This window comes from Eptatretus burgeri, chromosome 4, assembly GCF_056783735.1.
Source record: "Eptatretus burgeri isolate ZD-2024b chromosome 4, Ebu_testis_v1, whole genome shotgun sequence".
Lineage (NCBI taxonomy): Eukaryota > Metazoa > Chordata > Myxini > Myxiniformes > Myxinidae > Eptatretus > Eptatretus burgeri.
In genome coordinates this window covers 29,691,387-29,763,475 of record NC_140964.1, presented here as the reverse complement: position 1 = coordinate 29,763,475, position 72,089 = coordinate 29,691,387, and the positions used below count along the sequence as shown (strand labels likewise).

The following is a 72,089-nucleotide window of genomic DNA, read 5'->3' as shown; positions in this document are numbered from 1 at the left end:
ATTCGCCTCATGGCCAGCGGTTCCATCTGCAGAGCATTTCCACCTGCTTAAGCCTGAAGAATCGTGACAATATAATGCTCTGGGAAAGGAAGCTAAAAGTTCATAACAACTCATCCTCTGTGTGGCTTCAGGTTGGCAACTTTTTGGCAATAAATCTCAATAAAATAGCTTGTGAGCAATCTCACAATGGGCAATGACTCTTGCAGCATACAACTAAAAATTTCAAGCATCATGAAGTGTGCGAAGGAAAACTTTGTTTAGAAGACACATTAACATGTTGGGTTAAACTTTGCTGTATCATCAAATGAGAACATAGAAAACTGTAATGCAGTTAAAAAAAAAACTTTATTTTCTGATTCCTTGTCTCCTGTGCCTTTCCGTGGAGCAGGAGATAATCATCTTGAACTGGTATTTCATGTCCACATTCATCAGCATTGTCCAGAGCTCTTGTTCCAAATTGAAAGGAAGTGTGATGTAATTAAAGTTTACAGCTAAAATAACGTGTCAGAATCCAATACATTTAATTGCGGTTCACTTCCCTTATTGGGGTGTTTGTGAAACAGAAGGAAACATGTGATGTCACTTGGTATGGAACTTCAGCAGCATTCTTCTCTTCTTCTAGACACTTGCGGTGCATTGCTGTTGGTTGTATTATTTATATGTGTGGTGACAATATCACTGATGTGGTACCTAATGTAAAAGAGGTCAGGAATTTTGAATTCGGTCAGGGTACCTGCCAGTGAGGACAAACTTTTTGAATGGTACCAGAGGTACTCGAGGTGCCTCCGTCTGGCCATCCCCCAGGCAGATGCCTGGCCCATCCCCATCTCCTTGAGATTCTGATCAATCTGCTGCAAATACGAGGCAAGTGCTCAGCCCATTGACCTCCTCCACTCACGAGGCTCCCTCGCTGAGAGAATCTGGTGAGCAGGATCAGCGTCATGAAAACAAGTCACATGTACATACAGCCGCAGCCAGCTGATGCTCACGGATTATGCAGATAACACATCTCATTTGCATCTCTCTCAGGAACCACTCGTTGGACACAAACTCCGACAAGCACTAGCCAATGATTCTCTGAAGAGACCTGGTACCAAAGCAATTAAGTCTCCATCTCAGACACCTGGTCAGAATCCAAGTCTCACATCCGTAGAGCATCCAAGACTGGAAACACCAAAGACGTGAAGACCTGAAGACTACATGTGTCATAGAAACAAAGGCCTATAAGATCATTTGAATCTCTCACGATGAAGCTGAGTCTATGGGCCTATAATTTAGTCATCGCTGACAGGTCAGTGGGCTTTCTGTCATCTGCTTCCTTTCTGGTCTTGTACCCTCTGTCCTTTCCAAGCTTTGTCCACCCCAGGTATTTGCAGGATGCACGCGGTCCACCAGCAACTCGATTATCATGAAACTATCAAAATGCAGAACCACTGCTGATGTCCTCTCATTTGTTGATCTTTTTTTTTCCACCTGTGGAACCAACTTCCACATTATCTTCAATCTCATTCTTCCCTCCAGGTCTTCAACATAGCTCTTCACCACCATCTCAAATCATCCCCCCCCCCATCAAAAACCATGATCTTTTCTCGCCTTGTTAAAACATCCCCACCCCTTTTCAAAATTTGGTTTCTGGATCCATTTTGTCCACCCCTTGCATTCTCCCCTACCCCTCATTTTTATCCATATCCCTTGTTTGTCCGTCTGTCTATTTTCTCCCTTGGCCCTGCTGTTGGCATTACCCCCTTCTCCTTCTGCTCTTCCTTTTCTCATGTTACGTTCTGATCCATTCTGTGTTCAAGCTCTTCCACGAGCGTTGACTATGTGTCCAAAAATAAAAAAAGTTTTACAAATCCCAAGCAATTGAGCATCTCTTCGATGACGAGACCATTGCATTCTCCCAGTCCACATCTATTATCTCAAACAAGTCAACAACCATTACTGGTCTAAACTTAAGGTATTTGACGATTAAATTAAAAAAAAAAATAAGACCACAACAATAAAAGCTATACAAGAAAATACTAGAACTGTTAAAACCATTAAACTCATTAAAAAGTTGTGAATGGATGTGGGAGAGGAAATTATGCTTTGGTTTATTCATGAGCAAGGTGCATACAGTAAGTTCATTCTGGGCACCTTTGGGGGCAAAGTGAAGCTGCAAGAATAGACTTTTTGAGAAATGAAGATGCAAAGGAGATAATTTTCTTCACGTGTGAATCGTTTCAGGCTAATGGCTCTTTGGAGGAAACGGTGTGTGTGTGTGTGTGTGTGTGTGTGTGTGTGTGTGTGTGTGTGTGTGTGTGTGTGTGTGTGTGTGTGTGTGTGTGTGTGTGTTTTGCCATCAGAATTTGTAATGCAGTGCTAATATTGTCATTTGTATTACTTGCAAAGAACAAAGGCATATTAAAATTGCTTTACGAGTGGGATATTTGGGATAATTTAGTCACATTCACCTGTGCATTCTAGTACGATTCAAAATTCACCACTGGTTCCAGCCCAGGCTGTGCACATTCCAACAGCCTTCAACCAAACAGATTACAATGAGTCCTCAGGTCCATGACATCAGCAAGTATGAACTTATCCTCAAGCAACAGGAATGTGCTTCCAAACTATCAAGCAAAAATGCATTACAAAGTGAAATTCAGGTTTGGGTTTTAATGAAACCGAGGAACCCCCCCAAAATAATTAATTCCCTTGAATCTGATTGCAACTGGCATGTATTAGATAACGACGCCTGCTTTATCGCAGCAGAGCTGATTCATTAAAATGTGCCTTCGCCTTTCTACCCAGAACGGAGATGCCACGTCGGAGATGCGTGGCAAACGCAATTTCCTCTCGAAAAGCGTTTATAGTGGACACACAAGAATGGCATTGAGGACCTGTGTGCACAGAATTGGGAGAGACGGAGACAGGCCGAGAGTGGCAAGATGGGGGCTGGCAAAAGAATGCGGGAAGCTGTTTGTGCAGTGCAGGTTGGGAGAGATGGGTGAAGACATTAAAGACCCGAGAACCACAATCATTAAACATTTCTCAACGAAAGAAAAATCCACAAAAGCAGTGGCTGCTATGATGTTCAAAAAATTATATATATATATATATATATATATATATATATATATATATATATATATATATATATATATATATATATATATATATATATATATGGATGTATACACGCACACACACTTGATAATATGCATTATGGTGATGTCGAAATCCGAGTGAGAATAATTCTAAAAGAAATTAAAAAAATTAAAAATGCATTTTCAGTGCACGTTCAAACCAATGCACCAAACCAGATTCGCAGCAAAGCGTGAGTGATTTTTGTGAGTATGTATAAAAATTTGCGGTTGGGAATAGTATTACATGAATCCATATTTAAGTGCTCCAGCCTGTAGTTGATGAAATTGCTCAAAATTTTGGTTTACAAGACAGAAAACAACCGTGCCTCTCCAAACCGTTATCAAGATTGGGGAATCACATCCCTCTATACATACATATACATGTTTAAAAGGCTCTGCTGGCGAAACAGTTGCATAAGCTCTGCATATTGGGCATGGACCTTAGCAGAGCTACAGCCCCCTAGATCTCAATACGATTGTACTGCAGTCAATACTAGGAAGAGAATTTCATTCTCAATTTTACATGGACCAGTGCACCCCAGAAAGGGAACATCCACGGACATATGTTTCCGGCTTGTTGGACCTCGGCAGCATGCAGCGGAAGCTCTCACTCTGGGGAGGAGCATCATCTACTAATGGCAGGGACCCATGGAAATTCCATGTTATGTAAAATTGGACTTCAAATCCTCAACCCCCACCCTCCCTCACAGCCCCAAATCCTCAACCCCAAGTCTTAAACTCCCCTTTCCCAGTTCTCTATCCATTATCTGCTACCCAGCCAAACTCTCTGCCCTCTCATCCCCCTTTCTTCTTCAAGTCCTCAACTCCCCCCCCCCACCACAAGTATGCATAATAGTCATGAACTGTTCAGACTGCTAATGTTTCTTGGTGATGTAAGTCAACGAAAAGATCATTGTACTTTGGACAGAATTGACTGAACAATTTGTGGTTATATTACGGTTTATTTCTGGTGGTGTGCAAAGTGACTCTGAGCCTGTACACCACCCGTGTGTACAACAAAAGTGCACATAACTCGAAATTGCGTGAATAGCAATGTTTATACACGAGCATATGCATTGTCCCTACCCAAAAGCTCTTAAATGATGTAGCATTCAGCATTTTATGTGCTGTGGTTACGATGTTTGTCCCGTTCAGAAACAATCGCGCAACTTGCATCATGGAGTACGGTTGTACTCCATATAGAGGGATACGGGAAAAAATGGCCACCCATTCAAACGTGTACACAATGATACACTCGTAAACTCCTATGGAGTGGTCGAAGGCATTTAGAAGCCATAACTTTTATTCTCGAACGTTTTCTGAACCACCAAGACTTAAAAAGAAGCCAGAAGACATCGCTAAAGTACCACATTGAGAGATCACCAAACTGCAAATTTGTAGTTCTTCTTCTTATTCTTCTTCTTCTTATTCTTCTGCTTCTTCTGCTTCTTCTTCTTCTTTCCCTCTCAAAGCAATGGAAAACTGTAGCCCAACCTAACTCAATAACTGCTGAAGTCATAATGATGAATCTACACGAAGAAGTTACTTTGTCTCTGGGCTAGTGCACGCAAGCCAAAATTGAAAAATATATAAAGCATTAATCATTTTATTAGAAATATAAATCGAACATAAATGTGGACTCAACCAAACTAGGCCAGGATTGTGAAGAGGGGAGGGGGGGTGGACAGTGGACAGAACCATTCCAGAAGCGAAACATATCCAAATCATTCCCCAAATCAACTGAAACAAGTATTGAAACTATTTAATACCAGAGATGGATTTAATCCAAAAATCCAAAATTATATAAAGCATTAAGCATTTCATTACTGAAGAAAATTGCAGAAACAAGAAGAAAAAAAAACATTTCAAAAAAATGTAAAAACAGAGAGGGATAACATCTCAAAAACAACAAAAACAACAACAAAACAGCACAATCCTCTTATGGATTACCATCACAACATCTTTTGACATTTTACTTTTGTTGTGGAATTGTGATGGATTAAGAAGAAAAATTTTCACACGGACAAAAACATGGGAGCAATACCCCAGGGCGCTCACCTGGTAGCGGCTGGATAAGATAACCAGGGAACCACTGGTAGGCATATAGGATCCACAAAATATGTAACGGAGAAGAAAGTAAATACCTCTACATTTGTTTTTTTTAATGCCATGAACAAGTTTTGGGATATCATGGATGATAAAGGTTGTGGTCAAGCTTCATCGAAATTGTGTGTGTGGTGTCTGAAAAGAAAGGTCAGGTCAGGTATGGGAGCACGTGCCAGAGCAGCGTGTCGCTGCGTCCACTTTCCGCCGGTACTCCGGGGCCTCCGTCTGGCCATCCCCCAGGCAGATGCCTGGCCCATCCCCATCTCCTTGAGATGCCGATCAACCTGCTGCAACCACGAGGCACGTGGTCAGCCCATTGGCCTCCTCCACTCACGAGACTCCCTCGCTGAGAGAATCTGGTGAGCAGGATCAGCATCAGGAAAACGAGCCACATGTTCATACAGCCGCAGCTGATGCTCACGGACTATGCAGGCAACAAATGTCATTTGAGTCTCTCTCAGCAACCGCTCGTTGGACACAAAGTCTGACCAGCGATAGCCAAGGATTCTCTGAAGAGACCTGGTACCAAAGGAATTAAGTCTCCATCTCAGATCCTTGGTCAGAGTCCAAGTCTCGCATCCATAGAGCAAGACTGGAAGCGCCAAGGACCTGAAGACTCAGACTTTCATCCTCCCGCACAGGTACTGGCAGCGCCACACCCCATTATCCAGTGAATCCATGACTCCCCAGGCCCGACCCAGACGTCTATTGACCTCTGACTCACAGCCAGCAGAGACATGACTATCACTGCGAAGGTAAGTGAATGTCTCCACGACCTCAACATCCTCACCACAAACAGGCACAGACAGGACAGCAGCATCCAAGATGTCATTGAAAGCCTGGATCTTAGTTTTGACCCAGGAAACCCATAATTCCAGCGAGCGTAATCCCAGCGAGCGTAAACCCAGCGTAATCCCAGAAAAGAAAGAAAATATATATTTTAGGAGACAACACCCTGTAGAACTCCTTAGACCCCAATTTTTCTAATGTCATGAAAAAACTTTCACACATCCTGGGTAATAAAGCTGGTGGTCAAGTTTCATTGGAATTGTGTGTGGTTTCTGAGAAGAAAGCAAATGCATATTTTGGGAAGCAACAGGCATAGACCCCCTTTAACCAATTTTTTTTTTAATTGTTTGAACAATCTTTGGTACATAACGTGTGATGAAGGTGGTGGTAAATCTTCATCGAAATTCTGTGTGTATATTCTGAGAAGAAAGCAAAGACCTCTTTTGGGGAGTCAACTCTCACCACCCCCACTACAGACCCCCTTCATGAGCGCAGATTTTGATGCAGTTGATATGCTTTGGTAGACCATGTGTGACGAAGGTTGTGGTCGAGTTTCATATAAATTGTGTGTGTAGTTTTGGAGAAGAAACCACATACTTATTTTGGGAAGTAAACTCCCCCCCCCCAAAGACCCCCTCAATGAGTGCAGATTTTGATGCGGTCGATATACTTTGGTACACCATGGGTGATGAATGTTGTGGTCAACTTTCATTGAAATCATGTGTGTAGTTGCGGAGAAGAGAGAAAATACTTATTTGGGGGAGGGGGGTGTGGGGGTCAAAAAAAACCCCATAGAACCCCTTAATGTGCACAGATTTTTATGCAGTCAATACTCCTTCGTTTGGCATCAGACATGAAGCTTGTGGCCAAATTTCGTCAAAATCATGTTTGGTTCAAGCGATAATGGTTGAAGCGTTTATGGACTGACTGACCGACTCACCGACTGACTCACTCACTCACCTACTGGCACTGCTTGATCGCACAAGCTCACCTGACTTAAGTGCAGGTGAGTTAACTCGAGAGTTCATAGAACATGATTCCCCATGCAGTGTTTAGGTATATACTTACATTTTAATTCAATAATTATTTTAAAGATCCTTCAAAGAAAAAATCTGGAACTCTGGCTCTGCTGAAGCAGTCTTATACATCACCCTTAGGCACCTTCCTTATACACTGTAAGAAGGTGACATTGAGTCACAGTTTAGACCATGGAGGTATTACCTCCATCATCCGCCTTCAGTGGCAGAGGTAATACCTTGATATAAGGGAATTAAACCTAATGGCCACGAGGAATGACGTACAAGTCAGGGGGTTGGGAGGGAGAAAATGCCCCCCCCCCCACTCCCGCTTATCCCACCAAAGCCAGTGTAGCTTTTCGAATTTGGGCATTAAAATATCAGGATGACAAAATATCGTGAGATGATAAAATATCGTGAGATGATAGAATAATGACAGCCTGTGATGTAAAAACTCATGTGAATTGTCATATATTTGACTATTTTTGCAATTATCATTAGTCATCCTTTGGGGATTAGAATAGTTGTGAAAACATAAATTAGACATCAAATTTATTATACATCTGGCAAGTGGCAGCTCTGCCCAACTGCCGAGGCTTTTCCTGTCCTCAAGCACTTTCAAAATGACATATTTCAATCCTTGAAAGCATGTTACGCAATCAGGCATATGCAGGAACACAAACAGCTGATGGAAGAGCAGTTGCCAGCATGTTATAGTGGGGCAAATAAGCTGTACAGGGTCCTGGGAATTCTGAAGATCTGATCAGAAGAATTCTCAAAGACTTGCTGATCAGCTGTTCTTGTTGCCAGATTGTGTCCACGAAAGGTCATATTACTTCTCGGAGTACATCTGCGTGCCAGTGAAGTGTACATTTGGGCAACGTAGCCATAATTTGGGCAAATCTGTAGTCACCTCCTAAAAAAAATTGGCTTGTACACCCATGGCCACAAGCACACAATCATTCATGCATTCACATTGGGCAGGCCAGATGAGGTCTTTGTAAAAGGATACCAGTACCAGATTGAAATGGCTCCACTGCAAACATGTATCTAAGCCCTGGTACAGCCCAGCGAAGAGGCAAAGTCATAAATAGAGGGCAGAGAACATGGACCAAAACAAGATGGAAGCCAGCAGACACAAGAGAGAGAGAGAGAGAGAGAGAGAGAGAGAGAGAGAGAGAGAGAGAGAGAGAGAGAGAGAGAGAGAGAGAGAGAGAGAGAGAGAGAGAGAGAGAGAGAGAGAGAGAGAGAGAGAGAGAGAGAGAGAGAGAGAGAGAGAGAGAGAGAGAGAGAGAGAGAGAGAGAGAGAGAGAGAGAGAGAGAGAGAGAGAGAGAGAGAGAGAGAGAGAGAGATGGCAGCACATGAGTAGGCCCTGGCTCACAGCCCCAACTCAAATGGAGCTTCCATCCTCCCCAACAAACAAGCTTCACTCAATTCAACTGACCTCCCACTCTTGTGGGTGGTCTCTTTTCTCACCTTCCCTGTGGCCATGCCCACTGCTCCCAAGCATCCTTTGCTCACTGTCGGGACCAGCCATTGATGGAGCATGTCATTTCCTCCAGGGTGACGCCACAAGAACACCGTGTCAGCATTGGAACCTCCCGACCATCGCGGGCCGCGAGGAGTTTTAAAATTCCACACATGGGATGCAAACGTCCAAAATAATCCCTTCTGATATTACCCCCACCGAGCACCTCGCCTGGTTCACAGAGAGCACAAACAAATAACGCTCTTCTGCTTGTGCCTTTGTCAATACTGTCCCTCACACGGAAGGCATAATAACAAGACAACTTCACTCTAATGAATCCCTGATTTACAAAGAATGTTCTAAGCCACTTGAGCACATGTTCTCGGCCAATTATTATCAACTATCGAATACATATCCCCTCAAACGTAACAATACATATAATTTCCCCCTAACCTGAACAAGTACAATGTGCAGACTTGATAATTCTTTTTTCTCTCATGTGCAAGGCTCTCGTTTATTTTTCTCATTTTTTATTTTTTCTCTCATGAACATAGAGTGGTAACCAAGACCCTAAAGTCAAAAACACCTTGAAGCCAAATTACCTGCAAAATTTGTTTTAACACTTAAAGCTTCTGATTAACCATTATGGCACCTCTTAAAGAGCTCAAGCATAAATATCTACAGGGGAAGGAAAATCCCAAATTCAGTTTAACAGAGCATGTTCCAATAATATAAAGTACGTGACATAAATGTAATTTGGCATTTCTATGAAAAAATAATTTTAGATTGCATATTTTTAGACAGTTCTCAAGCAGAGAATTTTGGCTTGCCAATGATTGAAAGGCATCCCCCACCCTCATCCCTGTCATCTTCTACCTCCCGTCCCTTATTGAATTACATCCCCATCAATTCCTCATTCAATAGATACATCCACTCTCCAATGCCGATCTACTTTAGGAATTGTAGTGCTAGTGAATGTGGCAAATGTGATGAGAATTGAAGGCTCATGGGAAAGAGTTTAGGGGTTAAGTGTGGCTTTCGCCATTAAAGCACGGCACCACTCAAACAAGGGCAGCAGCTAAACACTAGATAGAATGGCTTTGCGGCATAGCCCATGCCTTTCCAGATTACAAGCTTTGTGTATATCACGGATGCCCCAGCTGTCTCTCCGGTCCTTCCATTTTCTTTCTCCAAATCGTTCCATCTATGAAGGGGAAGAGGCTACATGTTTCTAGTTGGATTTATGGGCCACCAAGCAGCTGTTGGTCTTTTCTGTTTTTCAAAGACATTGACAAACTCTGTCATTCCAATATGTCCAAATCTTCCTTCCATCAACCATGGAAACTTACATCTATGGTAAAATCCCTTGTGTGGGCTGGCATATGATCTCATGGGTAACATGTTTGGCTATCAGGTGCATGTTTGTATGCTTTATCATCGCAGAGGCAATTGACTGTATAAAAGTGGTGTTTCGGCACCAGTTAGAGGTGATGGCTGCACGCTCTTTGGGAGAGGCAATGAGCTCGTTGTCTCATTGACAATTGTGCGAGAGTTCAAGATTCCCTATTGCACAAGATCGGGTCTTTGTGCTGAGGTTATGGTGAGCCCTGTGATGGAGTGAGTAAATGGAATGGTTGTGCAACTTCATTATTAAACTGGATGAGGATATTAAGTAAGTGTACATTAAGGAAATTGGATGTAGATAGTAGGTGGAATATAGCTTAAATGGAATGTGAATGTGACGCCATCTTGATTAGGAAGAAAACAACAGAGACACTACAATGGCCTTGTTCATGGGAAATGGTTTCCATGAACATTGATAGAGTAAAGAAGTGTAGGTTTTTATGTATTTTTGTTTTTCGATGTAATTCCATCATGAATATGATGACAAAACCAAACCAAGGATCTCCACATATTGTTATGGAGAGATTCCTATCGACATGAACAGCAAATAAACATGATGGCAGGTACATAAATCCCTACTCAAAGCACTAAAGGAATCTTGCCAAGTGGTGCATGCAGTTTCTCATGAGGAACGTCAACAAACGATGGAGAACCGGCAGAACGAACTGGTGAATATAATTTCCTATCAGCTTGAATTACCTCGAAGCACACGCACTATGGGTTATGACTTCTCCTCCATGTTATTCACTCAACTTGTTTCTTTTAAGTTTATTCTGCTGTGTTGTGGCTTCCTACCTCATGAGCTTAGATTTACCTGGATGGGTAAAAGACACGAACAACTGTTGTGAACACGTTTGGACCCAATTCATATTACGAGTAATCATGAGGCTCAGTTATCTTTTATTTGGAAAGTTCCCTTGAACTGTTCTCTCTTTCTGTTACCAGATTTAGGTGTGTGTGTGTGTGTGTGTGTGTGTGTGTGTGTGTGTGTGTGTGTGTGTGTGTGTGTGTGTGTGTGTGTGTGTGTGTGTGTGTGTGTGTGTGTGTGTGTGTGTGTGTGTGTGGACTCATGGAAGACAATGACACATGGAGTAAATTATTATGAGACAAGAAAGTAGGACAAATGGCCATACATTGCCAATTAAATGCTTCATGCAGCTTCGCCGCCACATGATGAGCCTGTGGCCAAAATTGGTCCAGTGCAATGCTAGAAGGCCGTGTTGCATCGCAAAGCATGTTGAAATTAATGAAGGGAAAATTGATGCACATGGTAATTTGGCCCATCATGTTCATGGAAAAAACGAAAAAAGCACTATCATTATTAATTATACTGCAAACTATAACAAGGAACTTAACCAGGATACCGTCATACAATCGCCTTCTCATAAGAGTGAAAAGGTATCCCTGTGGTGGCACCTCCCAACAAGCTGTGACTTCGTTAAACAAGGAAGAGTTCGCTGTCCTTAAAAAAAAACACACTGTAGGATAAACTGCAAATGGCAGTTTGTATGTCATGTAATAATAAAAACACAATTTTTATTTATATGATTCTGCTAATGTCTACGACTATGACTACGACGACGACGACGACGACGACGACGACTACTACTACTACTACTACCACTACTACCACGACTACTACTACTACCACTACTACTACTACTACTACTACTACTACTACGTTAACAGCTCCAATTATTTTGGGGTGGAACGTAGAAAGCAAAGTCTTTCACGAATTGGTTTGTCAAGGCTGACTTTCGACTGAAGGTGACAACAATTTGTAATTTGTCCACGCTGTCAAGGATAACTCACCCCCCCCTTTACAAAAGACTCTGTGGGGTATTTAACATCTACCAGATAATACTGGTCGACGCGACAACCAGCTTAATGACCATCTGAGGGACGGCACACTCTGCGATTCAAAAAATTGAATACAATGTTGAGGCTCATGGAAGAAATGGAACATAGAACAGACCAGGACATAACAGAACAAAACTAGATATCAAAAAAAAAATTGGGGGGGATGTCCTGCACACAAACAAACAAGACAGACATCGCACAGAGCACGATACTTGCAAAATCCCCTGAAAACAAATTTGACCATTAAAATAGGTGGTGGTTGAATTCAGTGACCTGATATGAAAATGCTGTTCGAATTTCAAGTCAATCAGATGAGAATTGAGAATTTTCGAAATTCCACTGAAATTTTTGACCTTTGTTGACCTCGAAAATAATTGGTTGAATTCACTGAATCCTCCTTAAATTTCAATAACTCGGATGAAAATTGATGATTTTGGAAATTTGTTGACCTTTTGACTTCAAAGGCAAGAGGCTTATAGCTTTTGACTAACTCCACCATTTTGTGAAGTTTTGTGAAGGTGGGTTTAAAATCACGACCTGTAGACTATTGACATAGAGACAAAGAGACAGACAGACAGAATCACAGACCAGACCAACCAATATACTTGTGAATCTTCGATTTTGCAAGCAACAAACAGACAAGCAGACAGGGATGAAAACATTTCCTCCATCCATTGCATTTGGCGGTGGTAATAAATCGTAGAAAGAGAGACGTGAAACACACTAACTAGAGGGATGAAGGGCAAAACAGAGAGATCCTTTGGTGAGGAAGAATGAGGGCAAGAGGAGGAATCAGGGGGTGAACAAAATGGATACCCTCCCTGCCCCCCAACCTCAGTCTCTCCACATTTGCTGGTATTATACATAAATAGATGGTCACTAAGGCAACAAAATGGCTGAGATGTATTTATCGAGCTCCAATCTGAATACCGCATGGATGTCAGAGAAATGCACCTGCACAATGTGGTGAATCATTTGGTACCTGAAGACCCCTGTGCTGGAGACTGTAAGCCAATTGTTGTAAACTCAGCTCTCTTTACCTGCACTGTAACGTTCTCTGGAATGAGTCAAACCCATTCTAAAGCTTTAACTCATTTTCCAGGGTTGTCAATCGACACGGTGGAGGCAAACTCTCAAGCAAACATCATCATTTGATTAGTGCAACCGCTTGTTTATTGCAAATTGTGTACTAGCATTTTAAAAAAAAAAACATGAAAATTACTGTTTGTTTGTCCTTAGCACTGATGTTTTGCATGATTAATGGTGCACCATCTCATTTATAAAACTCCTGAGATGTACATCAACGCATTCCAATGAGAACGTGCCCAGCGTGCGCCAATGTCAACTTGGCATGTGTCAGAGATTATTGAAACATGATTTGTTAATATAGTATTGCCCAGCCTTAAAAATGACAAGGAAATCGAAGTAAACAAGAAGAGCAACAAATAATATAATTACCATCCATATTTCCATATAGCATGCTTTTATTGCTAGGAAAATACAGAGCACAATGTGGAGTGGCCTCCGAAACGGTGTCGGAAATTGGTGACCTTCGATTTCAGCAGTTGTGGTCTCGATATGTTGCTCGATCAGAGAATGATAGCCTGCCCGTCTGTTCCCTTTTACTTTGCTAAAGAGTGCAATCAGGAAGCACCATGGCAACCGATAGCTCACAGTTGCCGCAAGAAGGGACGTAAAAGCACGGATGAACTTTCTACTTTCCGCCAATCAAGTAGAGTGCAGCCCTGCCGGCAGCTTGCACTTGAGAGCTGATTTGCTGTTGTGGGGGGGAAGTGGCAAGGGGTGCCATATGGGGAAGAGAAAAGAGAAGGAATTCAACTCGTATTGTGTACATCTCTTCCACAGACCTGTGATTTAATTATTATTTTTATTTATTTTAACATAAAATCACAAATGGAGAAACAAATAAAGAGATAACATGGTGATGATGAAAAGGGGTGGGAACTTGAGGATTTCTGTTCCACTTGCTATGAAGAAAGCAAAAAAGCAAACATAAAAATAAACTATTTAAATAGGGATATGAAGAAGAAAAAACACAATTCAGGAGAGAAATGGAAGATGAAATGAGAGTGAGAATTGCTTTGCAAAACACGTCCACCACTGATGTGATATTTTCTGAGTCCAAAAAGGGCAGAACTCTGAAAAATTGACGAAACGCCCTAAAAATCGAACTTGTTCTGTAACGCATCATAATAAAGCCATGCACTGAGTTTCAGTTGAATATGTTAATGGGTATGGTGAAAAGTCTGAAAAACCACAGGCCTTTTCTACTCCCATCAATCTACTCAAGCCCACCTCGTTCAAATTCCCTGCTTTCCTTCCTGAAAGTCCCTGTAGTGTCCATCTTGTTTACCCCATGTACCCCGGCCCATCCCTCTCCCTTCCATAGATCTCCTCATGTCTCTGTTCCACACTGTTTTTTCCTTCCCTCTTCTGCCCCTCGTCTCCTGCTCCCCTTGTTGTTCGTTCTGTGTCTTAGTTCTCATACGAGCCTTGACATTATATATATTTTTTTAAGGTGGGACAGATGCATGGACAGACGGAGAGCAAACCTCTAGTGCCCTCCGGTGAAACCAGTAGGGGACTAATAAAGAACTCATGGTGTATGTGATTGATGCAAGTGCGATGCTCATATCTGGGTAATGATTTGGAGTAGGCATGGGAATGAACCTCCAGCCTGAGGGCCGAATCTGGCCTGTGACATATTTTGATCCAGCCCATGTGGTGATATTTACCCAGCACGTGCGAAGTGAAAAGCAGGGTTAAGCAATTGGTTCACTTTGTCTATCTTTTTTTCTGTCTGCTTGCAGACGTCAGTCAATGATTGAGGAACTACTTAATTTCAATTGAATTCAATATTTTGAACACTGCAGAACACAAATTGGAACATGAATCGGAACATGAATCTGCAGTTTAGCAGAACTTTGATTATGAAATTGGCAAATTGTACGGAATAACGTCCCGATTGTGCATGCACGCAGAGGAGTAAGGTTATCTTTTGTCTCTGTCTGTCTGTATGGCAGTCAAACAAAATTGAAAATCATTCCAAACAGGAAACTTACTGTTTTTAAGGATGTCATAATGGACACATACAACAGCGACGAACATCTCGTGCAACGTGTTAGATAGGGTGGTGTAAAAGACTGTACATCAACGGTGGTAAACTTCCTAAAAAAAGGTTTTTTGTCCAACCATTAAAATCTTTATTTTATTTCAATTGAATTATAGATTTTTGAGATATCCTGCAATTTGTCGTTTTTGGCCGTATTTCTCAATGATGAAAAATCACTTAAAAAATTATCGGATCCAAATCCAGATGGTCACCAAAATCTAAACATTTCGTCCGTGTCACATACCCAAGCTCTCCATCAAATTTCGTCTGAATCTGTCCACAATTTTTGAGATATCTTGTTCACAAACAAGCAAACAAAGAAACATGTTCAGAGCACAATACTTGTGAAATCCATAAAACAAATTTGACCTTAAAAAATAATTGGTGGTTGAATTAAATTACCACATATGCAAATCCTCTTCAAATTTCAAGTCAATGGGATGAAAATTGAGGATTTTAGAAATTTCACCTAAGTTGTTGACCTTTGACCTATGTTGACCTTTTGGCCTATGTTGACCTCAAAAATAATAGGTGGCTGAATTCAATGAAGAAATATGCAACACCTCTCTTCAAATTTCAAGTCAATCGAATGAAAATTGACAATTTTAGAAATTTGCCCTGTGTTGACCCTTTGGCTGACGTTAACCTGAAAAATAATCGGTGTTAAATTCATTGACCTGATATGCAAATCTGATATGCCTGATATCAACTTTGGCCTATGATGACGTTTTGACCTCAAAAAATAAATAGGATTATGTCAGACCACCAACGACACCATTTGGTGAAGTTTCATGAAGATCGGTTTGAAATTGTGACTTGTAGGCGATTGATGATGAGCGGACAGACAAACAAACATAAGCGATCAATGTACATCATTTATATTATTTTTGGGCCAAGTAACAAACAAAGACAGACAGAATAATGCACAAGACCAACCAATAGAATTGAAAAATCTTCGATTTTTGCAATTAACAAACAGACAGAAAGACAGGAGTGAAAACAACCTCCATCCACCTACGGCAGAAGTAATAAAGGTTTGTTGAAATTGTGATGACAAAAGCTCAAATTGTTAAAAAAAAGAGACAATTGCAAAACATCGTCTCATGCTCCATGTGGGCCGGCTAATCATTAGTTACATTAGTAACCTGCATTTGTGTTGAAATTACTAACATTAATAGGCATATATTTGGCCCACAGCAAGTTTAACAACAGCTGTTATGGTCCTCCCACTAGGAGAGGTTTCCCCAACATACTTTGGAGGTTTCTTGGTGAAAGTGACAAGAGTATTGATGACCAAAAAAAAAAAAAAAACACAGCTTCAGAATCTTCCTTTCTATTTGCAGAGAGGTTGCATATATTATGAAATGCAAATGTCTGCACAATTTATGCTTTAAAAACTGCATATTTGCAACTTTCAGTTTCAGCTGTGCTTATTCACATGTTTGGCTTCTGTTAGATGTCATGTGGGCTATCACAAAGGCCGAGAGCTGTATGTACTCGCCACCGAGCTGTCTAGCCTGGGTTTGAATCTCGAGCCAGCTATAAACTGTCATCCTGATATTTCACAGGTCGGGTGATTGATTAATCAATGAGTGTATCGCCCCTTGGACGGACGTTAAGCCGGAGGACCCGTCTGCTGGAATTATTTGGTGGGTGTTAAAAGTCCCACGGCTTCTTTCTCGAAGACGACGTCAGCATCTTGAACAAAGTACAAATTCCTGTTCTGACTGACTGCTGAGAAACCACCCAGCAATACCCTTTGTGAAGAGAGTGCTTCGGCAGTAACGGCCCTCTGTTAAGACTATGGTATGTTCTTGCTGATGCTGATATGTCATGCATTGTCCCAGAGACAGACCATCATTGTTTTGGTTGAGGATTTGTCATCGTTCAGCAATATAAACAAAAGGTTACTCTTAGAAGTCAAGTGAAGACTGAGAACTAATGAAAGGTTCTGCATTTCCTTGTACAATTTCACAGCTGCCTCGTTTCACAAGACAGGGGCTTTTGGAAGAAAAACAACAACAAATAATAGCCTGCCAAACACAACTAATGTTTCACTAAATTACAGTCACTTTCAAATGTCAAAATAATTTAAAAACTGCTGTATGTTTCTCAAAAAGAAATCTCTGAAATTTCAGTAAGCTTCATTTTTAGCTTATCTGGAATTGAAATTCCAGATAAGGTATTGTCATTGTGCACCATCCATCCATCCGTCCATCCTTTTGTCTGTCTGTCAAATTCTCCTATTTTCACTTCTCTGGCCAACCCGGTGGGCTGATTCAGCTGAAATTTGGCGGCAAGGTTCCACTCCTGACTGGTAACAGGGATTGCAAAGCTCATTCTGGTCACGTGACTTTAAGTAGGTCAAAATGACAGACTTAGTAAATTCCTTCAAAAATCTTCTTTTCCCGACCCACCAGTCATAATGCTTCAAATTTTGGGTTAGAACGTTAGGACAGGGTCATGATGTTAAATTTCCAATGTCATGCCGATCATGTGTCCAGAAGTGTGTCAAAATGGCGGTTGCATAAATTCCTTCAAAGATCTTCTCCAGATTCAGTTGGCAGAATGCTATCAAATTTGGGTTACAACATTTGGCCAGGGCTCAGATAAGCTGCAGGTTCAGTGGTCCTATTTTTACATATCTTTTGTTTCTGAAACCTCAGGCTAGCCAAATCTCATAATAGTTGTTGAGATGCTTTTACAATTATTTTGCCAGAATTTGAACGAGGTACAAGTCTACATGCAGAAAGAAATGGAATATTCCTGTGTAAATGTTGAGGCTCATAAAAGAATGATATGACAAAGGATGGTGAGATTAAAGACTAAAAGTAGAGGAGGGTAAGAATTTAAATAAACAGGCAATAGGTAAGAAGAGGGAAAGAGAGAGAGAGAAAGAGAGAGAGTGGAGGATATGGAGGAGGTGGAGGATTAATTGTTCGGGATTGGGGGTAGGAGGGGGACCAGGAAACGGGATATTCTGTGTTTAAGGATGAAAGGTCATGCTCATTAAAGGAAATAAAATATTGCTTTTGGAAACAAAAGCTTTTAAATGCAAAAGCGTTATGCAGCATTTCTGCAAAGCCGATCTCAGTTTGAAAATAATGGCGCCGCGATGATTTTTCCATGAACATCATCGTTTTGTCATCATATCTTGAACTTGAACACGTAATGCAGCCTTAGGTCCTGGCACCGTCGTGTGATCGTGTTTGATGTTCCGTGCCTATCTCAACCAACACACTGTTTGCACTTTCTCTTCCACTGCAGTTTCTTTGGTCTGAAGCAAGTGCATCAGATAAGATGTGCAGTTCAAGGAACATTCTTCACGTCCTGGAGCTTTTGAACTGACTGTTTGCTGCTCATTGCATTTACACGCTCAAAACTATAATCCCATTGAACCCTAAAGCTGTCGGAATTTATCCAATAATTCCAGACCGTTGCAGAATAGACCGCTGATAAGTTAGATATACACCATGACAAGGCAAAAGAAGCAAGAGTTTAAATATGAAGCAATTGTTCTCCATTTCTGTTATTCCTACCTTTCTTCTCCAGATTTCCAAACAAATTAATTTTGTGATGAACATCATTTTGTCGTTTTTATGTAAAGATCCCTCATCTTTTATGTCATCTCACGATGAGATATAATTTTCATGTTCCAGTTCTGGGAATAAAACAATTCTTTTTCAATTCCTTTCTCCCCATAAAATAAGTAATATAAAGTGTCATGAAATGTATGTACAGGAACTGTATTTTTTTTCTTCTTCAAATGCTGTCAATCAATTATGAAACTCTGACTTGTTTCAGAGTTAAATAAATAATATATCCCTTGGAGATGCACCTTGGGGCTCAAGTGAACAATTATTAGTGACATAAAATTACATGTACGTCTTCATTTCCTCCCCTGATGGCATTTTCTGTCGTTTGATGGAGTCCTAGTTACCATGTTTACCTTACAGCTTTATCACAATGAATTCAAGTTGGATTTTATGCAGAATATTTACCTACGGCCTCTCTGTTCTGATTTTCACCACTTCTCTGGTCCAGCTCCCTATCTCAGCCCTCCATCCCTCACAATCAAATCCATGATGTACTTGTTATTCCAGTAACCAAATCCTTGTTAAACTTCCAAAATCAATATTGATTGCACACCTCAACTCTTTTGTTCCTCGCTTATCCCGTCTATGGAACCGCCTTCCAGAAGCTGTGCTATTCTACTCTTCCCTCCACAGATTCAAGGTATTGCACCACCATATCATGCCATTCACAATCCTTAACCACAATCTTTATTAACTCCAATAACCTTTCCTAAACGCTCCCTCTTACTTGTGGGTTGCAGTATTTCCTTCCCATCTCTTTCCACTATTTTTCTGTTCTTTCATTTCCTTGCTTATTTTGTCCAAGAGTTGCCCTACTGCCAGTTCATACCCTCCATCACCCTGCTCTTCAAGGAGCCTGCAACTAAAACAAAAAAAATTTGTGGACACTTTCCATGGCAAAGGACACTGAACTGTGGATTTGTTGAAGTATAGGTGAGGCTTTGTACAAACATGTTATGCATGGCAAGTGCCCCACAAACAAGTACTTTGAACAACACGTAAAGTAAAATGTATCTTATGCCACATGTGGTTTTTTTTTTCACAAGCTTCACATTTAGCCCACCCATCCACCCATTTGGGACCATACTCTGTGCAGAGCATTGGTACTGCCTCAGCAGTCTCCTGGGCCACCGGGCACAATCCTGGACAGGTCACCACTCCAACACAGGATACCAGCAAACTGGTACTCATTATGCCAACCTCAGAAGGATGACAGGCAAAGTCAACCCCACCTGTTATTACCTTGATGTTACCGGTGGATGCCTTGGAGTTCACCGCAGGGCAAAGAAGAATTTTGTCTCTCAAGGGACACTGGATACCATTGACCAGAGTCGCAGGGCCAGGCTGAATGGCAGAGCTGAGCTGTTCAGGGAGCTGAGGCGTAAAACTGTACGTGCACTGAGGGTGGACAAGGAGGCCTATGTGCGAGGAATCTGTGAGGGGGTAGAGCATCACCTGTGGACAGGTGATTCTCGTCCCGCTTACAGGGGAATTCGCGCATTACGTTCATCCAAGCCCATCCCTCGGAGCACTGCAGTTCGAGCAGAGAGTGGTAGGCTCTTGACAGAGGAGTCTGAAGTGAAGGCCCGCTGGGCCGGTTACTTCGAGCGGTTGTACCAGGCTGATCCCCCAGCTGTTGAGTTGGACGTCAAGGGTGTTACAATCCCTGTTGCTGACCCTCGAATCAACTGTGGTCCACCATCGCTTGTGGAAACACGGGCTGCGGTGAACCAGTTGAAATGGGGCAAAGCTCCAGGGATCTGTGGCATCCATGCTGAACTTCTCAAGGCTGGTGGAAATGCTGCACTCGCGTCGTTGCATGCAGTTTTGTGCTCTGCCTGGAACACAGGCATCATCCCAACTGACTGGAAGAGGGGCCTTGTTGTCCCTCTCTGGAAAGGGGAGGGTGATCGCCAAGACTCCAACAACTACCGAGGCCTGACGCTGCTCTCAGTGCCGGGCAAGGTCTTTGCTCGCATAATTCTCGATAGGGTTCGCCACCATCTGCTTGAGCTCCAGCGTCCACAGCAGTCAGGCTTTACACCAAAGAGGTCAACGATTGACCGTATCCCAGACCAGCCGTGTCCTCACCGAACGCAGACGAGAGTTTCGGCAGGGGCTGCTTGCAGCCTATGTTGATCTCTGTAAAGCGTTCGATTCAGTGAATCGGGATGTCCTCTGGAGGATTCTTGGTCTTCGTGGGGTGCCACCGAAACTGATCGATCTGATGTCTGAACTCTACTCTGGTACTGAGAGTGCTGTGAAGTGTGGTGGTACCGCCTCTGACTTATTTGCAGTTGTTACTGGAGTTCGTCAGGGATGTGTACTTGCCCCCACACTTTTCAGCACTTGTATGGACTGGATTTTTGGGAGGATGTCGGAGAGATCAAGTTGCGGTGCATCGTTTGGCAATGTCAAGATCTCGGACCTTGATTTTGCAGATGATGCAGTCATCTTTGCGGAGACTTTAGACATCCTCTTGGGGCCCTCGAGGTGCTGAATGAGGAGTCGGAGCCATTGGGATTACGGATTTCTTGGGTCAAAACAAAGATCCAGGCTTTCGGTGACATCTTGGATGCTGCTGTCCTGTCTGTGTCTGTGTGTGGTGAGGATGTTGAGGTCGTGGATAGATTCACTTACCTTGGCAGTGATATTCATGTCTCCGCAGGTTGTGAGCCGGAGGTCAATGGGCCGACGTCTGGGTCGGGCCTGGGGAGTCATGGATTCACTGGATCATGGGGTGTGGCGCTGCCGGTACCTGTGCGGGAGGACGAAAGTCCGAGTCTTCAGGTCCTTGGTACTTCCAGTCTTGCTCTATGGGTGCGAGACTTGGACTTTGACCAAGGATCTGAGACGGAGACTTAATTCCTTTGGTACCAGGTCTCTTCGGAGAATCCTTGGCTATCGCTGGTCGGATTTTGTGTCCAACGAGCGGTTGCTGAGAGAGACTCGGATGAGATTTGTTACCTGCATAGTCCGTGAGCGTCAGCTGCGGCTGTATGGACATGTGGCTCGTTTTCCTGACGCTGATCCTGCTCACCAGATTCTCTCAGCGAGGGAGTCTCATGAGTGGAGGAGGCCAGTGGGCCGACCACGTGCCTCATGGTTGCAGCAGGTTGACCATCATCTCAAGGAGATGGGGATGGGCCTGGCATCTGCCTGGGGGATGGCCAGACGGAGGCCCCTGGAGTACCGGCGGAAAGTGGACGCAGCGACGCGCTGTTCTGGCACATGCTCCCATACCTGACCTGACCTGTTATTACAACAGCCAAGCAGGATTAGAACTCAGGATCCTTGGATCCCAAGCCCACCACCAGAACCATTAAACCATCACCAGGCATATACTTAGCCCATCAGCCTTTATCATAAAAGCATTGTCAATGGGGGACTTTCAAAATGACAAAATCCACCCCAGAATGCTCGGAATGCATGCACAGAAACCCATAGATACAGCAGTGTTTGGGGAACCCTAAAGTATATTGTTTGTATGAGATAAGGATTATTACCTAAAATGGCTTACAAAGCTTTTAAAATAAGCCAAAAATACTTGTAAAAGCACCTGAGAGAAAGGGATATGCCTCAAGACAAAGAAAGACTTGAATAACTATTCCACTTGCTCACAAAAAGAGCAGCTACCCATATTGCAAACTCCTGCTGATGTTGGCCAGGACAAGGCCCGAGTGTACGGACGTGTGCTACCCAAACCCCCGACGAATCGTTACCAGTGAGTGGATATTGAACTTTTTGGAATGCCTAATGTGAACATGGCAGGCTTGGTTATTTATTTAATGGAGGTCTGCAATTGGAAAGATGATGATGTGCATCATGACCAAGTAACGGTAACAAACCTTTCGAGAAAGGACATCTTTGTGACATAAATACACAAAGAGCCACCTTCACAATTTGTTCCAGCTATTATTTATGTCTTCGCGAGACGTACCAGGAAGACTTCCCTGAGGGAAACACCATATCCTGGTTTGGGTGCTTTTGAATACCAATGGGAATGACATATCTGGGGCTTGTGAATGCACAGGGTAAGTTTAAAATCAACTTTTTTTAAATGATGATACTATTAATCATGTTGGGGGGCAGGAGATGTGGGGGCTGTTCGAAAAAAAATTGTTTGGTTCCAGGGCCACAAAATAAATCATACTAGATTTTTGTATATACTGCCAAAAGAAGTGTGTGTGTGTGTGTGTGTGTGTGTGTGTGTGTGTGTGTGTGTGTGTGTGTGTGTGTGTGTGTGTGTGTGTGTGTATGTGTGTGTGTGTGTTGTCCACTATCACTACTCACTTGTATTAACAGGAAACAGTAAGAACTCGACACCTCTCATCCATGGATATTTTTCGAATTTACTACATTTTTTTTTAAAGCAAATTTGCATCCAGGAACAGAACAATCATTGTTAGCCATTTTGAAGTTGCCACACTTTAATTTCTTCATAATATAATGGGCGTAAGCCTGGAACTTCTAACAAACTTTTTTCAGAACATATTCTGTTCATACTTCCGAAATCTTCACATTATATTATGTGTTCCATGTATTTATACAGGTGATCGTGGATTCAAAAAAAATCGAATATAGATAGAATTTTCAAAGAGGGAATCAATGACGTCACAATCAGCAGCGTTCGGCGGCAAACCAACGGCCGGATCCCAGACAACGTACTTTTCTGAACTAAATCCATGAGTTTAGGACGTTTGTTGAACTCAGCATTTACGACCTTTATTCTGCCATGTTGTTAATCTGTTGATGGAGGTAATATAGAAACGATGAATATGTCAAATCGTTCGTGTTACTCATCCGGCACTATGTGTCAAGGCCAACAATCTAAAGCGACCGGTCTCAAATGCCACCATGAGCACGCCACCAATGTGAAGTGAGCTGTTGAAAGCGGCGCAAAACATCCAAAGAAACTACCGTAACCGAGTATTATGATACGTCCTGTCCCCCATACCTGTCGCAGATGGGTATCTGCTAGTAATAATAACACCATTCCTTTCGCATTGTTAAAGTGCAGAAAGCTGCCAAGGAAGTTTCATTGGCAAGGAGTAGTCCTGGATGGGTTGCCACTCCGACGCAGACACTTTCATTTAAATGCTGAAAATTATGTTAAATCGCCGATTTCACTTAAATATTTCATACCAGCAACGACAGGTTAAAAGTGCTCACCCGAGCAGAAGCAAGTCAATGAAAGCACACACAGCGCGTGCGCAAAAAGGCTTCATTAGGATTTATACGTCATTTTGAAAGTCCCGTGTTGACACTGTTAAGTACTCATTTGCAGGTTTTTCCCCCCAGAAACACTTTTTTCCCCATTTCTGCTTCTTCCCCAGTTTTCCATTTCACTTCTGTGATTAAGAGATTGCACCCTATATCCAGTTTGTTCACACCTTGTGTCATCCTCCCCTTGCTCTCATTTTTCTCCACATCCACTTATCCCTCTGCTATCCTGTTTGTGTGTGTCCTGTCCTTCCTCTATTTCCACTGTTCTTTTTGTTTTGTTATGTTCTAGTCCATTCTGTGTTGAACCTCCTCCATGAGCCTCAAGTCGATATACAAAAAATAGATTTGAAAATGAATATGATTTGGTCGCATAGCCATGGTGCCAAGTTGATGTTCCTCCATGTCATATGGATGTCCCATGGGTTGGCATGCCAAAAACCAAATAAAAAAAAATAAAAAAAACATACAAGCTGACTAACATATCTTGCAAAAACTTAGTTTTGGCAAGATAATAAAAAGAAACCTAAAATTAACTCCCTTCGACAGACTCTTTCACCTATTTTATAGCCTTCTATGTCCTTGTAAAAAGAGTCTTGTAAAAGAGAAAGATAATAAATGTAAGAAGCAAATTCAGTCCATCGTTAAACGATGGAATGAATACTTGATAATGTGGATAGGATTACACGCAACTTCGGATCATTTTGTATTCAGGTGAGATTGTAAACACAAAATGCTGTGCTGTTTATAGAAAGAATGAATTAACAACATGTCAAGAAGGGCAGACTGAATAGACGTAGTAAATAAATCCTTGATGATTGAATGCTGGAGAAAATGAGGGAGGCAGCATTTATTTAATCAGGAGAGATTAAATAGGAAGGCCATTGAAAGTAAAATTACAAGGTTGTATTAAGCAACCTCAAAATGTGCTAATTGCTACTTTGAATTGGTAGCTGCTCGTAAGATAGACAATACGACATTACAGAAAGACATGGAAATTAGTAGGTGGCTGGAAGGCCAATAGCCAGTGTGTGTGTGTGTGTGTGTGTGTGTGTGTGTGTGTGTGTGTGTGTGTTGTTGTTGTTGGTTGTTATCTCCATTTGTAGATTTCAGAAGGTGGAACGGAGCCGTCCAAAATCTCAAAGTATCTACTTTCATGCGTGCATGTACATATGAATGAGTGTGTATATGTGTGTAAGTGTGTGCACATGCAAGTTGCTGTTATTGAATGCTATCTTTACACATGGGTGGGTTTCAGGAGATGGATTGGAGCCATATCAGGTCTCAGTGTCCACCTCTGTCAGTGTGTGTGTGTGTGTGTGTGTGTGTGTGTGTGTGTGTGTGTGTGTGTGTGTGTGTGTGTGTGTGTGTGTGTGTGTGTGTGTGTGTAATATGTATAATAATGTGTAATCAAATATCAATATGTTTGTGTATATATGTACAATATAATCATGATTCATGTGCATGTACAATCACAATCGTGCATGTGTATGTGGAATCACGATTTGTGTGTGTGTGTGTGTGTGTGTGTGTGTGTGTGTGTGTGTGTCTGTGTGTGTGTGTGTGTGTGTGTGTGTGTGTGTGTGTGTGTGTGTGTGTGTGTGTGTGTGTGTGTGTGTGTGTCTGTGTGTGTGTGCGCGCGCGTGCGCGCCACCACTACTGGTCGTTATCTCCACTTGCAAGTCTCTAAAACTGAACGGAGCCTTCTCTAGTCCCAAAGCATACATCTACTCCCCAGAAAGGAACCATGACTCATGGACCAATCTGTCTCCTTATCCGTACTCCATTTCCTCCTGCATCACCGAAGTGGTAATGAGTTCAATCTCTCAAAGTATCTCCCTCCAGGTGTGTATGTATATATGAATGTGTGCGCATATGTGTGTAAGTGTGTGCATGCAAGTTGCTGTTATTGGATACTATCATTACACATGGGTGGGTTTCAGGAGATGAAATGGAGCCATATCAGATCTCAGTGTCCGTGTGTGTGTGTGTGTGTGTGTGTGTGTGTGTGTGTGTAATATGTCATGTATAATCATGTGTAAATGTGTGTAATCAAATATCAATACGTTTGTGTATATATGTACAATATAATCATGATTCATGTGCATGTACAATCACAATCGTGCAAGTGTATGTGGAATCACGATGTGTGTGTGTGTGTGTGTGTGTGTGTGTGTGTGTGTGTGTGTGTGTGTGTGTGTGTGTGTGTGTGTGTGTGTGTATGTGTGTGTGTGCCACCACTACTGGTCGTTATCTCCACTTGCAAGTCTCGAAAACTGAACGGAGCCTTCTCTCGTCCCAAAGCATACATCTACTCCCCAGAAAGGAACCATGACTCATGGACCAATCTGTCTCCTTATCCATACTCCATTTCCTCCTGCATCACCGAAGTGGCAATGAGATCAATCTCTCAAAGTATCTACCTCCAGTTGTGTATGTATATATGAATGTGTGTGCATATGTGTGTAAGTGTGTGTGCATGCAAGTTGCTGTTATTGGATACTATCACTACACATGGGTGGGTTTCAGGAGATGGAATGGAGCCATATCAGGTCTCAAAGTATCCACCTCCATCAGTGTGTGTGTATGTGTATGTGTATGTGTGTGTGTGTGTGTGTGTGTGTGTGTGTGTGTGTGTGTGTGTGTGTGTGTGTGTGTGTGTGAGAGAGACTGTGTATGCATGTGCAGGGAAAGCATCTTGAAAGAATGACAATTGATTTATGACTATCGGCATGGGGGGGGGGGGGGGACTCGAAGATTGCTACATATAAACTGTAACGGAAACACTGCAGGATGACAGGAGCAAAGTGTTAGGAGTTAAGTACTCATGATCTATGATGCCGTTTAAAATGAAAATCAGGTTGAGATCCAAGATTATATATAAAGGGATGTGAAGAAAATTCCACACAAATGTCAAAATGTTAAAAAATAAAATCAAAGGCATATATCACAAAATGTAGAATGATAATTTTAATGCGAGGGGAGGAAAGGAAGGGAGGGGTGGAGGTAATAATGGGTGATACAGTGCCTTCAGAAAATATTCACACCCCTCGACTTTTGTCATATTATGTTGTGTTACAAAGTGAATCTAAAATGGATTGAAATTTTTTTTTAAATTCCCACCAATCTACAAAAAAATCCCATAATGAACAAAGTGAAAACATGTTTTAAGAAATTTTTCCAAATCAATTAACAATGAAAAGCTGAAATGTCTTGTGTCAAGAAGTGTTCAACCCGTTTGCTATGACACTGCAAATTGAGCTCAGGTGCATCCAATTTCCTTTGATAATCCTTGAGTTGTCTCTACAACTTGATTTGAGTCCACCTGTGGCCAATTCAATTAACTGGACATGATTTAGAAAGAAACACACCTGTCTATATGAGGTCCCACAGTTGACGGTGCATGTCAGAGCAGAAACTCCTCCATGAAATCTAAAGAAATGTCCGTAGAGCTCTGAGATAGAATTGTGAGGAGGCCTAGACCTGGGGAAGGGCATAAGACAATTTCTAGAGTGTTGAAAGGTCCCAAGAGCACAGTGAGTTCCATCATTAGGAAATGTAAAGAATATAGAATTTCCCAGACCGTTCCTAGAGCTAGCCGTCTGACCAAACTGAGCAACCGGGCAAGAAGGACCTTTGTCAGGGAGGTGACTAAGAACCAATGACCACTCTGACAAAACCAAAGAGTTCCTTTGTTGAGATGGAAGAACCTGCCAGAAGGACAACAATCTCTGCAGCACTTCACAAATTTCGGCTTCATCGGAGATTGGTCAGACAGGAGCCACTCCTGAGAAAAAGGCGCATGGCAGTGTGCCTGAAGTTTGCAAGAGGTCATGTGAAAGACTCTGAGAACGCGAGGCAAAGATTCTGTGGTCTGATGAGATGAAAATTGAACTCTTTGGCCTGAATGCAAAGCGCTATGTCTGGCGGAAACTGAGCACAGCTCATCACTCATATAACACCATCCCATCCATGAAGCATAGTGGTGGCAGCAACATGCTATCGCGATGCTTTTCAGCAGCAGGTACTGGGAGACTTGTAAGGATAGTGGGAACAATGGATGAAGCCAAATACAGGCAAATCCTTGAGGAGAACCTGCTTGAGAGTGCAAAAGACCTTCGACTTTGGTGAAGATTTATGTTCCAACAAGACAATTGCCAAAGCAACACTGGAATGGCTTCAGAACAAGAATGTGAAAGACGTTGAGTGGCCCAACCAAATCCCAGACTTTAATCCCATTGAGAATCTGTGGAAATACTTGATAGCTGTTCACCGACGCTCCTCATCCAACTTGACAGAGCTTGAGCAAATCTTCAAGGAAGAATGGGAGAAAATCCCCAAATACAGATGTGCAAAGCTGATGCAGACATTCCCAAGAAGACTCGAAGCTGTAATCGCTGCTCAAGGTGCTTCTCCAAAGTATTGACTCAAGGTGTTGAATAGTTATTGATATAAGAAATTTCAGCTTTTCATTTTTAATTGATTTGTAAAAAAAATCCAAAAACATGTTTTTACATCTTTGTCATTATGGGGTATTTTGTGACGATTGGTGACAAAAATTTTTTTAATGTATCCATTTTAAATTCAGGCTGTAACACAACAAAATGTGACAAAAGTCGAGGGGTTTGAACACTTTCTGAAGGCACAGTATATTAAGATATCAGATATTTAAAGATGCTTTTTAGGTTGAGATATCATACAGTCCAAGCTTCCAGTAATGAAGAAGAACACGATGCAAGAAGATGCAACCAAATGAGACACAATTGTACAAAAGCTGAAGTATAAGTTATTGACCGTGAGAGTGTAAATAGGTTAGTTTGACCATAATTTAATATTTACGTTATTACGTTACAAATCCTGCTCAAGGTCAACCTGCTGGTATATGCAATCAAAACAGAGCTTGGAAGGGGAGGAGAGGAGAATATGCAGCAAGCAAGCTTGGGGCAATCATGGTATGCCCAGACCTGTTTCAGCAAGTTGTACATTCCATCAATCTGTCCTGAAACTTCGGCACCTTAACATGCAAGATCTTCAAATTGCTTGCAGTTCATAAAATGTTTGCATCTTGCTCTTGGCTCCATATCATGTCAGTACCATGCAGACTGCTTTGTTGGGCTGGTGGTCTCATCCTTCCACACGTTTCTAACATTGAACCCAAATAAAGAAGCCGGTATTAGATCTGCAGTTGCTCCAAAGGAAAGAACATTCAAATATCTTGATATGGGACTGAAGGAAATGGGGAAAAAAAAAACATTGAAAAGATAGGAAATGGTGAGAAGTTACAAGGCTGGAGGGAATGGGAAACCTGTTGTGTGTGACTATGTCATTGCTTGAAATGAATGATAGAGCAAAGAACTCAATTTTGTGAAAATGAACGAACGGAATGCAGAAGGATGAGATCTTTGTGAAGGTGGATCTCTGTGACCTTCGACAGAATCTCAGTGTCTGAGATGGATGGCGAAGGTCAAACAGCATTGAGAATGAAGAAGTAAAGTTGGAATATCTGTTGAACAAGAAGCACATTTATGTTGAAGCGAAAGCTCTAAGTGATTTACGCTGGAACTGAGCATGTGTCCCTGATTATGTGATTACTACAATTCTGTGCTTCCAATTCTTAAACTTCAGCCACTATATATAAGTTGGGAGACGTGGATCTCATCGAGATTGGTTGGAGGAGGTATCATAGATGGTTAAAACTGGAGGGGATATTCTACCATCAGAATATTCCACAAGACGGCATTAAAAGTTATAGTACATTAACAGATAGCAACACAAAAACTCCCTCCAACAGTGATGCAATAAACCATGGACAGATTTGTACTGTACAAGCGCTGAGACAGAATCATACCTGGATAGCAAACAAGAAGAGATAAATGCAAAGAGACACAGGAATGGATGCATGAAACGTTTCTGTGAGTAGAAAACTACAGCCGGGCAATAATGTCTGACTTGGATCCTTCGCCATTAATGAAAGCAAACTCCAAGGGAATGGTTAGAAAAGATAAAAACATAACAAACATTTTGAAATCAAACAACACATGACGCAAAGGGTTTTAACGACCAATACAGTTAATATTATCATAATACCATTCAAACACGTAACCTGGTAATACCTGGTATATTGATCCAATAACCATGACCATAGATCTCGAGAAGCAGGGCATAAGTTATGCTACATCATCGATCACAAAATCTCACTTTCAGCTCAAGCAGCAGGACAGTCAATGCAAGCACAATCAACCTCGTGGAGTTGCATATTCTGAGTTAGCCTGGCAGGGCATGTCATCAATGAAAAGTTACAAGTGGGGATGGACAAAGAGACAGATGGAGAAAACAAACATTTATTGGTCAGCATAACGCAGCATGTTTATGGTGCCATTCCAAAAAGCAAGTGCACAATGAAATATTTACACATTAACATCATATTCACTACGCTCTTCGGAGGATTGCCCAGATGTGTGCACACTGACCTCCGAGCTCTCTAACCTTGTTTTGAATGTCGACACAGCTATAAACTGCCAACCTGGTGTTTCTCAGGTGGGCGATTCATCAATACGTGCACTGTCCCTCGGAAGTTAAACTGGGCATCCTGTCTGCCAGCATTAATTGGTGGATATTAAAGATGGTCACGGTGTCCTTTACAGAATCATAACAGGGTAGTAAATAGTGAGTTATCGCCAGCACCCTGAACTTCTTCAAAACTCCTGCCGAGATTGTGGCTATACTAAGCAAGGGCTCTCGTCTTCATAGGAGGCACCTTGACACCAAGTTACACTACTTGCTATCATAAAGTGTGGAAACTGTATGGGCAGCAGCTTCTGCACTCTCAACCAATTGACCAGGTAATTCATATGCTTCATGGGATTTTTTAGGTACGGAGGGTAACCGACACATGGTGCTGGCGCAAAACATGCATGTTGTTTGCCTTGGTAGGATTTTGGAGATTTTGTTTGTACAGTACTCTAAGGGCAGTCTACATAAAAAAATTAGTCACTCCAGCTCCTGTTTCTTGTTCATGACAAGCGGCTCGCACATCTACCCTTCCTCCCCCCACCCCCGCTGCCACCTCCATCGTAAAACCTTGAGTTCGGTTCCAATATGCATTCGTGCTTTGGCAGTAAGCCTGGATAAATTGGCTGCAATAGTGACCCCATTTTCCTTGCTTGAAAGGGATTTCTCAAACTGAGTTACCAACGGTGGCAGAGCGAATGGCTTTGCTTGTGAATTATAACTCAGTCTTTGCCTTAACACCAAGCACGAATTGTAGCTTTGTTCTTTTATCTTCAAAACTTACCTGTCTTAATTATGTGTAAAGTTTTGAGCTCGGTGACCACATAGATGCTGATTCATGAATAATGTCATGTAACTAATCATTACAGGATGAATAATCAGTCAGTCAAGTATATATATATATATATATATATATATATATATATATATATATATATATATATATATATATATATATATATATATATATATATATATATATATATACACACACAAATACATTTTTAAACATATACAGAATGACAGAAGTAAATAGACAACTTAAATTTCATCATTTCATCTGTATAACACAGTTTTACTCAGTGATTTATTCGAATATTCGACAAATTCTGAGCAGAAACGAGTTCCTGAGTCTTGCACAACAATTAACTATGCCTCAAACCCAGGGAGCACATTAACTTTCCAATTTTCAGAGGACGAATTGTTGGCCATTCAGAAGGTGCAGTCAACCAGCATCAGATACCGCAGAACCTTGGCATTCCGTTTTCTATGGTTAATCGGGTGATTGTCCAATTCACCAGTGAAGGCAAGGAATCCACAGCTTCCAGTTCTGGTCGACCTGAGCCCTCAAAAAGGTGTCATCGAGCTATCAAGCGGTCCATTGAGAAAACTCCCCATTGTAAGGCAGCAGATCTTGCTGAGGAGGTCCAAGTTAGCTCAAGAACTAATGTGCGGTACCTTCATCAACTGGGCTACGATGGGAGAGCAGCCAGGAGAAAACCTCTTCTTCGACCAGCCAACATTCAAAGAAGAAAGAAGTGGGCTGACGAGATGGCCACCAGACCCTTGGAGTTTTGGCAAACTGTCATTTTTTTCAGACGAGTCCCAATTTGCTCAATTTTCTGATAGTGGACGCATATGGTCTGGAGACTTCCCAGTCAAGAGTTTTCTTTGAACCGATTGCAGCCAACTGTCAAACACGGTATTTTTCAGTGATGGAGTGGGGAGCAATCTGGAGCACTGGTCGGTCAGAGCTTGTGGAGTTTGTTGGCAACATCAACTCGACGATACACATTTCTGTCCTTGTGGATGGACATCACCCTGTCTTCTCCACTGGTCAGATGGTCAAACACAACACTGTTCATGGAAGATGGAGCTTCATGGCACACTGCCAAAAAGACAAAACAATGGCAGGACAGAAATGGGATCAATCAACTTCCATGGCCAAGTGAGTCTCTTGAGATGGATCCCATTGAACACCTCTGGCCCATATTTGATCGAGCTGTGTGGAAAAAGGAAATCCAGGAAACCAACATCATGGGAATAATTGCAAATCCATTTGTGTGAAGCCTGGGCAGAAAGCCCACAAGAGAAAATTTCAGAACTCGTTTGTTCTTTACCTGAAAGAGTAAAAGCATTGAAATCTGAAAATGGCAAGTCCCCAATATACTGGAGCATGTATTAAAATGGATCAAATGTACAGTACTTCAAATATTCAATAAATGCATTCACATAAATATATATATATATATATATATATATATATATATATATATATATATATATAAATAAACACATATATATATATATATAAACACATATATATATATATATAAACACATATATATATATGTATATATGTATATATATATATATATATATATATACATATATATATATATATATATATATATATATATATATATATATATATATATATATATATATAAACACATATATATATATATATATATATATATATATATATATAAACACATATACATATATATATATATATATATATATATATATATATATATATATATATATATATATATATATATATAAACACATATATATATATATATATATATAAACACATATATATATATATATATATATATATATATATATATATAAACACATATATATATATATATATATGTATGTATATATATATATATATATATATATATATATATATATATATATATATATACACAGTATATACATATATTGTTACGAATTTGGAAGCTTACTGCACTCAGCATTCAGGTCCTTATAGAACAGTTATATCGGTAAGTACGTGTTTCTCATTAGGGTCCCGTCCCTAGTCTAATGGGAATTAAATGTTCATGCGCTGCGGAGTTATTTTGATAGTTAGGATTTTTACATCGACAACAACGCCCACCTTCACTTTCACACGACAACACTCGGCTCGCGGCATTCTTCGCGCGCTCGCCAGCAAGCGCATGCGTGGGCGAAGTCTAACAAAGAGATGGCGTCCCTCTTTAGCCAATCGGCAAGGAGCAGGCATCTCACCCGCCCCGTTTCCGACTCGACACCATCGCCATTACGCACGTGGCCGAAGGCGAGGAGGTGGGCGGAGCCACAAACGCCTCTGATCAGGACTCCGCCCAGAAGGGTGGGAGTTGCCCCGCTTACTGTGGGCCTGTCCAATGGAGGACAGCAAGGGAATCGCGCGATGGGTCCGACCAATGAGGAGGCGAATGGCCAGGAGAAGAAGCCCCTCCCGCTTGAGGAGAAAGTGTGGTTGTCTGGACCAGCGTGGAGAGATGGTGTGCTCGTGGCAGGAGCGTTCACGAGACAGAGTGATCGGGGCGTTCTGTCTGGTGCGAAGAACGTCAAAGTCGCATCGCCTGGTCGCCTTGTGAGCCTCGTCGCCTGGTTGCCTTGTCAGCCTTGTCAGCCTTGTCAGCCTTGTCGTCTCGTCTGTCCTGCCGGCGTTCTGTCTGATTCACCTCCGTGCCGGCTGGCGTCCATCATTGCACTGTGTTGCGGGTTCGAGTCCCGCCGAACCGGATCATCGAAAGCCACACGAGGCGGCGAGGTGCGAGATAGGTTCTTCTTTTCGGCTCACCTTCCCTCCCGAGCTGAAGGGCCGAATAAAGGCCGCAGCCATCACTTCTTTTGGGTATTTGTGTGTGCGTGTGTGTGTCTGTGGGCCCATCTTCAAGTGGAATTGTTTAAGTGCCTTGTACATACTTGCATTTATTTTAGTCGGTTTAACTCTGCTCCTTGTGTGTTCCCTCCCCCCCTCCCCCCAATATAAATAAATCCCCTGTTAAATGTATCAGCTCGTTTCTGTGTTTTCTTCATTGGTTTAGCACGGTGCGTGTTGGTGGATTAAAAAGGCCATTGCTGCCGTAGTTGTGCATTTGGACCGACGGGACCTCGGCAACCATCCGCTCGGGTTATGCACAGGTCGAGCACGGTAACGGCTCGTCCTGCTCGAGTCCCGTTGAGGGTGTGAATCCCTCGGTAGCTCGCCATGTGGGCCTCGAGGTATTTTGAAGTTTGGCAAATAACCCTGTCCCACACGGTTGAATTATTGACGATTCATGGTCCTGTAAGGGACCCGTACCTTCAGAGTTATCGGAAAGGTACGATCTAGATTCCTGGTGTTCAGTGGAGCAGACTCTACTGCTCCATCTCGCAGTCGTGCTCGCCGCCGACACCCGGGCCACAATATATATATATATATATATATATATATATATATATATATATATATATATATATATATGTACATACACATACATATATATGTATATATATATGGGTATGTATATATGTACATATATGTATGTGTATATATAGTTACATATATATGTATATACATATACATACACTGATGAGCCCAAACATTATGACTACCTGCCTAATATGCTGTTGGTCCTCCATGTGCCGCCAAAACAGCACTGACCCGCCAAGGCATGGATTCTACAAGACCCCTGAAGGTGTCCTGTGGTATCTGGCACCAAACCTTCAGCAGCAGATCCTTCAAGTCCGGTAAGTTGCGAGGTGGAGCCGCCTTGGGATTGGACTTGTCGGTCCAGCACATCCCACAGATGCTCAAGCTCATTGAGATCTGGAGAATTTGGAGGCCAAGGCAACACCGTGAACACTTCATCATGTTCCTCAAACCATTCCCGAACAATGTTTGCAGTGTGGCTGGGCGCATTATCCTGCTGAAAGAGGCCACTGCCATCAGGGAATACCATTGCCATGAAGGGGTGTACCTGGTCTGCAACGATGTTTAGGGAGGTGAGACGTGTCAAATTGACGTCGTATGAATGGCCGGCGGACCCAGGGTTTCCCAGCAGAACATTGCCCAGAGCATCACACTCTCCACTGGCTTGTCATCTTCCCACGGTGCATCCTGGTGCCATCAATTCCCAGGTAAACGGCACAGACGTACACGGCCATCCACGTGATCTAAAAGAAAATGGGTCTCATCAGACGAGGCGACCTTCTTCCACTGCTCCAAGGTCCAGTTCCGTTGCTCGCATGCCCATTGTAGGCGATTTTGAGGGTGAGCAGGGGTCATCATGGGCACTCTGACCAGTCTGCGACTACGCAGCCCCATGCACAGCAGGGTGCGATGCACTGTGGATTGTGACACATTCCTCCCGTGACCACCATTAACATTTTCTGTTACTTGTGCCATAGTAGACCTTCTGTTGGTTCGGACTAGACGGGCTCGACTTCGTTGCCCTCTCGCATCGATGAGCCTTTGGCGCCCAACACCCTGTCACCGGTTTGTGGTTTGTCCCTCCTCGGACCACTGTCGGTAGGTAATCACCACTGCTGACCGGGAGCACCCCACAAGCCTTGCCGTTTCAGAGATGCTCTGACCCAGTCGTCTGGCCATAACAATTTGGCCCTTGTCAAAGTCGCTCAGATCTTTACTCTTGCCCATTTCTCCTGCATCCAACACATCAACTTCAAGAACTGACTGTTCATTTGCTGCCTAATATATCCCACCCCTTCACAGGTGCAATTGTAACAAGATAATCAATGTTATTCATTTCACCTGTCAGTGGTCATAATGTTTTGGCTCATCAGTGTGTGTGTGTGTGTGTGTGTGTGTGTGTGTGTGTGTGTGTGTGTGTGTGTGTGTGTGTGTGTGTGTGTGTGTGTGTGTGTGTGTGTGTGTGTGTGTGTGTGTGTGTGTGTGTGTGTGTGTGTGTGTGTGTGTGCAAAGTCCTTCCTCGGATATATTTACATCCGTTACCGAAGGTGAAGGAGGTTATGTTTTCACCCTTTTCTGTCTGATTGTTACTTGCAAAATCACAGATATGCAAGTATATTGGTCAGTAGATTTTGTTATTCTGTCTGTCTTTCTGTCTGTCTGTCTGTCTGTCTGTCTGTCTATCTGTCTATCGCCGATGTCACAATTTCAAACTGATCTTCACGAAACTTCATAACATGGTAGAGTTTGTCATAAGGAAGAAACCTTTTGTTTTTGAGGCCAAAAGGAAAAACATCGGCCCAAGGTCAACAACTAAGGTGGTGATTTCTAAAATCCTCAATTTTAATCCCATTGACTTGAAATTTCAAGAGATTACAAAATCAGATCACTGAATTCAACCACCAATTATTTTTGAGGTCAACATAGGCCAAAAGGTCAACATAGGCCAAATTTCTAAAATTGTCAATTTTCATCCGATTCACTTGAAATTTGAAGAGGAGTTGCATATTTGGTCATTGAATTCAACCACCAATTATTTTTGAGGTCAAATTTGTTTTATGGTTTTCGCAAGTATCATGCTCTGCATGACATCTTCTTCTTGTTTGTCTGTGCGCAGGATATCTCAAAAAGTTGTGGATGCATTCGGAAGAAACTTGGTGGACACGTTGGGTGTGTGACAAGGAAGAAATGTTTCAATTTTGGTGAAGATCCGAATCCGGATTTAATAATTTTAAAAGTGATTCTTCACCATTTAAAGAAAGGGCTAAGCTAATATATTGCATGATGTCTCAAAAAGTTGTGGACGGATGAGGAGGAAACGTGGTAGACATATTGGGTGTGTGACCGCAACAAATTGATTCGATTTTTGTGAATATCCAAATCCGGATCTGGATACGAGAGTTATTTAATTTTTAAGGCGTTTCTTCACCATTAAGAGATAGAGCTCAAAAACGATCTATAGCTTGATATTTCAAAAATGTATGGGGCCCAATATGTTCTCGTGGATCAGACATTACATGGTGGAGGTATGCGCTCTACCAAGTGCCCTTCTCGTACATTTTGCTCTCACCGTAGTCCTACACTCTCTCGGAAATTGTGAAAACTGAACTGTGATTTATTTTTGATTGGATCCAGACCAACAAATTGTCCCTTTACAAAATTTAATATTACGAGTGCATGCCCGTAGATGCGTGGCCTTACGTGCAAACCCTCCCCCGCCTCCCCCCGCAAAAAAACCTCAAACCGCGTGCCAGAAACAACAACCACACAGGCCGTTCCTTCGCTCTCGCGTGCCCATACGTGCGTGGCCGTACATGCAAAAAAAAAAACTTTCAAACAACCACACAGGCCATTCCTTCGCTCTCATAAACGACGACTGGATTGGGGCATTGTGTTTATCTATAAATGCGGATAAGAAATCGAGAAATTATTAGAATACAGTAAGTCATCACTATCCAAAAGTAGTGCGTGCCCGTACGGAATGTTCACATCATTCCACGAATTATCGCGTGCATTGAAGTAACAACTGCTGTGATACACACAGAGTTAATTAAAATCAAGTTTACCTCCCTGTCTTTGCTTGCCATGACATTCGCTGTCATTTACCATTGGCACTCCTACCCCACAGTAACTAAGGCACCGATCGATCCCCATCGTAACCAGCACGGCACGTGACATCATCGTCGGCTGGCCGTGCACCGGCCTACGCAGTCACGCCCACGCAGCAATGTGTCCTGTGATTGGTAACAAAATGGCGCATCGGCCACGCCTACGCAGCATGTGTCCTGTCATTGGTTGGTAAATAAATGGCCATAACTTGGGAATCACTTGTCCGATTAATATCAAATCTTGAAAAGGCACATACTCAGGTCCCCAGCAATATAGCTGGCAAGTTTCAATTAGATCGGACCAGTGGTTGTCGGGAAACAGCGGTCACAGACACACAGAAAGACACACAGACACACACACAGAGATTGCTGGAATTATAGATAGATGAAATGAGGTCAATGAGATGACAAATGAAGGGGTTGAATGCAGACTGCAGAGCAATGAGTGAGGAAACCTGTCGTTGTGAATCGTTTTTACCACCAAATAGAGATGCATTTCGTTGGCAAGCATGTCGAGTAGAGCTGATTTCCTTACCACTTCCAAAGGCCACAGCGTTTTGACAATTGGAAACAAAAAGTTGTGCACTTTTTTGATAAACTATTTTCGGAACAATTTTTCTTCAATAAATAAATAATAATAAAAATCGTCTCCATGTACATTGTACACACCTTTATCTCATTTACACCTCTTCATAAACAACATCGCTGAGGAAACGGCGCTTCTTCTTTGTTTCCTCGTCCGTCCAGGGCAAGAATACGGAGGCTTTTAATGGCCAATTATTCAATTAGCACCAACGTATTTTGCCTTTTTGCAAGGAAAAACACGAAGAGAAGAGAAGAGAAGAGAAGAGAAGAGAAGAGAAGAGAAGAGAAGAGAAGAGAAGAGAAGAGAAGAGAAGAGAAGAGAAGAGAAGAGAAGAGAAAAAAACCCCGAATGGCGAACGCGGCTGAGTTTCTCTTCCCCATCGACCACGGACGGCTACGCAGCAACGCTTCCTGTCATTGGTTGATAAAAATGGCCGCAGCAACGGTTCCTGTCATTGGTTGGTAAATAAATGGCCATAACTTGGGAATCACTTGTCCGATTAATATCAAACCTTGAAAAAGCACATCCTCAGGTCCCCAGCAATATATCTGGCAAGTTTCAATGAGATCGGACCAGCGGTCACAGACACACACACACATACACACACACACACACACACACACACACACACACACACACACACACACACACAGATTGCTGGAATTATAGATAGATGTATTAGTTCTATGTCATCTTTACTCAATCAAGTATGAATAAATAGTCAAGAGTGTAATACAAGATGATGCAACAAAATTTATTGGTGTTTATATAGACAGTAAGCTGTCTTGGAAAGTATAAATTGATTGTAAATTATAGTCTCGAAATGCAGGTGTTATAAAAAAAAATTAAAAAAAAAGATTTTGTACCCACACATGTTTTGCGAATACTCTATTCCACCCTAATCTTGCTGTATTTGAATTACACTTGACTTACTTGGGGAAACAGATCTATAGGTCATATCCAGACAATAATATCTTCAGAAACGGGCTGTCAGAAAAATAAATAATGTTGGATTTTACTCACATACAATTAAGCTGTTCTATGATTGCAATATCCGAAAAAATACCTGACTTATTTTCTTATTGTCTCAGAATATTCATGTATAAACAAACTAAAGGCAATTTGCCAGACACCTTCACTCCTCTGTTCCAATGTAATAGTGCTATGCATTGTTACACTACGAGACAACATGATTGTTTTCATCTTCCACATACTCGTACAGTCTTTGCAAACAAAACAATTATGTTCACTGGACCTAAATTCTGGAATAGCTTAAATGCTGAACGAACTGAAACCCCCCTCAATCAATAGCTTTAAGCAAAAGTTCAGGTGTTAGCTTTCAAAGGTATATGTGCAGATTTTAAATGTCCTCATGTTACTGGATTGTACAGGTGGTACCGAAGTGAGAAACTATTATATTAATTGTACCAGAGTGTTCTGTTTGTTGACCACATGGTTTCTCATATCATGTGCTTCCTTCATGTTTTCATTGACATGAAACATATTTTGTGAGTGTACATTACGTCTATTTCCAACGTATTAGTATGTTCTGACTAATTGTCTCGATGTAGGAGTCTAATCCCTTACAAGACAAGCTTTTCATTTGGGTTCATCATATTTTACAGATTAATTATTCAAGGCATATTTATCTCATTTGACGCTTTTATTTATTTCACTCTACATTGTATTTGATTTAGCTTATTTATTTGCATTTTTTTTTGTATACATTGTCGAGGCTCGTATGAGAGCTAACACACAACACACAGTAAGGGGGGCATGAGAAAAGAGGGGCGGGAGAGGGAAGGACAAAACAGTGGGGAATAGAGACATTAGGAGATCTGTGGAAGGGAGAGGGATGGGGCGGGGAACATGGGATATATAAGATGGACATTACAGGGACTTTCAGGAAGGAAAGCAGGGAAGTTGAAGGAGGTGGGTTTGGGGTGGATTAACGGGCGTAGAAAAGATCGAGGATTTGGATGAAGGATGACAAGAGGTGGTGGTGAACAGCTGTTTTGAAGGTCTGGAGGGAAGAATGGGATTGAACAGAGTGAGGGAGTTTATTCCAAAAGCAGGAAAAAAGAGGAATCAAAGAATGTAGGTGGGCAGCGATTCGTGATTTTGGTAGTTTTACCAGAAGGGAGTTGTTGGTAGACCTTGAGCGCCCTGTGGAAATATGATGGGGACAGATCGCAGACAAAGCAGGGGGGTGAGGCCAGAGAGGAGATAGAAGAAGACAGAAAGACCACCGACCTTCCTGTGGTGAGAGGCCCAAAGACTCAGCCTCATTGCAGGAGATACCATTGATCCTAAATGCCTTGTTTTCCACAGCGTGAAGCCGAGAAAAGTGAATGGCAGGAGCACCAGCCCAGAGAGGAGAGCAGTGGGCCGAGGAAAGACTTTGCACAGTGGAGGATTCCCAGTTGGCGACTGGCTTTGGAGGCCAGGTTGGAAATGTGACTTTCCCAGGAAAGATCATAGCAGATAGTGAGACCAAGAAGCTTGAAAGAAAGGACTTCTTTCAGAGGAATATTAAGAAAGTAGATAGGGGGAGGGAGCTTAATGGTCCTTATGGAGAGACATAGTGAGAGTGTGATATTTGTTGGGATTGAAAGACATGTTCCACGTGTTGGACCAGTTTGTGATTTTATCCAGATCTGCAGTGAGCGAAGAAGCTGCTGCTTGCCGGTCTGAGGGATGACAGATGGTACGACAGAGGGTGGAGTCATTAGCAAAGAGATAAAGAGGATTTTCCAGATAGTCGGAGAGATCATTGATGAAGGCCAGAAAAATAACAGGGCCCAGAACGCTACCTTGAGGAACTCCAGCCTGGACAGGAAGAGGAGATGAGAGAACTCCATTTAGGGCCACACGTTGACTGCGACAAGAGAGGAAGTTTGTGAGCCACGAGTGGAGATAGCCTTGGATACCATAGGAAGAGAGTTTGGTGAGCAGGACAGGGTACCAGACTGTGTCAAAACCACGTGATATGTCTCGGGATATGGCTCTGATTTCATGTCTGGCATTGAGGACCTCCATCCATTGTTGGGAGAGCAGAAGCAGCATATCCAGGGTCGAGTGACCTTGCATTGTTTTGAATTTGACTGAAATTTGTATGAATCATGGTTTTTGTTGTGAAATGTGGAACAACAAACAAACTACAGAGTTCCTTGGCTGAGATGGGAGAACCTGCCAGAAGGCCAACAGTCTTGGCAGCACTTCACAAATCTAAGGCCTTATGGGAGAGTGGCCAGACAGAAGCCACTCTGAAGAAAAAGGCACATGACAGCACACCTAGACTTTGCAAAAAGGTACGTGAATGACTCTGAGAGCATGAGGCAAAAGATTCTGAGGTCTTCTGAGATGAAAATTGAATACTTTGGATTGAGTGCAAAGCTCTACATCTGGCGGAAACCGAGCACAGCTCATCACCAATCTAATGCCATCCCTTCCGTGAAGGATCATGGTGACAGCATTATGCTATGGGGATGCTTTTCAGCGGCAGAGACTGGGAGACTTGTAAGTATAGATGGTGCAATGAATATCGTCAAATACAGGCAAATCATTGAGGGGAATCTGCTTCAGAGTGCAAAAGATCTTCGACTACGGCGAAGATTTACGTTTTAACCGGTCAATCATCCCAAGAATACAGCCAAAGCAACACTGGAATGGCTTCAGACAAACAATGTAAAGTCCTTGAGTGGCCCAACCAAAGCCCAGACTTGAATCCCATTGAGAATCTGTGGAAAGACTTGAAGATTTTTGTTCATGGACAATCCACATCCAACTTGACAGGGCTTGAGCAAATCTGAAAGGAAGAATGGGAGAAAATCCTCAAACCCAGATGTGTAAAGCTGATACAGACACACCCAAAAAGACTTGAAGATGGAATCGCTGCCAAAGGTGCTTCCACAAAGTATTGACTCAGGGGGTTGAATACTTATTGATGCAAGGTATTTCAGCTTTTCATTTTCAATTAATTTGTTAAAATTTCTAAAAATATGTTTCACTTTGTGATTATGGGGTCTTTTGTGTATATCAGTGACAAAAACATTAAATTTACTTAATTTGTGTCCATATCCTAATTTGCACCCTGTCCTGCTCACCAAACTCTCTTCCTATGGTATCCAAGGCTATCGCCACTTGTGGCTCACAAACTTCCCTTAATTTACTTAATTCCGTCCAACTGCTTTCTCCGACTCTTCTCTTGACTGGCTCTTCCCAACTCAACTTCCTTAATTAAAACAAATTGTAACAACAAAATGTGAAAAAGTCAGGGGTGTAAATACTTTCTGAAGACACTGTACATACTCACACACACACACACACACACACACACACACACACACACACACACACACACACACACACACACACACACACACACACACACACACACAGACACAGACACAGACACAGACACAGACACAGACACAGACACAGACACAGACACAGACACAGACACAGACACAGACACAGACACAGACACAGACACAGACACAGACACAGACACAGACACAGACACACACACACACACATACATATACATATATATATATATATATATATATATATATATATATATATATATTGTTGACGATTTCCGCCCGTTCGGCGTGCGCACGACCTTTTCAACCCAATCCAGGCCGTGCATCCACCGAACGAGCAATCCAGTCGTAGCTTCCAGATCAACTCCGAAACCCAGCTACGGGTGTTGTTAACTGCACCATAGATCAGCCAACTCTTCTGTCCACGCGCTACAGGGTCAATCGCCGAATTGTCGATATACCTAACTATTCGCGCAGACAGAAATGCCAGGGGATCTACACATCAACGGAGCCTGCACGAAAACGAGCCGCTTAAGCAGCTTGTTCGGTTTGCGATTGCCGACTTCTCCTAATGTCTCCGAACTCGGAAATCTTCGGAAGTAATAACAGTTCTAATGTTCCCTGACCTCTCCTAATATAACATCTCCGAACTCGGAAAAGAATGTTTGGAGAAGTTAGGAAACATTAGAACTATTTATGTCTTCGTATATTTCCGAGTGTTTCAGTACAATATGAGCCTGTATAGTAGTTTTTCCGAGTTTACTGGTTCATAGTGTGATACCAGTAGGCTTATTAGTATTTTGTAGTTCTTTTGTTAAATTGTTAAACATAAATGTTTCCTATGGTAATGGTGTGCCGGCATACTGTGCAAAATTATGCCAATTGTGTATTTTTGGTCCACTGTAATGTTTTGCCCTTTTTAGAGCTTACATTTGGGGGTTGTGGTAGGGCCAATGCAGCAGACAATTTGTCTGGTAATGGACATTTTACACTCTGTGGGATGTATATATGATTTTAAAACTGGTTTTATCTAGTACCTCCAATGTTTGAGCTGCACCAGTTGTATCAAGGGTCTCAAGGGCTTACTTTTGGAGGTTCTGGTAGGGCCAATGCAGCAGACAATTTGTCTGGTAATGGACATTTTACACTCTGTGGGATGTATATATGATTTTAAAACTGCTTTTATCTAGTACCTCCAATGTTTGAGCTCGCCCCTTTTTTGGGGGCCCTTGTTGGGGCTTCTGGGGGGCCTTTTGCAGTAGTAGGCATGTCTGTCACATGTAGATTTGTTGTAAGGTTGGTCATATGCATCATATGGAAGTGATACCAACTGGTACTTCCAATGTTTGATCTAGCCAATTTTAAGGACCCCTTTGGAGGGTCACCAGGGTCCTTACGCAGAGGGTGGTACCCGGCAGAAATAACTTTCTATATGTCTTTTGATACTCCATTCATTCCCCTGTGCTCAGATATTAGTATCTCATTCGTTTGAGCTCAGGGCCCCGGGCTCCCGGTCTACAGGTGACATTTAACAATGGGGAGCATTTATTTCCATACACAGACATGCAATGAATGGGGGGGGGGGGGTGGGAAAAAAGACACGAGCAAAAACCTACAGCCGAGTTCTACTATGAAATGTAAAAGCAAATACAACACAGGCATTTAACAGTTTCCTACTTATTAGACGGGCCCACAAACACTCGTACGCACACACACACACACCCAAGAAATGGTGGCTGATGCTTTTAATAAGGACTTCAACTCAGAGGACAGATGAGCTGAAACCCAGAACCTATCTCGAACCTCTCCACCTCGTGTGGTCTTCAAGCTGTTCGGACGCGGGCTCCAGCGAGAGCGAGCTGGATCCAATCGCCGTGAGCCGCGATCCTTCCCGAGCTCCAGCGAATCCTCTCGCGCTTCTGAACACGTGCTGGTCAGACGAGGCACCGATCCTTCCCGTCGATGCATCGCTTCCCGAGGAACCACCTCCAAGATGAGGCCAAGGAGTCGCACCAAGCTGGGAACCGAGCAGAGAACAAAGAGCTCCAAGCCGAACACCAGCTCAACTCTCTTCCAATGAACAAAGCCTCTCACAAGTCACAACACGAACCAAGAACAAGGAAGGAACCACCAGGAGCTCGAGCCGAGCAACCAGCTCAACTCTCTTCCGATGAACAAAGCAGCCCACTCTCTTCGACAAACCAAGCCAGAGCCCAAAAAGCGAACTGAGCCAAGCAGAACCCGAAGGCCTGCTGAAAGCCAAGCCGAAGCAAAAAGCTCTCCAAAAAGCCTCCTCCCTAACCCGAGCCAAGCAGAAGCCGAAGCTTACTGAACCAGCCCAAACACACAAACCAACTAGAGGATCTCTTCCTTATCCTCCTCCACCCCTCCCCCGCTCCCGGCGTGACTCATGCCCTCGTGCTCCATCCTTCACTCAACCACGGGTGGGAGGGAGTTGTTTACGTCCCGTGATTCAGGAAGGGAGGGCTCTTCTTCCTCTTCCCAGAAGAGGGGGAGGTTCGGCTTCCTTTGTGTTGTGATCGCTCACTCACTATTAAATTAAATGACAGCGCATCTACTCGATTTATGCCATTAAACAATGGAAGGTGAGCTTTCTATGGAACATGCACTTATCGACATAACTGAGCTAAAAGAACCTGGATGTTGTGTGCGATCAAATTCCAAATTCGTAATATATATATATATATATATATATATATATATATATATATATATATATATATATATATATATATATATATATATACATACACACACACAGAATAGTATCAGTTAACGTTCCATATGAGCACTTGTGAGTGGACCGTTGTGAGCCAGGAAACTGCACGAATGGCAAGGGTCCAGATTAATAGCATAATCAAACAAAATGGCAAGCAACAAAGTACGCCAAAATGACAACACAAACGTTTACGTTTGAATGGATTTCTTTTTTAAGTGACGTTCAAGTGGAAAATATGCAAAATTCAAGCCACATAGCTCACAAAAGGTCAGTATTTTCCTTGACAGTGAGAATCAACATGCCGGAGTTCTGAACACGAGGTTCGAGTCGACATTGAATGTTTTTTTTTTTCTTACATGTGAATATGTTAAAAAGATGGGTGGTGTTTGCTAGTATTAATATAATGGAAGCAGATGGCACAATAAGGTGAAAAAATGTGATTTAGGGTTAAAAAAATAAAAAAGAAAAAGTAACAGCTGGCACGCTGTGCACCCACTATTGAACTGGAACTCTCCGAGATCGTGATTACTCTTAATATCAAGGTTACTTGTCTCATCTTACATTTTAAACTTTTGTCAGATTTAACTAGGATATCAGAGCACAAGTATATATTTGTATTTTCTTGTGTAAATATGGAGGAGGAAGGAGCCTTGTTTAAAGTAAATATGTTTAGTTATAAGAATTGCTAATTTCTTTAAATTGTCAGATTTCACTCCAGATTCTGACACTTATTTAGTCCAGGAGCACCGCTCCTCAAATCCAGACAGATTTTGATTATATACAACACTTTAGTCCATGAGAGTCCATCGTGGAAAATCATATCATGGAATGTATAAAATTGCTCCAAGCTCTTAATTTGAAAACTATAGCACCTACAAATGCGATGTACACAGCGATTTTTAGGTATGAATATCAGGCATTCGATGACATGAGTGAGGGAAGTAAAAAAGATATATTTTGAGTGCTTTATCATACAGAAACCGTTGCGGCCTGTTCCAAGTCTAGGCATTATTGAGCAGGCCAAAATAAAATGGTGGCTTAAAACCCTTGCAAGGTGACAGTGGGCTGACCAAGATGGTGCACAGCCATCTTGGTAAGGCGTTTTTTTGTGTTTTTTAAATGATGAGCTCCCCCTAAATTATCTTCAAAAGGGGTGTTTAAATTTACACAGTTTTCATTCATGTACTACCTTGGTATGTATGCAAAGCCTCAGGCCTCTAGGTTTCATGGTTTTGGAGTTATGGAGAACACACACGCCTGCTGTTGGCTTTGTGGTTTGGGTGGCTGACTTGGGATCCTCGGGTCCTGAGTTTGAGCCCCGTTGGCTGCTGAATTAATACCAGGTGGGATTGATTCAGCCTGTCATCCTTCTGAGGTCGGCAAAATGAGTACCAGTGCACTGGTAATAGCGGCAAAGCCATGTCCCTAAGCAGTGATGCAACCAGCTGCCAAAAGGCTGCACTCGCAAGATAGAGATGAGTACAGAAGATGCATCGTATGCCTAGTTTCATGAAAAAAAAAAAACATTCTGGGTCATGATACATTTATTTAACAGTCGTCTTAAAAAAAAAAAAACATACCAATAGGGAGTGTGTATATAATGGTGTTTAATGCACAAAATAGGTAATGCACTGGAAAAAAGATAAAGCTACACATTTGAAAAGGTTTTCACATATTTTATTACTTCTGTGGGTGGTACAAATAATTTGCACCATTTCAGTTTTGCCCTCCGAGGTGGTACCGACATCTCTTCTGGCCCATGGACTTATGTCAGCTACATTGCAGTTTTATCCTGCCAGCCATGTGTTCTCCAACTACCATCCCTACCAGCCGATGAATCCTCTACCACTAGCGACTTTTGTTTGCAAAAGTTTTGTCTCACCTCCCAGCTAATCATGCCATATCCTTTACTACTAGCTGGTTATTTGAGTGATTGAGTGTGTTTGGCAATCAGGGGGCAATAGCAATTTGTTGAGATTTTATGTTAATTATTCTGGTTTGTTGTCCTGTCCTTGTGTGAATTATCTAAATATTTATTTCTCAAGAAACGGCTTGCCTCGTGTTGCCGCCATTTTGTTGCACGAACATTCTGGTTTATTTGGACTCTCTGGAGAGTTAAACTATTGCCACTTTATTTGCTAAAGGTGTGGATATAGCCGCACCAGTTCACAAGCCTACGGCGACCACTCGATGAGGCCGATGAGGAAAAGTTTGAGTGAGGCCATCTTTGGATTTTAGACAGTGGTGGTGGCCATCACATGTGGTTGAGACCTGTTCAGAGGCTGCCACCCGAAAGAGTACCCCTTTCCCTTACCTCCCAATTTTTATTTGGAAAATATACCCCCGACCCCATCCTCTTACATATTATATAAACAGATGGAGCAAAAAGATAGAGATATACATAAAAGTGTTTATGAGCCGTTCTGAATAGACACAGAAGGATAGCCAAATTGATTTTTTCCATTTCATGTAGGCCTCCTCTCAAATGATCAATTGTATCAGAAAGATGGCAACCTGTAAAAAAAAATATATTTCGTGAGCTGCCAATCAGAGCAAACAGCGCAGTGAAATCCTTGGTTTTTGCGAATTGAATTATTCGTGTTATTTTACCAACCCTCTTATCTTGCCTCAGTCTTCCCTCTGGCTTTTTTTTCGAGCATCCTTTTTGTCTCCTTTTAGCTTTTGTTCTAACTGTATCTGAGCGGTACAACCATGGCAGTGTAGTTTGTGTTTCGAGTTGATGTGTAATTTGTCAAAAGGTGTTGTTTTCTGGCCTCTTCCAGCACTGTTTGCTGAACAACTATATTTTGAACATATTGCCAAGCAAATTACGCAAAGGCACTTACCATAAGCATGTATCCTCGTTTGTCTGCAAAATGACATCAAGCCAAATGTATTGGAAGATACATTTATTGGAGCATTAAGGAAAATGACAAAGTTTACTCACATTTTTGTTGTGTCTCTTGCCATTTCCTTCATGTTTGAATTGCTCTTCAATTCTTCTATTTGCTTTTATTGTTTATCATTTCATGTTCACCAATACTGCCACAAAAGCAAAAACAAAATTAAAATCCAGGTTTTATTAACCAGAAGTTGATAAAGGTATGCTAACCACTGTAGGAAGCAAAGTAGAGGTGAACTTTTGGGCATTACTCTCACTCCATTGAAGAAGGGTTAACTCCCGAAATGTCAGCTTTACATTTCTTCCCACAGCAGATATCATACCAATGTCGTCTTCCAGTTGATTAAAAAAAATAACAATCGTTCAAACTGTCTGCCAAAGTAGACATTCTAGACTCAAACTAACCATGACAAAGTCTGGTATTCCTACGCATTTGAAAAAGCTCAACTCTTTCAACTTTCTTTACAAAACATTGTGGTCTAAGGTTGCACAGACATGTCCTTAAGGATATGAAAAAAGCTATTCAACCAACTGGAAACAGGAATAAGCTTAATATGCATCATGCTGCAAAGACAGAAACCCTTTATTCCTTTAATCCAGGTTGACAATTTCATGTCAACTTTTATTAAAACTCTCAACTAAAACCTCCCTGCTGTAATTAGCAGGGAGTTATCACATCGTGTCACAATCCTATTGTAACAGACCATATGCAACCCCCCATCTTCTCACAATGACTTCATTCCTGCTGTCTCTCTTCGCTCTCATCAAATTATTCTCACAGTAGAAATCAAGCTAAGACTAAAAATAATATATCAAAACTTTAACAATTTATTTTTAGTGTTATTAAGATTGGCCATTTCCTCTGCTTTCTGTTTTGCAGAGAACCAGACTGTTTGTAATGTTAAGTGTTGCAAGATTCTGTGCATTATGACAATGTTCTACAAAGTTCTAAATTTAGGTTGACACCTGGTTTGCTGTCAATATGACATGTCATCAGTTCAATTGGTAAAACTTGTGGTCACGGTACAATGAGGTGGCGCGTTGTACTTCTTGGTCGTGGGAAGGACACACTCAAAAAAAACTTCAAGAATAATAGTGAGAATATCTTTTAGAATATTGTCTTTCATTGTAATCTTTACAACCATCTCCTTGCAAGGTATATATTTTTGCTTGGATTTATATATTTTATTTACATTGATCAAATGTAGAGAAAGGTAGAGCTTGGACACAAGTCACATGGAGGACAAAGACATTAGTAGACACAAATGTACATGAAGAGGGATTAAAAGGGCATTCAAGACGATGAACAAACACATAAGGTATATGGGATTTGAACCTCGGTTCTTTATGTCATGAGCCAGGGGTTTAGATGAGAGTGCTGTCAGGATTTATTTTTTTTAATGCAGAAAAATAATTCTGTTTTAAAAATCAGAAGAGATGGATAATATAGAGTGAAAAGTCATTCATATAGAGGATAACAAAATCGATAAGCAAATCGATCAGTTATTTGATGGGGAGCAACTGCACAAGTACAGAGTGTGACCAAGATTCCATGATATTTGGATGGTCCTTTTATACTGGAAAAAGCTCTGAGAAGCACAGAATGGACTTGGCACAGTGGAGAAAACCAAGGCATCAGCCAATTTAGAGGCTATCGTTTGGTGATTTGGTCTTCCCAACCCAGGTTGTGACGGATTGTGGGGGTTAGGAGCTACAGGCAGTACATCTATTTCAAGGGGTGTCCAATGAAGTACACCAGGGGGTTCAAAAGCAAATCTTTGCAGAGTGTGAGAATTAGAGCATACGGTTTTTCTACATTGAAAGACACCTTTCAGGTGGCTGATCAAAAACATTTTTTTCTCGATCTGTTGAAATGGAAGCTTCAGCATGATCCTGCCTCTCAAAATGTGATATACTGATCTGCACTGGGTGCAGTCATCAACAAAATTCCAGAGGATTATCAAGAGAAGCAGAGAGATCATTTAAATACATTGCTTTCAGAAAGTATTCAGACCCCTTGACTTTTTAACATTTTGTTGCGTCATAGCCTGAGTTTAAAATTGATTAAATTAAGATTTTTGACACCAATCCACACAAAATCCACATAATGTCAAAGTGGAATTTTGTTTTTAGAAATGTTTACAAATTAATTAAAAATGAAGAGCTGAAATGACTTGAGTCATAAGTATTCAACCCCTTTGCTATGACACACCAAATTGATCTCAGGTGCATCCAATTTCCTTTGATCATCCTTGAGATGTCTCGCCAACTCGATTGGAGTCTACCTGTAGCCAATTCAATTGAATGGACATGATTTAGAAAGAAACACACCTTTTTATACAAGCTCCCATAGGTGACAGTGCATATTAGAGCAGAAACTCCACCATGAAGTCCAGGATAACTGTCTGTAGAACTCTGAGATAGAATTGTGAGGAGGCATAGATTTGTCGAAGGGTATAAAACAGTTCGAGAGTGTTGAAAGTTCCCAAGAGCACAGTCAGCTCCATCATTAAGGAATGAAAGAATGTGGAACTACCCAAACTCTTCCAAGAGCTGGCTGTCCAACCAACCTGAGTAACCAGGAAGAAAAAGACCTTGCTTGTTAGGGAGATGACCAGGAACCAAATGATCAATCTAACAGAAATACAGAATTCCTTGGTTGAAATGGAAAAACCTGCAGGAAGGACAACAGTCTCTGCAGCACTTCACAAATCTCGGCTTTATGGGAGAATGGCTAAAGGGAAGCCACTCCTGAGAAAAAGGCACATGACAGCATGCCTTAAGTTTGCAAAAAGGCATGTGAAAGACTAAGAACATGAGGAAAAAGATTCTGTGGTCTGATGAGATGGTAATTGGACTCTGACTTGAATACAAAGCGCTACATCCGGCAGAAACTGAACGCAGCTCTCTACCCATCTAACATCATCCCTACTGTGAAGCATGGTGGTGGCAGCATCATACTATAGAGATGCTTTTCAGCAGCAGGGACTGGGAGACTTGTGAAGATAGAGGGATCAATTAATGGAGCCAAATACAGGCAAATCCTTGAGGAGAACCTGTTTCAGATTCAGAGCGCAAAAGACCTTAGACTGTGGTGAAGATTCAGAACAAGTACATGAAAGTCCTTGAGTAGCCCAGCCAAAGCCCAGACTTGAATCCCATTGAGAATCTGTGGAAAGAATTGAAGATTGCTGTTCACTGACGCTCCCCATCCGACTTGACAAAGCTTGAGCAAATCTTCAAAGAAGATTGGGAGAAAATCCACAAATCTAGATGTGCAAAGCTGATACAGACATACCCAAGAAGACTCGAAGCTGTATTCACTGCCAAAGGCACTTCAACAAAGTATTTACTCAGGGGGCTGAATATTTATGTAAATTAGATATTTCTGTATTTAATTTTTAATTAATTTGTAAATGATTCTAAAAACATGTTTTCACTTTGTCATTATGGGTTATTTTGTGTAGATCAGCGACAATTTTTTCCATTTAATCCATTTTAAATTCAGGCTGTTACACGACAAAATGTGAAAAAGTCAAGGGGTGTGAATACTTTCGAAAGGCACTGTACAGTAGACCAGAAGCAGAACTGATGAGCAGTAATTAGAGAGTGAGAGATTAGATAATGCTTGTGGTCTGCAGCAATGATAGATTCTATAACTTGCTTGTGATGGGGAAAAAGGCTGACTGGTCTGTAATTGAATGGATCAGATGTGGAATCCCTTTTGTAACTCAGAGTGATGTTTGCAACTTTCCAAGATGATGACAGGAGATCATCTCCTGAAGACCTGGATAAGAGTAAGGAAAAAAGAAAGGATAGGGCAGAAGCACAATTGTGAATGATGAAGTTACAATTAGACAAAGGGACGAAGTAGTAAAATCACTCCAGAAAGTGATTATTGTGCTCTGCCTCCTGGTACACAATAAATCTCTCTGATAATGATCATTGGGATGCACTTACAATTGTAGTCAATGTTCCTTCCCCCTGGAAAAAATCTGCACTCTTGGGGGGTAATTACATCTCAGAGTTGTGGGTAAGTCTTGTTTTGAGGAGAAATAACAGGGGGCAAATTGGCTTACTACAGTGTAAAAAGTGATTAAAAATTGCTCACAAACCACTTCACTCCAATTAATTTTACCGCAATTTCAATCAAGCTTGAACCAACTCACTCCCAATACACATACTAGCATAAAATGTAATTGTAATATTAATTGTAGCTTCATTGAATGATCCCAGAATGCCGTTTAATTAAATGTGTGCATTTTGTGAACTATTTTTGTTTGATGCAAGATTTGCACACACAGGATCGCACTTTTGATCACTTTGTTGACAATTGATTGTTGCCTGCCTATAGTAAATATAGATATTTATATTGCCATGTTTTTTGCATGGGTTTTTATTTAACTAATATATAAAAGAATCCTGAGTTTCCATTACGAAATGATTTGGATGATACTTGAAGGTTATCAATACAGTACCTTATTTTAAGCATTTGTCAAAAATCAAATTTAATAGACAATATTATTCATGCCAAAATTAATTTTGTAATTCTTTCGTTATATATGTTAAACAACCTCCCCAACTTTCAAAATAAGTTTCATACAATATTCTTCATATATATATATATATATATATATATATATATATATATATATATATATATATATATATATATATATATATATATATATATATATATATATATATATATCTTGCAATATTACTTTGGTTTATGTCACCCTTTTTATATTCATTCCACTTCTCAATATTCGTCTGAACTTGCAGTTATGTCATTTTAAAAGCCATACCTTTTATTCTCGAGCATTTTCAGAACTTATAAGACTGATGAAAGTGCGAGAATACATCACAAAATTACCAAATCGGGAGAACATAAAATCGCCAAAAGAACTAATTTACTTTGTTTGGCACAAAAATAAATGTACGGTAATGTAGATTGGCTAAGAGGCATTGTGAAAGTGTTACCTCAGAAGTGAAATTAGATGTTATTCATCGAATGGATTCTGGTATTAATGGATTGCAGGGTTATTAAGTTTACCGCTGATCGAAAAATATCCCCCCATTTATGGAGGAAGAAGGAATAAGAAGATGTCCCACCACCTGCAACCACTTCCAGAAGTTTATTTTTATTTAAATATGCCTGGTAATTGTTTTTTTATATATATTTATACATATTTGCACTTTAATATAACTGTCATTAATCAAAAAGGGCAACATCGAAGGTAAAAGCAAAATATAAAATGCGAAATGCTGATGTGAGGAATGCATTCCTCCCACCCCATATTAAATTAATTATGAGAAAAATAGCTTTGATTTCCGTCATTTCGATATTCGTCGCACTTTTCAGGAATGAATCCCCGACATAACCTGGGGTCTTACAGTATGTACCTTTTTTTTCCTCCACACTTTTCTTTTTGTGTTGACACATTTATAAACAAAGTTTCTCACAATGACACTATTTCAACAATATTATTTTCTCCTTTATGTTATATTTCCTTTTCATATGAACACTGCCATGCTATGCATTTATGTATGCTTATGATATTTTAAAAAATGCATTATTAAAAGGTTATTTCATGACATTTCTTTGTTTTCAGGTGAGGCATGCCTCTGAAGTTGCTGCTCAGTTTAACAATGAAAAACACAGATTCAAGAGAATAAAAGTAGGAGATTACAAAAGTCTATATACACGTAACAACCCATTGAAATGTAATGAAGTTAAAGATGATTAATAAACAAACCCCTACATGTAGTTTCAAATAATTTCACAGTATAAATAACAAACATGTACAATACTGTACACAATACATGGTTGCAATTATGAAAATCCTTATTCTGCATTTATAAAGATCATAACCAGGTTAATGTGCAGAGAATTGACAAGAATGCATTTCGCAAAATAAGTGGAGCAAATAAAATGTGCGAGTGACTATCTGGTCAGGATCAGACTTGTTGACGACAACCTCTCACAGCACAGTGTGTACATTTGTTGTTTTATGGACTCATTCTGGTATTTCAATCAATCGTGAGCATCATTATTCCAAATTATCATCATAAACAACTGACTGATTTTACACACAAGTCTAGAGTGCAACCAAAAAAAACTGATGAATTCACAGTAGTCAGACTTCATTGCATGGCAGGTGTATGTCATATTGGATGTGTGAACAGTGGACACCACAGCTGAAATCATCCAAATGGTGAATGAATAATGCACGAGTCAGCCTTCATTCATCTTTCAGCTTCAGTTGGCAATGATCTAAAAAAAATTTTTTTTTTTTTTTTGCAAATTAATCTGGACTTGGTCATTTGTTTATGCAAGTTTGATTTAAATGAATGTAAATTTTAAAATTAGGGGAGGCTTAAACAAGTGTTGTGATTGATCTTTAGAGCAGGGTAAACTGAATGCATCTTGGAGAACAATTTCTTCTTCTTCTCCTTTCTTCTTCTTCTCCTTCTCTTTCCTTCAAAAGGGGTGAGACCGAATGGTACCAAGCTTCTGCTCTGCCTTGACCATGATACTCCTCCACTTCCCTCTGTCCTCAGTCAACACTCTCCACTCTCCAACACCCACCTTATTGATATCCCTCCTCACACAATGTTCTCATTTCTGCCACGGTTGACCTCTTTTCCTCCTACCTTGCTCCGTCAACCTATCCGCTTTCTTTGCCATTCTCTCTATTGCCATCTGCACCACATGACCCACCCACTTCAACCAGCTTTTTACCAATCTCTTCCATCAGTTCATCCATCCTCCTTAAATCCACCCTCTTCACTCCTGAAATCCTCCTGAGCCAGTTCTTCTCACAGACCTGCCCCCTCTGTTATTGCCTCTCTGTCAATGCCACTGTCTCTACACCATACAGGTTGGCCAGCGTTACACAAGGCACCAGAACTTTACCTTTAAATTTCCTTGATATTTTCTGCCTGCCATCATTCCCACTATAACCCTCCATGCCTTCGTACCCACCTGTACAGTCTTCCACACCTCTGCCTCTGACCTAGCATCCAGGGCCACTGTTTACCCCAGCTACTCAAACCCATCTCCCTGTCTGATGTCCTTCCCCTCTAACCTGATATTCATTTATTTTCTCGGCTGTCCAACCCATATCACCTCAGTCTTTTCAATACTCATCTTCAGTCCATGCTTCCAGAATGCTCCTTCCACTCCCCCAGTACCCTTACTCTCCACCCCAGCAGCTAGATCGTCCACGTACAACATCCTCCCCAGAATACATTTCATTTTTACCCTCCTGATTACAAGCTACATCACCATGATTGAGAGAGCTTCGCTGCCTCAAACAGGTGTTCACACTGAACTCCTTTGAGATCCGAGGACCAACCAAAACTATTCACTTCGTTCCCTTGTACATCCTTTCCATCAACCTAACTTGTGCTTCTGGCACTCCCATCCATCTCAGTGTCACCACCGCCATCTCTCTTTGGATAGTATCATCGGCCTTCTTCGGGTCCACAAATCCCAATGCCATTCACCTCCAACCACTTCTTCACCAACCGTCTGAGAGTAAACATCCCTTACCCTTTCTAAACCAATGGTGCTCTTCACCGATCTCCATCTCCACACTCTTCCTTATTCTTCCGTACCTTCATGACATGACTTTGAAGCATAATGCCTCTGGTACTTCCCTGGATCATTAACATGCTCTTCAGTATTGGCAGAATTAGCCCTAGCTGCCAATCCTACAGAATTGAACCCTCTCATATATACATTCAACAGCCTCTTCGTCCAACTGACTCCGACTTCTCCCACTGCAATTCGCATGTCGGTACACATCTCATCAATGCTTGGCGCTCTTCCCTTCTTCATGCTTTTTAATGCTGTCCGCACCTCCTTGTCCACAACTCCTCCTCCGCACCTCCTGATCACAACAAATTTCACTTTCCCCTCTACATAACATGGAAGAACCAGCTCGCTGTTGCTTCCTCCCCGGTTCAACAGCTCGTTGAAATAGGCTTCCCATACCTTCAATACTGCCCCCCTCTCTGTCACTAGCCTCAACCACCCCCCACCTCCCACCACCTTCATGTCCTGACTATCTTCATCCCTGTCATGAGCCAATTTATATATATCATCTTCTTTCTGCCATTCTCTTCCAACTTGTACACATCAGCTTCCATACAATTCCTCACCCGATACACCGCTCTCCTGACTGATTTCTTAGTTTGCCTATACAGGTACAGCAACCCCACATCCGATTGTTCCCCATTATCCTTGTTCCTCTCTAACCTCTTCCAAACATCTTTCTTTACACCAACTACCTGTATTGCTTCCTCCATCCACCATACCTGGTTTCCATTCCGAGACTGCAATGCACCCTTTCCTGATGTCTTTCCACACAAAACCTCTGCAATTCCCCTAAAAAAAAGTTTCTGTGCTTCTTGCGGCAATGCTCCTCCAAATATTTGGCTTCTTCGCGAAGTTCTTCATACCTTGCCATCATCCTCGACAGCGACGTTGTCCCTGCACTTCACCAACCTTATCATCTTCCAACCCCTGCTCTTAACCTCACTATTTTTCGACATGCATACAACAAACACCACAGGCTTGTGCAAGGTAGTGACAAACTCTCCTGCCACCACCTTACAATATTAGATCCTCCACAACTGCTGCTTCTTCACCACAAACAAATCCAACTATTATATGCTGTCCACTCCAGTAAGTAATCTTGTGACTGTCCTGCTTCTGATAGAATGAACCAGCTATGGCCATCCTATTCCTCAACATCAGCTCCACCAGCTCTCGGCCCTCTCTATTCCTCGTTTCCCCAACCAAATTTTCCAACACATTCCTCTTCAACTGGTTTTGCTCCCCTGTTGGCCCTTGAATTAACACAAGGTGTGGTTGACTCAGCCTGTCATCTTTCCGAGGTCAGCAAATTGAGTACCAGTGTACATCTCCCAGAGCAATGTTCGAGTTACAAAACATGTGCAACATGCGAGTTACAAACATTACAGCAGCTCCACAGAGTGTTTTGTAACTTGCACATTGCTCTGGTAGATATAAACTGCATTTACTTCTACCAGAGCAATTTGCTCATTACAAAACACTGTGGAACTGCTGGAAGGCCTGCCCAATTGATTGCCAGATGCTCATCTTACAGTTGCCAACCATGTCCTACAGGGAATGGGTGTGACGGCATCTGCTCAAGGCTTCGCTGGTATATTGCAGCCGTGATAATTTGCCCTCTGGATATATTTGTAAGAAGAATCTCCTGCTTGGCTAAATCTGAGTTAGTTATGTACCAAATAAATATGTTGTATCTGGGCTTTTACCTCTGTACAATCATGCTGTGTATATCTCAAGCATACTTACTACTCCAGCACTTCCATTGTGGCTTCTGAAACCTCATATGTGCCACCCAATTGCTGAAATGCTTCACAGAAACATGGACTTTTCATGAGGAATTTTAGGTTTCATTTTACGTTTTCCGTAAAAAGCACGAATACTATCACACCAGGTCAAACAACGACACTCCCAATACTGTTGTGAATGGCTCCCATTGGCAAAAAGGTGTTGTGAAAAGTGAGCGGAGCATGATCGATGGTATCTAGCTTTGCTGGGTGGCCTACCTGCACCTCTCTGCAACTTATGGCCAGAAATTATCTTGCTATTTTGACCTGTTTCCCTCTCGGGACCTTCACCATTCTGTAAATTTAAGGAACTGAGCCCAATTGTGTTCTGAAAAAGGTGAAATGACACTTTTTGCTCCTGGATTGCAGTGCAAAACACAAATACTTTAGAACGGCTTTCCAATATCGTCTTCTGAATCTGGTACGTTGGTCAATGTGGTTGACCATACAACGAGGGCACCATTTGGAGGATACAGGTTCTCCATTGACAGAACGGTTCTAATTGGACAGGATTATCACTCAGTCAAAAACTACATTTTCTTCGAAATTGATGAAAATTTCCTCAACATTCTCACAAAATTGTAATTTCCTCCAAGGGGAAAAAAATCACATTTTTGGTAAAGAATAATATTATCAGTATAATTGTAAGTTTTTATGGTGTCCACTGATGTAGCACACAAGGGAACAAAAAAAGTTGACAGCTCACAGTCTAAATGCCTTCAGAACAAGTTGAAGAGGTTTCAAAATTGTCCTGGAACTTCTCAACCTTGATCACAGAGTAGACCACATGCTGTAGATGGCATTCTGTTTTTAGGACAATGGTGGGTAGGGGAAGAAAAGGATAGTGGACTTTGTCCTTTACAGTAAAGATTGTGTTAAGATATTCAGCTTTTTGCTGAGCAGTTTCGGAGATGACTCCCCCCCTTTAGGAGTGAAGTACAGAAGGGGAATGTTTTCAAGAAATTGACTTGACCAGCTGTTTCCAGATTTTGGAAGCTGTTGAGAGAATTGGGGAAGAGCTGTAGAGATGGGCGAAAACCGCAGAGAAGGGGTGGAACTGCGGAGATGGGGTGAAAGTGCGGAGATGGGGTGAAAGTGTGAAGATGTGGTGAAAGTGCAGAGATGGGGTGAAAGTGCGGAGATGGGGTGAAAGTGCGGAGATGGGGTGAAAGTGCGGAGATCGGGTGAAAGTGCGGAGTTGGGGTGAAAGTGCGGAGATGGGGTGAAGGTGCGGAGATGGGGCGAAGGTGCGGAGATGGGGCGAAGGTGTGGAGATGGGGCGAAGGTGCGGAGATGGGGCGAAGGTGCGGAGATGGGGCGAAGGTGCGGAGATGGGGCGAAGGTGCGGAGATGGGGTGAAAGTGCGGAAATGGGGTGAAAGTGCGGAGATGGGGTGAAAGTGCGGAGTTGGGGTGAAACTGCGGAGATGGGGTGAAAGTGCGGAGATGGGGTGAAAGTGTGGAGATGAGGTGAAAGTGCAGAAATGGGGTGAAAGTGCAGAGACGGGGTGAAAGTGCGGAGATGGGGTGAAAGTGCGGAGATGGGGTGAAAGTGCGGAGATGGGGTGAAAGTGCAGAGATGGGGTGAAAGTGCAGAAATGGGGTGAAAGTGCGGAGATGGGGTGAAAGTGTGGAGATGGGGTGAAACTGCAGAGATTGGGTGAAAGTGCAGAGTTGGGGTGAAACTGCAGAGTTGGGGTGAAAGTGCGGAGATGAGGTGAAAGTGCAGAGATGGGGTGAAAGTGCGGAGTTGGGGTGAAAGTGCAGAGATGGGGTGAAAGTGTTGAGATGGGGTGAAAGTGCTGAGATGGGGTGAAAGTGCGGAGATGCGGTGAAAGTGCAGAGATGGGGTGAAAGTGCAGAGATGTGGTGAAAGTGTTGAGATGGGGTGAAAGTGCTGAGATGGGGTGAAAGTGCGGTGATGGGGTGAAACTGCAGAGACGGGGTGAAAGTGCGGAGATGGGATGAAAGTGCAGAGATGGGGTGAAACTGCAGAGACGGGGTGAATGGTTTAATGTCGGTCCATGTTGTATGAGAGAAAAATGTATGAGAAGCTGTTTGGAGGCAGTACAATACACAGACAAACAAGAGGTGGGGGCAGAGGGGAAGTCACAGCCAAAGGTACTCCTGGGGGTTGGGAGGTGTTAGTGTGAGAAATTGAGTTATTGAGGTAAAGTGCAACTCCACCACCAAGGTGGGGTTCAGACTTATCAAATTGGAGGAGACAACAGCTGGGGAGAGACACTAAGGAGTCTGCGAGGAAGGATTCTGTTAAACAGATGATGTCTGGTTTATCAGCACATTCCTGGATTGAGAGATCTATCAAATTGGAGCGGAGGCTCCAGATGTTTGAGGTCCACATAGTGAGGGACAGAGGAGGTGAAGGGAGGCTGTGGGATGGGGAGGGAGGCTGTGAGGGTGAGGGATGGGGAAGAGGCTGGGAAGGTGCAAGACAGCAGAGGAGATTGGGGGAGGCAGGATGAAGGGGGATCTGAAAGGGGGTGGGATTGGGGAGAAGGTGGGACGAGGAGGAAGCTGTGAAGGGGTGGGATGGGGAGAGAAGCAGAGCAGATGGGACGAGAGGCAAGCTTAGAATGGGTTGGATGATCAGGATGTTGAGAATGGGCGGGATGAGAGGGAAGTTGGATGGGAGACGGGAAGAGGGAGAAGTTCAGAAGAGACGAGAAGAGGTGGAAGTTGAGAGGAGACGGGAAGAGGGGGAAGTTGAGAGGAGACTGGAAGAGGGGGAAGTTGAGATGGGGTGATGTGAGGGGACGGGTGGGTTGAGGGGGAAACTATGAGGAGGTGGGGTTGATGGGGAAGCTTGGAGGGGGTGGGGTGAGGGGTGATGCAGAAAGTGGGAACATGAATTGCAGGGATGCTGAAGAGGGGAACACATAGAAGGGATGAGTTGGAAGGACATGGGCTTGTAGAATATGTTGGAGAAATTACTGGCATGGAGGGGTTTGACACCATAATATAAGATGAAGGGGATTTGATTTTTTGAGCAGACAACCTTTGCAAACTGGACTTCTCAAGATTCCTAAATTTGACATTCAGAGATAAAGATCATGGGATGGATAGAAAGACTTGTTGGTGAAGGTACTGAGAAAGGTGATGCTGTAGGAAAGGGAGTAGGATTAATGGACAAAGTACTTAGGTTAGGGACAGATTTGCAAAATATGCCTTGTGAAGAAGAAGAAGAAGAAGAAGAAGAAGAAGAAGAAGAAGAAGAAGAAGAAGAAGAAGAAGAAGAAGAAGAAGAAGAAGAAGAAGAAGAAGAAGAAGAAGAAGAAGAAGAAGAAGGAGGAGGAGGAGGAGGACACGTGGATACTCATGACAAAGAAATAATGAAAGGAAAGCATTTAAAAATGTATTTAAAAGCTTTTAAAGGACAAAAGAAGAAATGTTTCCTTCAATGAAGATTCAGTTTGGAGACATCGAGATAAGGGAGAGATAAAAAAAAATGAGGTACAGGAAGTATTGATAGAAGGCAGAATGAGATCGTGTTTTGGAGTGAAAAATCGTTTTTGTTGTTCTTGTTTGTTGTTTTTTGAAGCGAGGAGGGGAGATAGGATAATATTGAAGAGGCAGAAAGGACAAAACTTTTGGGGGGAAAAAATGTGGAATGAGAAACGACTTCAAAGCTGAGATAATTTGCTCCGGGCTATCTGAGGAGTAGGCCTGAGCTACAGGAAAACAAATTTGACAATATAACCCACTGGGGAACAATTAAACACAGAAAATTAGACAAAAACACAAACAGCAACACAGGAACAAAAACACAGAAAAACATGATGGATGTGGTTCAGAAAACTTAGCTTTGATTGAGGTGGAAGGACAAGTTTCACATTCGGTCGCCATGTGGAGCAACCCTGAACCGGGAGTGAAACTGCGGAGTTAGGGTGGAACTGAAGAGATCGGGTAATAGAGAGGGGAGAAGCAGGTATACAAGTGATTTCGGCTGGATGCAAACATTTATAACAATAAAGTTCTCACTTTTGCAGTCCAAGTTACAGCAAACGATCACTAGACCACTGCCACGATGTAAAAGTGGACAATTAAATGATCAAAATGAAACACCATTTTTTTTTTCAATGATACACAAGATTTGAGTTTTGAAAATGCCAAAAAAAGGACAGACAAAATGGGAAAAAGCACAAAAACAGAATCGGAGAGTTTGGAGATTAGGAGTGAACGAAGGGAGCAGGAAAGGAAATGGGAATGAGTAAACAGTTGAAGAGTAAAGAGAAAGATAGAACATTCTTACTCATAGAATGGCACAAAGAACACACACTCACAGAGATGCATGCAAAGAATAAAGGAGATACTGGACAAATAAAGGACCAGGGTCAAGGAAAGTAAAAAAAGAAGTTTAAAAAGGAGATGAACAGATTGCAGAGATCGAAATCGGGAGGAACGGTCAAAACCACGTGAAAAACAAACGATGAACACAACAAAATAAAGGAAGAAATACGGAATGTCAGGTACAACAATTAACACAACAGATGTCTGCATTGTTTTAATGGTAATTTGGAGTGATAGAGGAGGATAGAATTGGAAAACAAGGATGGAAAATCATCAAGACAACGACCAACTGGGAAAACTCGAGAAAGTTCGAAACAGCAATGACTGTATATGCACTGAGGACAGTAAACACAACAATGTTCAAACAATGTAAAGAACGGAAATTACAACAGAGGGGCTCAAAAGAAACTATTAACGTTGAAAGAGCCAAATAGGATTCATCCACACATTAAGAACCAGGAACAGAAGTCCACAAAAGAGTACGTACAATAATACTCGCACATTGGCTGGAACCCGGAGGTGATGAGAAAATTGTTTGCCACATTGATGAATCTTATATTTTAATCATACATGCAAGAATTCTTGAAAGATACAAAATTATTTTAATCACAAAAGCATTATTAAAAGCAGGATGACACCAGCCACAACAACTACTCCCCTTCACTTACCATGATTCCTACAAGGAGTAGAACCAAAGCACCTAGAGGCCCCAAATATTGCGTGGTTGAATCTTAGAGGTGTGGTAGCTTAAATCCTGGGAAAGGATTTAGGCTACCATGCATTGGCCTATTTGGAGGCCACTAAAGGCCGCTATAAAGTGTATATTATGATGTGGGGTCAGGCAGTGATGCCACCGACCCGCAGACAAAAGGTAACCACCATGAGGCCAATAACCCCATAGCTTTTCAATGTCCAACACCTCCCAAAACCTTCACCTGGAAAAGCTCAACCAGCCGGGCAGCGCCAGGTATCTCCCCACTCGCACCGGGCAGCGCTGGGTAGCCCCTGCTTGTGGTTTCATAATATGAAGCAGGAAAGAGAACCTGAATGAGATTCTGCTGTGTCTTGTGAGATTGCACAGAGCCTTTTGAATACAGCCATGATTCAAGGTTTTCTTTGCAAATTGTATTTTGTTCCAAATGTCCATGAGTACAGACATGAGAAAGAAACAAATGCTGTGGTGTCAAAAAGCAAAATGAGTTCATAATAAAATGTGAAAAAGAAAAACAAACAAACAACATCCATAAATACAATTGAGGGGAATAAGCCCATTTTGGAAGGCTTCTTTGTCAGCTTTGCACGAAATGAACTTCACTGTAATCACCTGCTCGCATGATATTAAAAAAGCAACAGAAATAAAAAAAAAGAAGAAAGGAATAGCAATGCAAGAAATAAGAGTGTGATGTTCCCTCAAGCATGGTAAATTCGACTATCTATTGTAGGAATCTGGTGAAATAGCTCTGGAAGGCAATGCAGAGAAAGCGGGAGATAAACCGGTAAATATTGGATTGCCTGAAAGAGAAAGTTAACCGAATGAAAGTGCCAAAGGCGCTGGTGCTCTAAAAATCTGCATATTAGTGTGCAGTGCAGCAGATAGCATCATCAATGATTTGAGCCAACAAATGCATTCTATATTCGAGAAGACAACCCAGAGGGCCTCACAATGGTGCATTGTAAAACTGCTTCTTTAAACAGACACAATCAGACACAGTTAGCCAGTTTACCCTATAACTCAAAATGAATCCACGATAACAGTTGCGCTTTGAGTGAAGGAGACACAAACAGAGGAATAATGGAAGAAGGGAAGATAAGAAAATGGGTAAGGGAAGGAAGGATAGAGAGGAAGTCAAGGAAAAAAAACACAGCAAAGGGATTTGGATGAAGTCACAATGAAGAGCTCAAAGGGAAGAACGGATGGAGCAAGCAAGGAGGAGGTTGGGTGGGGGTCACATAATCTATCAATTTTTCATATTATGATATGAATTCACTGCTCAAGTGAATGTGTGATATGGGAATGCAGGTCACTGATGTCAGAAAAAATTTCAATGTATTGAATTTACCTCTCGCATGGGTTGTTAAAGATCCATCAGGTTGCAAGGGGTCTAAATGAAGGTGCAGATAAGGTGAAAGTATATCGCATGGCAAGACAACATATGCGTTTAGTTTGTCATTGGTATCAACACGACTCATTCATTACAAGGATATACAAGGAACTTGGATGCAGGAGCTCCATCATACTTTCAGCCTATCACTACAATGTTTCTTCAATCCATCAGTGAGGAGAACACAGAGATATCACCAGGGCTATTTATTTACTTAATGTATTTTTCAAGTGGGATGAAGAGGGTTGTCAGGTGAAGAAGGAACAAACACTGACAGCACATTCACTTTTTCTTTGTTTACATAGTAGTCGAGGCTCATGGAAGAGCAGGTACAGTGAACGGATCAGGATGCAACAGACAAAAACAGCATGCAAAACACGCATTCATGGGGTGGACAAAATGGTTACAGAAGGAAACTCGAAGGAGATAAAGCTGGAAATTTGGGAGGAGTGATTTGGGTGGGGTTAGAAGAGTGATTTTGGTAAGGTTAACAAGGGTAGAAAAGGACTGGGGATGATCTGAGATTGTGGTAAACTTGAAGATTGTGGTGTCTTGAAGACTTGGAGGGAAGAATGAGATTGAAGATGTCGCCATTCCAACAGAGGATATCAGCAAGCTGGCACTCATTTTACCAACCTCAGAAGGATGACAGGCAGAGTCAACCCCACCTGGTATTAATTCAACAGCCGAGGAGGATTTGAACTCAGGATCACAGGATCCCAGGTCCACCACCCTAACCATTTGGCCAACACCAGGCATAAGCAGACTATTGCATGCATCAACTACTCTAAGATCAAATGAAAGATCCCTTCCTTGAAATTGTTGTGAACCCGGGGGTCAGGGGCGAGAAGACCAGGAGGGGGGAAGCTACCTTGGGTTCCCACCAGACTCTCCGGAATCGCAGCCTGTCGCACACGAATAACTTTGTGATGTGGCGGGTCGCTGATCGACCGTGAATGCCATTAATTCAACCACGTTACTTAGGGTCCTCCAGTTAATAAATACCGTTTATCTAATGGTCACATGATTTAATTACCGGGGGACATGCCCTCGGTACGCCTTGTTCAAACAGAAGCACCTTATCGGATCAGATGCAACTAAGCGTAACTGCCCGAGAATGTACCGGCTAGAAAATCGGTGGGGGATAACGTCCCAGCTAAGCAAGGATACGGACCATGCTGGACCAATGAAGGAAAAGACGAAAATGAGCTGGGAACATTTCTACACAAAGCATTTATTTACAATCAAGCAAGGAAAGGTATGTGGCACAGTAAATTTGGTTTATTGGTATATACAGCAGGGAGGACAAGGAATTTGTGGGGTGCGACAAAAAGAGCAATCAATTTACAAAAGCAGACACAGAGCAGACTTATCCCAGTGGAACTTCTACAATCTTAACTTACGCTATGACAGAGCCCATCACACACACACACACACACACACACACACACACACACACACACACACACACACACACACACACACACACACACACACACACACACACACCCGAAGAAGATTTGATAGCCACAAAGAAAGCAAGCAGATGAGGATAAACGGCCTCACAATTCCTGGCATGGTCCGCCGACCAACACAACCCAGTACGATTTGGGGGAGGTGATGTAGAGGGGAGAAATACTGGTGTCTCTGGTGTGGGAGTGGGAGGTGTGGTGGAGTGCAATATGGGGGGGTGCAGTGTCTTGCCAGAGAAAAATGGGATTATGAGTCAGTTATGGATGCTCTTTTGTGCATCCAAAGGGGATGACATAGAGGGGTGGAAAGAGAGAGGAGAGAAGATGCGTGAGGGAAAAGATCCCTAACCTAGTCATGCATAGGTCTGCTAGTGTAGTGTGTACCTCCATGGGACACTCTGCTTGAGCATTCCCACCTCGAGAGTTGGCGTGTTATATCTGGCTTAGTCACTTTGCTGGGGCTCGTGTCAACGTGCACTCTGCACTGGTCCTCCGGAATAAGCACATCTCAGTCACACACCAACCATGAGTGAAGAGCCAGGAAGGGCAGAGGCAACGAGGAGCAGCCAACTCAGAACCGCGACAAGCAGAGAAGAAGGTGGCAAAGAATTGAGGTGAAGAAGAGAGGCGAAGAAGAGGGCGAAGGATTGGGTGACGACCCGAAGCAACGCGCTGTGACTCCAATCCCGCTTCTCGATTGGACCACAGCGGCCCTAACCACACCCTGCCAGTCTCCTGCTGCCGGAAGCAGTCTCATTCGCACCTCCGGCGCGACACGGCCCTGAATCAACATAGTGTATATGCTGGCAACCTGGCCACAATCGTGCTCCAAGTGCAGTCTGAATGCCGAAATGCAATGCACACCCGCCACCTCATGAGCCAAAATGCACACCTGGGCCCCATACCAGATGCCTGGATTGCTCCTCCCGTGACACCTCCTCACCGCCCGTCTTGCCGTGTTCTGGCGACTGGACGAGGGTCGTATCAATCCCGCGTGCTCACCTGGGACATTCCCGACAAGATGCGGTTGGTGCTATTAACGTTCGTTGCTTGTCCCCACAACACACGATCTGAATACAGCCTTAGTTATGCAGCACACCTCTGTTTATCGATGCAGAGGTATGAGGAGGTGCAGGAATATTTTTCCAGTGCGTGAGAGGTGTTGGTGGTTGAAGTGGTTAGTTTTTGGTGAGCGAGGGGTGAGCAAGGTGAGATGCCATTGGAAATTGGCGTGCAGATTTGAATGAAATAAGGCATGCCATGCATGTGCTGTACAGTGTATATTGTTTATAGTGGAGGAAGTTTGTTGGTTCCAAGCCACGGGAGGCATCGTAGTGTGCATATTACTCATCGCATTTTGCATGGTGTGTATGCTTGCTTACTTGACTTGTACCATGGCTAAAAGGAAAGGGTTGGAATAGGAATGAGAATGGAAGATAGAGATATAGTTAATAGACCTCACTATAAGACCCATGCAACACACTTCGTCCCGTTAACCCACTAGACACAAGGGGAAGGCCTAACTGCACGAAGACCAACAAAATAAACCGCATGCCTCGAAGGCAATGGGTGCCATTGCCTTAGTAAGGGAAATGTTCGTGCCGGGTAAGGGAAAACCCAACAAGCCTTGCACTGCTTTCTTTCTACTTGTGTCCCGGGTTGTGTTTCTGAATAGCGCCATGTCTCGTGTGTAAATAAATAGGTAAGACTGTAGAAGAGGCTTGTAAGTGTTAACGGAGCAAGTTGTGGTCTCTGTCTCTGTTCTCTTTACTGTATATATGTGCCAAACGAATCCCCCCCCAACATTGTATACGTGTCACATCCTCACAAAAATGTGGCATGTGTGCTTTGCCATCCCTTGTGAATAAAACCTTTGATGTAAATACATCCCCCCCCCCATGTCCCTCCTATATAAATAAACCTATACATGTTTTTCGCAAATTGCTCGCTGTGTCTTTTCCAAATTGGTTGAACATAGGCTGCACCATTACATAGAAGGGAAGTTCTGCCCCATGCACGGCTCTGTGATTAGCCAGTGCATACTCATGGTTCCGCTCATCCATATGAATAAATTTCAATGAGGGTACGAACCTCCATTGGTTGAGCCAAACCAAGGGACAGGTAAATGTTTAATAATATGGTGGATCCCACCAGGTTTGGACATTCTAATCGACATTTGTAATTGCTTCATAACCCGTCAGGTCGCAGACTTATCTGCAGCACGTCAGCCTGCGGGCCAGAGGTCGGGAAGAGCCCCAGAAGTTCCCCAGCATGGCGAACCCCGAACCCCAGTTTCGCAACAATATATTTTTGAACACAATAAGAAATAATCTTTTTATTGCCTCCATACCTCTCTTTACCTTGACGTACTGGCCTTCTCTTAACAACTGTCCACCAATGAAGGTGGATGGAGGTTATGTTTTCACCCCTGTCTGTTTGTCTGTCTGTTTATCTGACTGTGAGGAGGATATGTCAAAAAGTTGTGGATGTATTTGGATAAAATTTGGTGGCAGGTTAGGTGGCTGACAAAGCCAAATTGATTAGATTTTGGTGAAGATCTGGATCCGGATCTGGATACAAGAATTTTTTAAGTGATTCTTCACCAATGAGAGGTCGGGCCAGAAACGATAAAAAGCACGGTATTTCACAAACTTATGGACAGATTCGGAGGAAACTTGGTGGACAGGTTGGGTGTTTGAAAGAACATGCCGATTCAATTTTTGTTCAGGTCTGGATCCGGAAACGGCCTATCAGTGGGATACAAAACATTAACTGGTCAGCCTGGCAAAGGCATGCACTCTACCGACTACTGTTCTCGTTTGATATTGCAATTCACTTTTTAACCCTTTGAACCCTGGTGGCCATTTTATCAGCTGCAATTCAAACCTCCATATAACTGAACAGCCAGATTTTTGTCCAGGAAGCCCATGGTGGAGGAGGGGGGTGGCATAAAGTCCAAGGAGCTCAGGGTTCAAAGGGTTAATATTAATGTACATAGTGTACATGCAATTGGTTGATCATAAAATTTGATTCGATTTTATATTATTACTCGTTGCTGAGACTGGAATAACTACAGTAAACAATGAATCGTGATTCCTGACACATTCAACTGCAAAGATGTCTGTTATCTCACTGCTTTTTCAATTTCATCAGAAGAAACAAAAAAAAATCATTTATTTATTTAAAATCTGAGAAACACTTTGAGGTCTGTAATAATTATCTGTCAAAACTGTCTGTGAAGGAGATTGCTCAAACATCTCTGTTGAAATTCAACAATACAAATAATTGAAAGGAAAGCATTTGTTGTTATTTATATTGTAATGAGGACATGTTTGGAACAAACTCCCACACTCCCTTCAACCCCTTCAAGGTCTTCAAAACAGCTGTTGACAACCATCTCTTATCTTCCTCCATCCAATAACCACGATCTTTTCTACCACCGTTAATCCAACCCAAACCCACCTCCTTCAATATCCTGCTTTCCTTCCTGAAAGTCCCTGTTGTGTCCATCATGTTTACCCTGTGTACCCCCACCCCATCCCTCTCCCTTCGACAGATCACATGTCTCTGTTCCCCACTGTTTTTTCCTTCCCTCTCCCACCTCTCTTGTCTCCTGCTCCCCTTGCTGTACGTTCTGTGTGTTAGCTCTCATATGAGCATCGACAGTGTTTCCAAAAAAAAAAAAAAGTTATGTTAACCCCAATGTAAAAAACTTCATGAGCAACATATCAACTTGACAATCGAGACAACAACACTTGGATATTTGTGTTTGTGTTTTCAACCTGGTATTTTTTTTTTCATGACATCACACCAATATCCTCATCAAAAAAGGCAATTTTCAAAACTTTGCCGGAACCCTGGCCAAATTCCAAATCCCTGATCCAACCTACAGGGGTCACTGCATCAGCGGCACAGCCACACCTGCGGCAAATGTTGCTACCTGCAGCCATATGCTGCACAAGAAAGAAGAAGATGAAAGAAGAAGACCCTGATGCAGTAGAGAAAGGTGAATCAAAATATTCACCATTCAGGTCAGGGGACAAAGAAATGCTGATCCGCAAATCTTATAATTAACCAATGTCACTGCAATGCAAACGAGAAAGTATCCCAAAATGTAACGCACTTCCAGATCCGCATTGTACTCAAACTAAACTTGACAAAAACAACAGCTAAAAAAGTACATATTTGTACATTGTATTCAACTGTGTTCTCCATATTCTCCTTATGAAGGTTTATTGAAGATTTAATGACAAAAGCTCAGATGGTAAAAGTTATGACCTGGATAGAAACATTGAAGCTCCATCTTCAACTAATAAAAGTGTGTGTGTGTGTGTGTGTGTGTGTGTGTGTGTGTGTGTGTGTGTGTGTGTGTGTGTGTGTGTGTGTGTGTGTGTGTGTGTGTCAGTGTGTGTGTGTGTGTGTGTGTCTCCTCCATAACTCCAAAACCATAAAACCTAGCAGCCTGAAACTTTACATGCATTCAAAGAAAACTCCAAGGAAGTGCACGAGTGAAAATTGGTTGTTTGGGTTCATTAAAAAACCCCTTTTGAAGATAATTAACGGTCTCATTTAATTATAGCCTTCATCAGGTGATATATCCTTGGCCACCTCGCTCTCTGGGGTCTTAAGGCGTTTCCTGGGTAACCTCGTGGGGTCTGAAGCCATCATGTTTTTTGGCCTGCTCAACCTTGCCTTGACTTGGAACAGGGCGCAACAATTTCTTAACAATAAAGTTTTTTTTCACTTTCCTCATATTATCGAATGCCTGTTCATCATAACTAAGAATCGTTGTGTACATCACATTTGTAAGTACTATAGTTTTCAAATTAGGAGCTTGGAGTGATTTCATGCATTATATGATATGATTTTCCATGATATACTCTCATGAACGAATTAAAGTATCTAATCGAAATATTATTTTGGTCTTGTGGATGGGATATTGTCCGGACGAAATAAGTGTCAAAATCTGATAATTACAAGAAATAACTAAGCCGATATCCCTCTTTACTTTAAGCAAGCAAAGCTATGTTCGTTCCTTCTCCATACAAACACAAGAAAAAGTGAAATTTCCAAAACATTAAACTTATCCTTTTCTACTGTTTGGAGAATTATAATGAATGAACAAAAAATTTAGGAACGTGATAAAATTAACCAGCTTCATTGAGCTGTATGATTTAATGCAAATACTGCTAAACCTGATGCTCCCTGTTCCCCAGAGGGACTGCCTATCCATAGCATCTGCCAATTCTGTGTCTATATTTTGGGAGGATTCACAAGGAGCTCTACAGGGAATCAAAGCAAATCTGGTGAAAAACGGATGTTTAAAAAAAAAAGTTATAACATTTGCCTGGACCCTGAACCGATGTATCATCTGACACATGAACAGACGAGCAGGCAAAATGGTTTATTTCACGCGCGATTGAACTTTGCGATGTCTTGGGGGTTGTTCTGCATTAAACAGCAACTCTTGTGGATAAAGTCATTGTATTTCATAAATTCATTTTTATTTCATTCATTGCTGTGTGCACCGTGAAGACTGGTTTTAAATTTAAAGGGATCCGTTATGGTATGCAGCGACAGCCTGTCCAACCGTTCCTTATGAAACATTCAATTGGATTGCTTCCATGAGTGCTTAAGCCACTTGCCGAGCATCCATTGTTAATCGTGGTACCGCACTACGTCCTTCTGAGTGAATCATTCACTCATTGCAGATGCTTTTGCCCACGACATTATTCAGAGTGAGTGGGTTGGGCTCCGTCATTTCTGAGTGAGTTGTGACATATCACCCGATTTCCGAGCCGTTTGCCATATTAACGTGTTTTCTAAATTACCGAGCCAATATTTTTTCCACTTGTAACCATGCAGCCGTTTATAAAGAATAATGTTTGTGAACATGTCCATGAAATGTTATATAAATGTAACATTGTTTTTTGGTGAAAGCTACTCAACGTTTTTGGGAATTTTACAGTAAATATTGTAGTTGGGAATCTCACTGAATAAAACCTGCCAATTCCTGAAAAATTACAGATATCGGCCAAGCATGTGTGTGTGTGTGTGTGTGTGTGTGTGTGTGTGTGTGTGTGTGTGTGTGTGTGTGTGTGTGTGTGTGTGTGTGTGTGTGCGTGCGTGCGTGCGTTTCATGAAGCATAACATATTCTCTTTTTTTTCCTCTCTCTCCTCTCTCTCTCCTCTCTCTCTCCTCTCTCTCTCTCTCTCTCTCTCTCCTCTCTCTCTTCTCTCTCCCCCCCTCTTCACTCTTCACTCTCCCCGCTCTCTCTACTCCAGCCCCTCTTTTTCTCCCTCCCCCCTTTAGTATTACCGTCAGCAAAGCGCTTGACGTGCTCTTATTTTGCACCATTATCATTATGCACCATTAACACTCTCATTTTAAGGCCTGGTGTTGGCTAAATGATTGAAGTGGCTATTTTAAGATTGTAGGATCTTGAGTTTGAGCCCCTGCCATGCTGCTGAAATAAGTCCAGGTGGGTTGACTCAGCCTGTCATGCCTTCCAAGGTTGGCAAAGCCTGTATCAGCTTACTGAAAATGGGGGGCACTGCATCAGCAGCGTAGCTGTGCCTCCAGAAAAATGATGCAGCCAGCAGCCACAGGCTGCATATGAAGCAGCTATTATGATGTACCAATACCATTATCACTCTCAGTCACCCTGCAGTTCCTGAAGAGGCCTTGAACACTTTTGATCGTTTTCC

The 72,089-nt window shown here is 42.1% G+C and overlaps 1 long non-coding RNA gene across 1 annotated transcript; it reads right to left on the bottom strand.

Annotated features, from left to right (window-relative positions):
- Nucleotides 1-12,942: 12,942 nt before the first annotated feature.
- LOC147027717 (uncharacterized) lies at nucleotides 12,943-62,816 on the bottom strand. The gene is made up of 3 exons (XR_015057224.1): nucleotides 62,743-62,816; nucleotides 48,156-48,250; nucleotides 12,943-13,546 (listed from the first exon to the last, which is right to left on the bottom strand). It is a non-coding gene; the product is annotated as an uncharacterized LOC147027717 (long non-coding RNA).
- Nucleotides 62,817-72,089: the final 9,273 nt, after the last annotated feature.